Source organism: Amblyomma maculatum, chromosome 3 (genome assembly GCF_055883805.1).
Source record: "Amblyomma maculatum isolate TAMU_Amacu chromosome 3, ASM5588380v1, whole genome shotgun sequence".
In the NCBI taxonomy this organism is placed as follows: Eukaryota; Metazoa; Arthropoda; class Arachnida; order Ixodida; family Ixodidae; genus Amblyomma; species Amblyomma maculatum.
The window spans coordinates 54,488,926-54,561,014 of record NC_139346.1 but is presented as its reverse complement, the minus strand read 5'-3'; the positions used below and the strand labels follow the sequence as shown (position 1 = coordinate 54,561,014).

At 44.4% G+C, this 72,089-nt stretch overlaps 1 long non-coding RNA gene across 3 annotated transcripts; it reads left to right on the top strand.

The window, feature by feature from the left end:
- The first annotated feature begins 36,893 nt into the window (after positions 1–36,893).
- LOC146194781 (uncharacterized) lies at positions 36,894–57,914 on the top strand. 3 transcript variants are annotated; one of them, XR_014705913.1, is made up of 5 exons: positions 36,894–37,168; positions 37,738–37,838; positions 44,543–44,654; positions 49,465–49,618; positions 57,661–57,914. It is a non-coding gene; the product is annotated as an uncharacterized LOC146194781 (long non-coding RNA). The 3 variants fall into 3 exon arrangements; XR_014705911.1 differs by lacking the exon at positions 49,465–49,618 and having other exon boundaries at positions 36,898–37,168; XR_014705912.1 differs by lacking the exons at positions 44,543–44,654; positions 49,465–49,618 and having other exon boundaries at positions 36,901–37,168.
- Positions 57,915–72,089: the final 14,175 nt, after the last annotated feature.

The following is a 72,089-nucleotide window of genomic DNA, read 5'->3' as shown; positions in this document are numbered from 1 at the left end:
AAGATCCAGCAACCAAGGAATTGCTTGGGGAGGATGGCACGAGAGAGGAGGTTTCAGAGAGTCATATGGAAAGAACAAGGATGCAGAAGAGCACGAGAGATAAATGGCTTGACGAGAAGTCACCCCATGAAGACTGTATTTTAGTAAATAAAATCTGCTTTTGCTATTGTATATGGTACGAGTTAAAACGAAAGCAAGCAATAGGACGGTAGATCGTAGTTGTATCAGTGCAATCCACTCTTTTATTATTATTATTATTATTATTATTATTATTATTATTATTATTATTATTATTATTATTATTATTATTATTATTATTATTATAAGTCACTAGACATTAAATTAACCCTTACATAAAAATATAAATTTAATGTGCCCTTCTCGAAGAATCATTGAAGCACAGACAGGTGACTGACGACTGCTTGCAGTCATTCTCATACCCTACGTGAGCTTGCGCCTTTTTCATTTACATGTCTGTTTATCGAGGGCCTCCCCTCCGTTTTACAGCTTGCAGCCAAAGTGGCGGGCGCGCATTTTGTTCGTAAGCTGGCTTCTGCTCTTTCGGCTTCGCAGCCGGTGTCCGATCTCACTAGCGGACAAAGCGCGGACCCGGGAACCCCTCGGCATTTTTTGGAAAGTAAGCCACTGCACATACGCGCGCCTCTGGGCGTTTGTGAGTTTTAGGTATTTTTAAGTGCGTTTCTGTCAACGGGGCCGAGAGTTACAAGGACAGTGGCAGTGTGGGCGAGAGAGCTGTGCGCGGTGCTCGAGCGTGTGAATGCGCGAGTGAAGATCTGCGTCTCCTCTTCTCGTTAGTTTTTCAGTACACTTGCACCACCCCTATTTTTCCTCACTTCTTGTTTTCGTTTTGTGTGGTCACTTACCAGTGCCCCCTCTCGCGTTTGTGCACCCGCGTTTACTCACAACCGGCCGCTTTTCTGCGGTACGGCCAGTCGTCACCCTTCCACCCCCCCCCCCCCCTCCTCGTCCTCCTAAGAAAAACAAAAAACAAAAATAAGAAAAGACAATTCTCAGATTCTTCCACTCGCAACATTCTTTTCTTTTTTTTTTACTTCTTTGGCTTTTGATTGTGCGCTATACCTCCGACTGGCGTATTCCTGTTGGTCTAAAGAAATATAAAGACAGGTCCTTTTCGCTTCTCGGAACACCGCGGCGGCTGCGCGGACTTCTGTCGCTTGTCGACCATGCAGGCATCTCATCGTTTCGCAGGAGGGAAACGCTAGTCAGTGTTCAAACTCTGCTCTTCCTCCCTGTAGACGCGTTGCCACCCTGCTCACCACCTGCTAGTCTTCATCTCTTGACGAATATTGTGCAGTCAAAGAAAAACGAAACAACTCCCGTAGCATGGGTTAAGCGTTCGCGCTTCCTTCTCCCAGTGGGCGTGGTTCTCTCGTCGCGACTAGAAGCTGGTGTCTTAGCCACACGTTCTCATCAACACCAATCGTTCCTGGAACGTCTGCTTGGAAGTCGCCCGCAAACGGCGTCGGTGAGCCGCCCGAAATCGGAAAAAAAAAAGGGAGCATCTAAATGACATGCTGTGTTCTTCGCCATTTACCGTGGCCGTCTTTTTCAAGCGAAGACACGCAGCCATGCCGTGGTCGGCGACTTGCTGTAATTTATGACGGAAGTTTCCGCCCTTTCCAGCTGAGGCCTGCCCTTCTTCTTCGAGGTCTATCGCATTGTTGCGTTCGGCATCGATGGTGCATGACATGGTTGCTGTTATGGCAGGTGTGGTTATGGCAGATATAGCGAAAAAATCTCAATATACCGACGATGATGTGTGCGCGCGCAGTTGTCGAATTGACAGACATCGAAGGCCATTTCCGTTACGATAGCCACGCAAAAGAAACGATAAGCACTGTAAACTTGGAATGTATTCACTGCGACAAGAAACTGTGTGGACAAGGAAACCAGCTTTTGAGCTTCTCTCGGCATCTCAAGGTAATGTGCGAATTATCCCTAATCCAACGTATTATTTCTTTAACTTACATCAATGATAAAAGGAATGTTTTGGGGCTGCAAATTCACCGTTGGTTATTATGAGTGGAAGGGAGGGTAATCTTTCCAATAATTTGTCACGGCGTTTGCTCTATACAGCACAATCCACTCGTCAGGATTATCGAAAGTAACGCAATGTCAAAAGTCAAGCACGCTTTACCTTTTCGTAACTAAGCGTCTCTGCATATGGCAACATTTTGTTCTGTCCGCCTCTTGTGATGAGTCCCACGTCAGAAGTCAGTTTGATAAAAGAATGTTATGGTACTACAACTTCCATATATACGCAAGTTATCGATCTACTTTTCTTTTTTTTTTTTGCAACAGAGACGTTACACTGAAGAAACATTAGATTGTTTGTGATTTTGTCATCCGATTCGATTTCAAATCGCAGGAAAATGTCTTCACCAAGAAATTATGACTTGCTTGTCATGAGGAAACACTATTTGACGGTCACAGATATGTGCGACGTTTCACTGCAGACCTTCGGGAGTTCGCATCCAGCAGCACCAAGGACACATAAGCATTACAGCGGGAATTAGGTCAAAAGTCACCATATCAAAACAAATAAAAATAAAATTTGAAGAGTTGAAACTGACCAATTATACTGCCGTTATTAGGTCAGCCTGCTATGAATCAGTAGCCCCGCTGGGAAATGTTCATTTAAATTTTTTTACTTTACAAGTAACCCTCATCATATTCAATGTTGTTTAAAATTTATGTCGTCATTCTGGCGTGTCACCGCACAGGACTTGTGCCATGACGTTTTATAGTTAGTGTTCTCAAGTGAAAAACCTTTTATTTTTTTATTTTTTTGAGGTCGAGCGACCGACCTCAAACTCACAGTTTGAGTTTGAGGTGAGGTTGAGTGAGGTCGGTGGTGGCATCAGAAAAATTGAGGTGAGGTCACCTGGTCAAACCTCAACCTCAAAGCGTGAGGTTGAGGTTGAGTGAGGTCAGGAAATTTTTATTGAGGTTGAGGTGAGGTTGCACTTTTTGAGGTCAAATGCCCACCTCTGGTCAAAACAGTCTAAAACTCAATGTCAGTAAAACAAAAGCCGTTCTCTCTCATCCCAGAAATAAAGCATTCGAGCTGCCTCCTCTTGTACTCAGTGGCACGAAAATAAAAATTGCTCACTCTGTGAAAACGTTAGGCGTGTACTTCTCAGAGCACATGACATGGGATGTTCACATAGAATATCCAGTCAACAAATTATCACGCACAATAGGTTCTCTACGCCGACATTTTCGTGTATTTCCACTTACTATTAATATTATGCTTTATAATTCACTGTTTTCGTCTGTTCTGAACTACTCCTTGCTAGTATGGGCAACAACAGCAGAAAACATTACAAAGTTACTACTCCTTCAAAAACGTGCAATAAGAAATATTACTAAAGCTTTTTACCTCGAACATACAGGACCAATATTTAAGCAGCTAAAAATACTTAAAGTAACATCTTTGTATAACTACAGGCTTTTGAGATTATATAAACAAGGCATCAGTAAAAAAGACAACACACTAACACTCATAGCAGCGCTTCAAGACAACATAAAAACATACAACACCCGTAACCCGGAGCATTGGCACGTTACAGCGTGCCGGACGAACTATGGCAGGCAGATGCTTCGCTTCAGGCTTCCTACCATATTAAATCAATACTTTACTAATAGTGGTCAAGATTTCTCTCTTCCTCCCATTAAATTAATCCGCTAAATGTTTCTATAAATACATATTTGTAGGTTAGGTGTTCTGTCTTGCGGCGTTTCTGTTTTATTTTCATGTAATTTTCCTGATTTACCTAGTGCTTTTTTGTAGTCTAATTATTTCTCCATTGACTGTTTATTCACTGTGTGGGGGTGACTTTCTCTGCTGTGAAATGCCGTCATAAGCAGGGGCAGCCGCCTCGTCATGCTGCTCTTCGAAGCAGCTTTTTAGCGGCTGCTCCTTTCCTTGTAGTAAAGGAAAATAAAGTAATAATATTATTATTATAACTAAGACAATGATGTGTGACCACCACGTTTGCAAGGAAATTTGCAGCTACCGAATAACAAAGCTTGAATGTTACTCAAAGTAGGCATTAACACTGCAGCCAGCTTGTACTAAACGATGCAGACGAAACCTTCTTTTTTCACGTTTGGCGGTCCTAAGCATCCCTGGTTATTCAATTTCACCGGCACTCCAATGTTTGCCGAATTGCACCAAAGTGATAAGCCATGGTGGGATCGCGATTGGGACTGCGGTTTCTGAACGCGAGGCAAATGGTCTACCGCTTAGCTGCAGCTGCAACTCTTCATAGTGCTGCATCTCTAATGGCCATTTATGCAAACAAGTCAGACGAAAACTTGAAAGAGGCCGTGAATTTGAGACTTGAGATGGCGGCTCGCACTATTGTAGATTTGGTTGAAATCTGTTTTAATCATTGGCTTCTCTTGAAACGGGGCTAAAAAACTATTACCGATATGACTGGAGAAATGCGTAAATCTGAGCGTTGCTGCTTTGTCCGCAAGATGTGCAAGCGGGATTCCGCAAGTGACAGATACTGCGCTTTTTGTTTCCTGAAGAACGCCGGAGAACTTTAATTCGTTCAACACAACGCTCGTTGGGTTCGACAAGAAACCCGCGATTTACCGTGTGCGGCAGCAATGCTCAGGCTGTCGCATTTCTGCACAGAAGAGTGGGCAGAGGTCTGAAATTTTCAGACTGCAGTTGCTTGTTTACTTCTCTTTACACACTTTCTAAACATTCCACAAACTGTGCACACCAATCACGCCCATTCCAGCTCTTTCACACTCAAGCATTTGAAATTTCCTGCCACCGGAAGCAAACCTATGTCCCCGGAAGTCGAGTACCAGGTGACCTTCTTTGGATGTGTACATTACCCTCCCGGCAATTTCTACGTCTGATTTCTTTGGCTATAAGTAATACTAATAAACCCAGGAGCACAGCTTATTTCCTTATATATTTATTCTGTATCTGATGCACCCATTCTTTTTCTTATAAACTGAATAGTTCTAACGTAATCGTGTGGATAAGCCCGTGATGATGCGAAGCCACGGACATAGCCAAATAATCCTTACCCATATTGAATCCGACCCATGGATTGCACCAAAAGATGTAACAACGACAAGAAAATGTTTATAAATATGAGGCAAATATAAGTTCAGTAGACGCTGTTTTTCGTCAAGATGCCTGCGCACCACTCTGAACTTCGTCCCTATTTTTCGTGATCACTATGAAGCCCGTAGCAAAAAAATCCTTTCCGGAGCGTGGAAATAGTAAGTGCACTTGGTAGTGACTTATTGGCGAGTCAGTATAAGATAACATTTGGCAGGTATAATTAACACTGCATACGTGCTTAAATGGGAAGGGTTACATGCGTGCGGCTGAAATCTTTTCGAGTGAAGTTTTTAACCAGTATTTAAGTTCTTGGTGTAATGACATACAGTGCAGGCTTGTCCTCCTTCCACATAGACGTCTAAGCCTCACGAATAATCCGGGATCCGTATTAACCGAAAACTCTGTGAAATCAAATGATTTTAGGCACCGATATCATTGGTTTAAAGCACTGTGTATAGCCGCCTGATCGACTAACATTTATGCAGAAAAGGAAAAGAAAAATTTTTTGGTACCACAACTAACGCAGTGTGGATATGTTTTGTGGCTACGCTTGTCAGCGTCGGGACACGAAATTGCTTTATGGCCCTTCTGTCTGCATTTCAAACACGTGAATGGAATGTTGGTTGCAAGTTTGCGGCAGTTAGGTGCATAATGGTCTAATTGTCCGCAGAGATAGCACCTCGGGGGTAACTTTACGCTATGCTGTGTCTGCCGAAATGTGGGCTTTTGAGGGGTTTCAGAATTTACAATCTTGCTTAAATTTTCGCTTCCCTGGGCTTCCAAATATTGGTCTGCGAGATCCATCATTTCTTCCAATGTATGCGCTTTTGTTTCTTTTAAATGAAGCGACAGACCAGGGTGACAGCTGCCCAGGAATTGTTCCTTAATTAGGAGTTCGCGAAGTGTGCTATACTCTAGTTTAATTTTTTGAGAGTTCAGTCCAGCGGTCAAAATAATGACTCAAACGCACAGCATACTGTGTTGCCGTTTCACCGTCCATAGGTTTTCCAGTCCTGAACTTCTCACGAAACCCATGCGTCGTAAATCTAAACCTTTTAAGTAATGCAGCTTTCACCTTGTTATAGCTTCCTGCAACCTCAGGAGGAAGTCCTCCAAATACGCTTAATGCTTCGCCGCTAAGGCAAGTGCTCAAGATGGTAGCACATTCACTGTCTGTCCAGTTTGCATTAATGGCGATCCTTTCGAAGCGCAAGAAGAATGCGTCGAGATCATCTCTTCTCTCGTCGTACTTCGGGATCAATTTACTTGCGTCTATCCGCAAGCTGCTAAATCCTTTACTGGAGCTATGCATTTTAGCAAAATCGTTGTTGCTCTCTGAGGTTTGGAGCTGAAGTTTCATAGTAAGTAATTCCTTTTCCCGCTGAAATTCCTCTTCTCGCTCCTTTCGAGCCCTCTCTCGTTCTTCTTTTTCTCTCTCTTTTTTCTCATTTTCTCTCTGGCTAACCCATATGCGCAGTTAGGCACCGGACAACCCCAGCTGGGTGCCAGCCTGAATCAGCTCTTTCAGATTCATATCTGAAGCGCGAACCGTCTGGGTCTAGCCTAATGTCTGCTTAGCGAACCTCGCCTAAACGCTTCCGCGCGGCACTACCTCTAACTATCGCTCTGCTGCTACACAGTTTACGACCTCTTCGTAAACTCTTCCAACCCGTTCTACGTCCTCTGAGCTTGAGTGCACCAAACGTCCTGTCGCGGACGCCAGAATAATTGTCACCCGTTAATAGTTAGTGGGGTATTATTAGCGATGTGCCCTTAACGGTGCGCGAACTCTCAGACAGCCTTAGAGTGAATGGGGGTAGCTGTTCCGGTCGCAAAGGAGATGCCCTCGACCTGCGTGGCAAGCTAAGCCGGAGTTCAACCACTTTGTAGTGACAGAAGGGGGTGGACGTTTGGTGCCCAGCTGTCGCCAGTTCAAGCCAGAGTAAGGTTCGGAGGCAGAAGTAACAAACAAAACACAATTTATGCACCGCAAGAAACGATACAGAGGAATACACAAACACTAAAATTGCATAGACGAGAGATTCACAGAATAAGAAACGCTAAGCAAGCAACTACAGAGGTATCCAATAAAACAGAGGTTTTACAACACAAATTAAACACGAGAGAGCCACATAAACACCAAATTGTTCACCGGGCACTGTTGTAGTCCGACGACTCGAGTCACGATGTGGGCGCCAAGCAAGACGAGCGCCGCTCCCTCGCAGGTCCGTGGGCTTGCAAGCAGCGGGTGATCCGCGTCAGTACAGCCGAAGCACTGGCGAACCCGCCGCAATCACTGACTGACTGACTGCCCAAGCGGCGCGGCCTCAATAAATAGGGCGTGCCGCGTCTGTCTGTTAAGGCGCGCTAAGGCTAGCGCGCACACACACTTAGCTTGGCTGGTTAGAGCGCTCCCTTTTCCTCCCGTCGAGCCGCGCGTCGTCATTGTCCAGGACCCGTATAACATTCTGGAAGACTCTGGCGTGTTCCAGACTGATGATTCACCGTCATCCTTGGGCAACGGGAAAGAGGGTGACGGCGACGCGTACAAAGCTGCGAGCTCTCTCGCGTGGGGAAGGAGGTTTTTCTCTAACTTTCCATGCAGCGCCGTGTGGGCCTCGCGCCGCACCGACTTGATAAAAATGTGCGCCAATTTCGTGACACTTGTGCATACTGTGCTTTTACGTGTGTTTCGTGTTTTGTTTTTTAAGCGAGAGGTGATGTTGTATCCCGCACAAGTTTCGGTTATGCTTCTATACACCTGTGCTATCATCATCACCACATTTCTCTCTCTCTTCTCTCGAGCTCACACGATCACACTCTCTGACATAAACAGTTTACCCTGAGCTGCGGTCTGCGCCTGTTCGTTCCCTCCGTCCGGATACCGGACGTCACTGGGAGTAATGCCGCGAACCATGCGTGCTCACTAAAATAGCCGATACAATGCGGGCACTCTCCGTACGTAATGATTTTGCACCTTTCTTCGTGCTCTTTTCTAAGACCTAAAGTAATCACTTTATAGCGCAAGATTGGCCGAGATATATTTTAGGTATGGTCCCAGCCACCTGCGTCATCTTCTACAGTGTTCACGGCTGTGCTGGTCTCGTTTTGCCTGTTTAACTAGATGCTTCTGGGATGCAAATAAATTAAACCCTGAGATATGCAACGATTATTCTTAGATCGAGAGCTTCTGAGCACGCTTTATGCTATTTCCGCCAACAATTACTTTGTTCTTTTGCAGCCATACCGATAAACGGTTAATTTGAGCGCAACCCTCAATTTCTTCATTTTCCGCCAACGGCACTGTCACCACTACATGACAATGGTAATTACCCACGCAATAGCTGCTTGGCAGGTGTTCGAGCGCTTTTTCCTGCGCTGGCTGTCCACAGCCTCAGTCTACGCCACCCTGCGCCAAGAAAGATCTGGCACTCGGGCAGAGTTTGAAGAAGCTAATAATACAGTGTAAGTTTTCTACAGAAACGCAAGAAGTCGATACATAGAGCGAGGTGTGTTGAAAATCAAGTCTTAAAGAAATAAAAGCTAACAGTCAAACATTTTTTCTTATATGGAGATTGTCTTGTGGTATCTGCATCTCTAAGCGGAAGCATCCGAAGAGGCGTCAAAGGGAAGAGGGAACAGTTCTATCAAACACGTGGTTGGCGCTCTTGGTGAGCTTGAGATTGCGGGTATACATCAAGCGTTTAATAGAACTCGGATCTCCTTCAGTGCCGATCCGCCATATTTGTTTGGTTGGTTCTTCCTTGCTTCCACTGCTGAGCAGAGACGAGGCCACTATCATCACAACAAGCAGATAGGTGGCGGTTCGTCTGCAGTATGCCGCTTTTTACTGAAATTCATCTCCAGAGACTTAGCAATTATCCCGAAGAAAATCTCGCGCAATCCGGTGTATCAGGTGAGGAATCGACTCGGAACGCCAGCAATAACACCCGTGACGAAACGAACGTTGGCCAGTCACCGAAATGGGGGCGTGGTACGATGGAGTTTCGGGGCTTCCAACGTGCGGCAGTGCCCTGCAACTTTAGTTTGGCAGGGCAACTGATTTTTATTCATAAAGAACGCATATGCATTATAAGCGATTTATTTTAATGTCCTCAATGCCTTTTGCAGCATCCGTGGGTTCACTAAGTTGCATACTTATGATATGTTTCATGTGTGGTGCTTATCTTGCCAAGTACTGGCGCTCGCTGGAGCAGTGTTTGCTCCTGCGACCTCCTTTTACAAAAATAATGTGCGGCTAGCTGGTTCGTGTATATTCGTGGTGGTCGAACCAATTTTGTGCGGTCGCTGTCAAAAAGAACATAATGCTTTCTGGTTTCCGCGTAGAATCACACCGGTTGTACCGGCTCACTTGCTCTTAGTTTATGAGCCACTCATTGACGTACTCGTCTCCTTTTCCAGTAAAACTCAACGGCTCGCGGAAATGAGGCCAGTTGCTCACGACAGGGGCTGCTCGCACGTAGCCGCCGGTTTGAGTAACATTCAGCGTCAGAGGTGAATCGCCAGAAAGTCGGCGGCTCCGTCTAGGCCCGAGAGATCTTTTGTTGGGCTTCCTCTCAAGCTCCACCACGACTGGTATGCAAGGGTATGTAATCAGGTTTTATTTACAGAATGCGGAACCGGGAGAGTATCAATATCCACAAACTTGTTGTTTTTGCCTTGATAAAAAACGCATAAACGCGATGCCGATTTAGGTGGGAATTACAGTTTCTTAAATCCTATACTGGCCAATCATTTGCCGCTTTCCTCGTTCACGCCGTATTTCTGGTCTTCCGAGGCAGGCCAAATCACGTGTTATTATCTTTCAGCTGTTCACGAAAATATTTTATGTAACAGTTTTATAGTAGGAGGATAAATTAGACTTACTCAAGTAAAACAGATTGCTGTGATAGTTGGTGCAATGTCTATTTCTTAGCGCTGTTAATCTTTCCTAATAGAGTTACTCAAGGTGAGTAGAAAAGTTTGAGTTCTTGAAATACAGATTACCAGAGTAGCTGGCGGCGTGTTTGATCAAACTTGTCGAATCTTGCGAACAGGGCTTGAGCGTAAAATTACCAGCATTATTGAAATTATATGTGGAGGCGCCCACACTTATTTATCTCTTTAGGGCCGTTAAGGAGCCTCATAAAGCTATCCAGTAGTGCAGTGCATTGGTAACTGTAACTGCACCTGAGGGTTACAAAATACGTCCGAAAATAAAATATTTCACATGTTATTGTAGGTACCAGAAGCGAATCCTATTTTTCAAGGAATTGTTTCGCAATTATTATCCAAAACGTATATTGTCGACGTCGTGTGCAGCATTGTTTACAACTGTTTACATGAGTACTTAATTTTCAGAACGATATTCTTACACTAACTACTACATATCCATCGCGGTTAACTGGGCGATAAAGAAAACACGTAATTATTTTCTGTTTATATTAGTTTTCTTCTGCGTGTGCCGATCTAAATAATGTGGACTACTACAAAATGTACGGGAAAATTTTATGTGTAACGTTAATTATAAAGACATTATATACATGCAACAATGGCAGGTTGGAGTGGGTCCTGCAATTATCTTTCAACTCTTTTAGACGTATTACGTGAAATCAAATTCCTTAATCATTAAGCACAGCCTTCACCAAAATTAAAACCGTTAAATTCAATTTTTCATGCTTGTCTAGCCAAGCTAATACAGATTTCAAGCCCGCTGCCATAAAAAGGCATTTCAGTGTCCACCATTTCAAAAAATTCAAGTTCAGACAGTTTCATGACGCAGTAAACTATTGCCATCCTCGCCTTTCAGACCAGTATTGACTGACAGGGGAGCACACCAAACCCTCAAACACAACCGGGATGCCGAATTGCCCGGGAATCTGAGAAAATGTAACTGCAGCAATGTCCTCAGACAGCAAGGCAACTTTCTGATAAAGCGACTGATCGAGAAAATCTTTTCTTCAGTGCTAGTTCCTTTTGCAAGCTTTCTGTTTGCATTTCTTACCTGATATTAAGATGACGCATGGCAACACGGCAAAACTTTTAACAGCGTTTTAGAGCGAGATCTCTACTATGACATTTGGAACAAAGATCTGAACTTGAAGCCAGAGGCAATGTTTGGTTCAAAGTTATGAAGGATATTTACTTTCGTGCTGATCAACTAACTGTAAGAACATCCTTTGTCCTTTACATCTCCCCATTGATATTAAAGCTTAACGACCAATATAATCAAGTTAGAGCTTTCGATCTGTATGTTGGTTTAGAAGGGCTAAACCTCCATAACTTTCTGAAATACGAAACATGACGTGAATACCACTAGCGGTGAGGTACATCTTGTTAATTCTAGGTAGCAAGCACTTAAAAGGGCGATGACAGACACTTTCGATGCATTTAAGTTCTATACTTCAGTCTGTGAATAATGTACAAGTCTTTGATTCTACTCCAAAGTATAGTGCCTAACGCGCTGCGCGAAATACAAAAGAGGCGGTACAAAGGAAAATCTGAGCCCTCCTCCCACCAAGAGCGACCACCACTTAGAAATAGAGCTCTTGCATCATACAAGTTGCGAAACTGCGGGTAAAAGTGGGTGGTACGCACTTTCCGAGTGCTTATCAATTGTCGCGCCACCTGGAAGCGGTCAGTAGAAGCTTTCTGCTATCACCATTGCCTTCTGAAAATCACGTATTTTTCTTTGTCATTTTACACCTTAATTACCTCTATGGCTTTATTTTCAAGAATTTTCGCCCCTGCAATTCTTGAACATATTTTATTTTCATAGCGGTTGTGTACTTATCAAAAATCTGAAACTTTGCAGTTTAGACACAGTTGCAGCGGGCGCCGCCACTGTTCACAGACATCCAAATTGTGACCAATCAGGACGGCATTTTTTTATACATGGGCCCTATAGAAAGTTTCGCAACTGGTAATAATAAAGAGTTCTGTTTAAACGCACGTGAGACGCCACAAGAGCATAAACGCTGGAGCGTCGTCTGCAATTAAGGCTGCAATATTGAAGGAAAAGTCTCGTTTTATTTCTTTGAAGAATGACGCGACCAACGGTCGCCTGTAGCCATAGTTTGAATTTTGCGGCCCCACGACGCCGGTGAAACCGATAGGCGGACGGTCGCCTTCTATGTTTGGTCAGATCAGAGGCCGAGAAACGAACTTCAGTTTTCAAATAACAATCTTTACGCTCGATGAGTCAACGGTCTGAACAGCTGTGCTTGTCTGTAGCTTAACGGTGTTAGAAGAAACAAAACCAAAGCTAAAAAACCCCTTCATATGTTCTCACATCAATGCCTTTGGTAATGAGATTGGCCATAAATCTCGGTGGGCGCTGGCCTGCCGGCCCTTTTCGCGAGCAGTAGGCCTAACGCTAGTCCGTGCGCTTCACGTCCGCAGTTTCGGCGATAACGGAGGGCGCATTGACAAGCTTTAGCTGTGTCATGTGGCCATCGAGTATAGTTCTCATAATAGTGAACCGGAATCGGCGAGTGTATACACAACAACACGAGTGCGTATTGAGCGTTAAGCAATGGGAATCTGTCTGGCGAGCAATACTGAAGGCAGCCGACAGATGTCGGTGACGCTTGTTGGCCCCCGGCGCCGGTAGGTGACGTGCCCGACGCAGCATCGTCGGCGCTTCTTATCGCAGCACTGCTGTACTTTGCAAAACAAATAAAGCGGTAACTGCAGTGAAAAGAAGAGAATATTTTCAGTATTGCTAACTCATCTTGCATTTTATGCCGGGCGGAAAAAGCAGCATACAGCTATTTATGCCGTAAATGGCTGTCTTGCTCTAAATGGCTAACTTGTAGTCATTTATGCTGTAAATGGCGGTATGCCTGGAACGCAGTCGTAATATGCGAATCGGAGCATTCATGCACGGGGTTTGGCATCGCACACCAAATACTAAATGTTGTATGTTCAGGTTGAAGCACTCACCAGTCATATGCTGGAGAAGCACTTGAAAACAGCCCGAGCCGGTCGCAGTCGCACGCGCGTGGCGGCGGGGAAGGCGAGACAGAGACGGCGGCGTCTGGGCAATTGTTCGCATGCATTTGAGCGCTGGCCATGGCGAAACTGAACATAGTACCGAAAAAAGGTGTTTTAAGACGAAAAAACAGGCTCATGCCTATATATTAGCATCTCAGGCATAAGCGAGATACCGCTTCGTTCAAACGTTTTCTGTACTTCTCTAATGTGACAGGGTGCGCTATTGTGTCAAATTACATTTATATGGGTTTTCTTCTCAGTTTTAAGAATGAAAGACTGGCGGGCAGTAGCTCATGATTGAGCAAACAGAACACGAACTTATTCCCCTCTTCGCGGCGTACGTTGTCGAAGCAAACATTGCACGTGTAGCTTTCATATGCGAAAGCGCTTGATTGCTAAAGCAATGCAACTCGTATAAGATACATATAATATGCTAATATGGTTCTGGTCGTATACTTAAATAATACAACATTGTCCAATCGATTTCGGCCTCTAGACGGAATCCCGGAGCAAGTCCAGTTCTCCGAGGATCACTATGCACGCATATTATAGTGCATGATTCCCAAAGACAAAAAACTATGCAAATAAGATATTTTTGATGAAGGAAAGCTTTCCCAGTGGTCACCATATAGGGCGCGTCTGCAATCACCTCTTTGGGCAAAAACACCGGATAGCAGACGACACGGGGACGATATGCAGTTGTGATGTCGTCAATCAGTGGTTATCTGACCGGCAAGCTGTTTGCTAAAAAACCGGATAAAATAATTTTTAAATAAATACCCCTCTATCTTAGCTGAAATGTCGAGCAATTATAATCTTTCGCATGTGAAAAAAAAATGCAATAATCAGTTTATGTTGAAATGTTGATGTTTGGAACTGTCTATGGGACCTTAATTACTTTTTATGGGTAACGTTTTTTTTTGCTCACGTCGGCCGCACAGGAGGCAAAGAGCTGAGCCTTCTATCAACCTTATCAGCCGTCTATCAAATGGTATATACGTCAGATTCGCTGAAGCACTCGGTGCCTTTTTACTAATTTTTATTCCCTCAGCGTAATATTGCTTGTGGCAGTTAAAAAAATGGGTGTAGGTGCAGTGCCAAAAGGCAATCTATTCACATTATGGGAGACTGCAGCTAGAGTTGGTTGCGTCTCGCTCATGTCTTGTATAGCTCTTTTTCATCACCACTAGGCGTCTCTCATAGCCTGAGTTGCTTTGGGATGTCAAACCTCACACACAAACAATCAAACAAACAAACATTTTTATACAAAGGCGGCATTTATGATGTCTAAGTGTCTTTGCTACGACCACAGCTTCCAGGTTTGTAAAGAGATTCTGATATTCAGTTATATTGTGGAAGCCATATTCTAACAACGCGAGTGGCGTGAACGCTTGAACACTTCCAGAAAAGTTGTTTTGCTTTGTACTGAGCGCGATCTCAATTGTGTCTTTTTTGTGATGACATTAGGAGATAAACTTAGCCTTCACCCTTCTAACGCGGTGATCAGTTAGACAAATATAAGTGACCTTTCGACTCAGTTGAAACATGCTCTGCATAGGCACTTCAGAAACTGTATTTGTTTGTTGAGGTGGCATTTTCATGTTATTCCAGGAAAAGGACTCCGGCAAGTAGTTGTCGCAGTTGAAACAAGGCCCGGGCAGACTTCTGAGGTGAACGCCACTATAGGTAAGTAAGAGTATCAAATAGAAATGTACCTAAGGAAATATTGTAGAAACTCTTTTATCTACGGACATACTTGGCAAGAAGCAGCGTAAATTAAGATAAAATATTTACCTTTGCGGTAAGAAGCGTAATTGAGACACAGCAGGAAGCGCGCTCCCCTAAAAGCGTTTTCGTTCTCCTGGTTTCATATCGAAGAAAAATCAGAACGGCGCGGAATAACGCCTTCTTTCAGTTTAGCACAATGCGAAGTTACATGCAGTTTATATATCTCTCTGACTATGCGCTATATGTTCAGTACTCGTTGTTCTACATATTTGTTACTGATGCGACTAAAGCCAGGTAAGGCAAGAAAAACTGGTTGTACGCATTGGAGCGAATTTGCTAGTCTCTTCATTTTGCAATACGCTTACATAGATGAAGCAAATATCCAGCAGCAAGGTTCTATTAGACAGCGCAGGGGTAAGAACGCCACATACTGCTATGAGAAGTGTGACACATTGATAATTAATCAGCTTGATAAGGCATTTAGGGAGATTTCTCGCATGAACATTGCTTCCATATAGCCAAGTTCGGAAGAAATAAAACCACTGAGCACCCGATCTCAAGAATACGTTGGATGCTTGCCATTAAAAAAATTGCACCGAGATGAACGCGGTTTCAGGAACTGCTCTTGATGATCGAGTGCACGGGTTAACCAGTGTGATGTCCTCGTCTATGGCGCATCCAGATCATATATATATTGTTACGAGGAAACTCGATGTGTTTGCAGTGTATTTAGAACAGCCTCAAGTGGCATAGCATCAAGCAGAAACATGGACCTAGTCCCACTTCTTCGTCATCACCTTGTCCCTTCAGCGAGGCAAAAGAAGGAAACACTTCGTCTTCCTCATCGCGTAACATGACCCCCCGGCTGTGTGTCATTCAGGCGCTAATCTGACCAAGAAGGCATCAGTTCGTATGACTTCATGCGTGAAACATGGACAATGTCAGTAGTGGGGCGAGAGGAGGAGGACGCGGGAACAAGAGGGGCAAGTTCATAAGTCACGTCAGTGAATTGTCGCACCACCCGATAAGGGCCACTATAGGGGGACAAAAGTTTCTCGGAGAGACCAATGCGGCGTGCAGGAGATCATAAAAGAACCAAGGACCCAGGGTCATAGGTTACGTGGCAATATCGCCTATCGTTGGCAGACTTCTGAGAAGTCTGAGAAGCGAGGAACCGACTTCGGGGCTACGTGGCGCGCTTCAGTGACTTGCGCAATGGCGTCACTTGTGTAGATAGTTATGGGGCAGGCAGCAGGAGGAACCAGCGTGTCCAAAGGTAAACCGGGGTGCCTGCCAAAGAGCAGGAAGAAGGGAGAATACTCAGTCGTGTCGTGCTTGGAAGAATTGTAAGCAAAGGTCACATATGGAAGAGCAAGGACCCAGTATTGGTGATCAGGTGATACAAACATGGATAACATGTCCGTAAGTATGCGGTTGTAGCGCTCGGTAAGGCCGTTGGTTTGGGGATGTTCCGCGGTCGTGAGCTTATGCTTCAAAGAACATGAGCGCAGGATGTCTTCAAGAACTCGAGACAAAAAAAAAAGTTGCGGCCGCGGTCGGTGATTAATTGACGAGGAGCGCCGCGATGGAGAATTACGCTGTGTAGAAGAAAGTCAACGACATCCGTATCGTGTGTAAAGCTCGTGTGATGGTAAGCGTGTTGCATAATCGGTTGCCACTGCGATCCATTAGTGGCCCGACTGTGACGTCGGCAAGGGGCCAAGAAGTTAAAGCCCAACACGATGAATGGGTTAATCTGTTCGTGGTTAACCGAAATTTGCTTTCTCCTTTTTGGCATCGAGCATCGTGAGCGTTACGAGTGTTTACGCACGACCTATATCAATGTAGCGTCATACTCTCGCACTGTCTTTTGCTTATTCTGTTTCCCCAGTTGCCCGCAGAGCACGTTCTGGACTAGCTTTCTCGTGTAGAGTTATGTCTCTTCCAAGCGGCAACCATTTGCCCAAACGAGAAGAATAAAATCAAAGAGCAGCACATAGACAGCGAGGCAGAGTTAGGTTGAGGAGGGCATTTATGTCTACTTATGTGTTGTGGTGATGAAAGCATGCAATACTTACCAATCCTAATGCTTATGGTTGAATTTCACTTAAAAAGGACGGAAAATATTGTATAAGTGATGCCTCTTTTACCTTTTCGACAGCCTGATTCCACAACTTGAACGTTTCAGTTGACTGTGCATAGACTGCTTTTCATAGACTGCTGTGCATAGACGGCGTACAAGCGAATAAAACAAATGGAAATCAGCGCATTTGCTGAGTAGATTCTCTTTTTCTATGACATCTTTGTTCGGGTTACGTATTCATTTCCTAGACAACGTTTAAAACGTGCGCTGGGATGGGTGTAGCTCACTTGACACCAGTTCAAGATTCCCAGAGGATGTCCCAGCGTTGGGAAACAATGTGCAGCTACTATATTCTTACTTTTAATTTCCATGTTACCCCGGTGACCGAAGCCGTCATTGCAACAATCTAAAGGAGCTCCATATACACTTGACATATGCGTTCAAGTAGTGCATTTCAGTTGGGAATCCATTACTCGTTTAACCTGTAGCGGATACTCCTTCTCCTACCGGCTCCTGTCATTTCGATGCACACGCAACAGGCAAATATGTCATTCAGCTGCCTTTGCTGTTTCGACTAGAGGATGGTCATATAGTGAGGATACATAATTATAACTACGAATACGCTACTTAGAATTTATTATCCACTGTCGTTGATTCTATATTTAAAGATAGCATAGCAGGCCTTAAATTCATAAGTACCGGTTAGTCTATTGTTCCTGATATAATGTGTTCAGCCAGAGCTTAAATGCACAGATTCGCACACGCAGGTGACCTTGCTGTATTCCCCGCCTAAACGTCTTGAAAGCTAATGTTGCGGTTATCAATTTGTATAAATCACGCGTGACATTTGCTCCCAACACATGCTAACGCATTGCTTGTAGCCATATGACGGCGCAGCTGCGATGAAAAAATATGTTTTATTGTGAGACGAATCACCAAACTACGGCGTTGTAGCAGAAAAAACTCCTTAGCGCTCTATTAGCAGAAAAGAAATTGTTCGCTGCAAAAAGGCGTGCTTGGTTTTGTATCGTTTCGGCACACTCGCCCTTGAAAATTTCAAGCCTGTGTTTACAAGCAATATGAAGATAACCGTTTCTCGCGTCACACACTTTCTTCACAAAAAAAAAAAAAAACGTCTGCGCATTGTAGCCCCCTGACAAGAAGGATACGGTGAAGTCAACTTTTTCTCAACCACAGACGTCAAACCGGCCGTCGAGGCACTCCCAAGTAATTGACTAAAATATCCTCTTAGAGTTTCCTTGTAGCACCTTGTAGCACTCGGGAGACAAAGGCTTCTTACTCCTTCATGCGATAAGATCAAGCAGGCAAAACCAAATTCGATTCGATCCTATTCATGCTACATACGTTCAATACCGACGTTGTCTCGGACAATGCACTCTTGCATGTTGTCCACACTATTTCCTCCTGCAACAGTTGTTCTCTTCCAGCCGAATAAGGATTATATTACAATTGCGTACAGTTTGCATATAAGGCCTGGTTGTGGAATGTCGTTGACACCCTGATTATTTTGGATGGAATAGAGAGCCAATCGTCCCCGAGATTTCAACCGCTGTCCTGAAAAGTAAACAGAACTTGCTGATCCCCGCGCATTGCTTATCACATTTTTTTGCTGTTCAATAAACATTACACTCTTGATAAGAAAAAAAATATTGCGGTTTTTAATCAGCCAATTACCCTCCTAAGAGTTAGCGGCTGTCAGCTTTTAGCGCTAATCAAAGACAAGGAGTTTGAGGGATTATGATCAATAGTCTTCTTAGCTAATTTTTATCCGCGTAATAGATACGCACTTGGAAAACGCCGTGTTGAATGCAGCAGTAGCTTACTAAATTCACGCGCGCCTCGCGTGCGCCGCTTCATGCTCGAAACCAAATGGACGCCAGGTACGAATAGCTATTCTAATTGTTGGATGACTTCCGCTATGCGCACATCAGTCGTATGAGGAGTATTGCTTGCTATGAATGCTTTTTATGCCGCAGATGACCTGCTTTTACTTTTGTGGCCACCAGTACAATATCTGAACTTCTTTTATTTAATAAGGCCACGCAACCATTCGCAAATGATGCCGGATTCTCTCATAGCAACATCGGTACATTTTTTTAAACAACGCGCCTTTTTCTTTTCTTTGACAACTTTGATAGGATTGAAATATAGTATTACATGCTTTTCACACACACACACACACACACACACACACACACACACACACACACACACACACACACACACACACACACACACACGCACACACACACACACACACACACACACACACACACACACACACACACACACACACACACACACACACACACACACACACACACACACACACACACACACACACACACACACACACACACACACACACACACACACACACACACACACACACATATATATATATATTATATATATTCCATATGTCAAATTTCGATCATTTCGAACTGTCATTGCTCATGACTGATATTTTGCTCCAGCAGGTGTGCGATACAAAACAGTGAATGGCGTTTCTGGCACCTGGTATATACATACTCCTTCCGACTAAAGAATTTTTGTCATCGGCAACGGCACTTCATGATGACACAGTAGCATTTCTGAAAAGTAAGGCAAAGGGACTCTTTAAATTTAGACGTCAGAATACTTAATGATGATTTAGTGTTTCTATATTGTTGCCTCTGTTTTGGCTCGCTCCGATTGAGATCATCGTTAAATGCCTCTATTTGCACAGGAAAAATATTGGGCGTCGATGTTTGGCGCTTTGTATCAATTACTACAAGTATTAAGGGAATAATTACTCATTGACATCCGCCCAAGGACACCTATACTGCCACAAGGAAAGTTAAACAGCTTCTGTGAAGCTTCGTAGGTAAAGCGACCATAGTAGATTCCTGTAAATATTTTACCTGTTACAAATAGCATTTGGCGTCATAAGCTAAAGTACTCGATGAGGTACGAAATGGCTACTCTGACGGCTGAAAAAAAAAAGAATTGAGCGGCATACCTTCAAACATTACTTCCTACTCGTGTAGCAAGAAAGAAAAAGATAGTGCGTCTACTACTTCACGACACATCAAAATAATATATTTTTGTGTGAAATGTGCCAACCTAACATGGGCACACACACACACACATGCCCAGATATTATATATATATATATATATATATATATATATATATATATATATAATGAAAAGAAGACGAAGAAGAAAAAACGCTGCGGCATCGCCATCACCATCGCTGGTCTCCGGCGCCCATCTCTCTCGCGCTGCAGCTGTGCCCTGCGGCTGGTATTCCGATCCTGCTGTGCCCGAATTACTGCCAGCGCTAGACATTCCAATCAACGATTAAATCCACATTTCAATATATATATATATATATATATATATATATATATATATACGTGTGTATGTGTTCGAAAAAATTAAGATGTGTGAAGGAAAAGGGAATGTATTCTTGCTTAAAAGGAAATGTACCCTACGTTCCGGCCGCGGCGCCAGTCCTCGTCAGAAGAAAGTAGGTCACAGGAAATGCGCTATATTTATACGCTAGCTCTGTTAGTATCAGTACTGATGACGGTGACAATCTCCTATAAACCGAAACTATACGTAACATTCATGCAACGACACATGCGTCTTGATAAATATTATCTCTGGTTTAAAATATCAACATCATAATAACGCGTGGTGGCGCGACATTATCGAGAATCCTGCGGAGCCAATGCATGCGCAAACTTCCATAACCTATCATCGAAATAGTATACCAAGATACGTGGCTTAACTGCGGTCACAATACGGACACATAAAAAGAGAGAGAGAGAGAATAAAACCCCCCAATAAACTAAAAGTAGCGCCATCTCGTCTCTCATCCTCCGGTGCTGCCGCTCCTGCCGTTCTCAGATGGGAAGGGGGATTGACACACGGAAGTGCCGTGCCCAAGATTCACACTTAATTCATCAGCCCATCATCATTCATTCAACACCTCCAGCAGTTCCCCCCCCCCCCCCCCCCAGGGGCAAGTGGGGCCTGGGAGAGCTTTGTAGTTGGAGGTGAGGGTCCTACCCGGACAAGGGGGCCGCCGCGCGATGCACCCACAAAAGTGAGTAGCATCTTACCCAATGACAGCCTACAGCGCCTTTGTGGCATTGAGCCAACGAGGCGGACCTTCATGACAACGTAACGAGTGTCACTAAAGACGACCGTTCCCTGTAATAGGATCATAATGACACACAGAGTGTTCTACCCTTAACCGAGAAAACCACAGACGGCTCGCACGAAATCTCCGAGAACCTCCTCGCCAAGAATGAGGCGTTCCCGCTGCATGCAGAACCAGACCTCTTCCCGTACCTTTGGAGTTACTTCGTGGAGGCCCGGAACTCTGCTGTTGTATGCGGCCACGCAGCGTGCCAACCATACTTGGTACGCACACTCCACGAGCAGGAGGACGAACTGGTTAACGGCTACGGCTGGCAACGGATTCAGATATTGCACAGTCTGATACGGTATACCTGGAAACTGGAAGAGATTAGCTACATGACAGAGAAGCGCTCCAGGAAGAATACACTGCGAAACTATGTGCACAGTGTCTTCTCTACCACCACACGTCGGACAAATCGGTCGCAAGCTGGCCCGTGTAAACGCCGGAGACTTGATGGGGAGGACTCCCCTGGCGAAGCGGTACATAAAGGTGCTCTGCTTGCTTCCACAATAATTGCTGTGATATACCGCCAGCTAGGCTTAACATTAACAATGTCGTACTGGCGGAGGTGAGGAGGGAGACTGGGAGTCAGAAGCCTAACTAGTTCCTTTAGAGGAACCGAAACCACGTCAATGTCCGCCTCCCCCTTGCGAAGACGCTCAAGGCAGGTGGCTGCCTGAGCACAAAAAGAGGATGGAGAGCCCGATTGTGGCACGTAATGAGAATATGTGCTCTGGGCGAAAAGGCGGAGTCGAGTACTCCGAAAAGACGATGTCAGGCTTCGAGTTAGAGGCATGTCCGAGTTCAATGCCACTTGGGTCCATCTGACGTGCAAGGCTGAGGCTACGATACCTAGGTTGGAGATGCCAAGGCCTCCTCTGTCCTAGGCAGCTTCACCACAAGTCTTGACTTTGTCCGGAGCTCCACTCCACAAGAAACGGAAAAGGATCCGCTCCAGGCGGAGCTTCATCCGTGCCGACAACGGTGTTACGCCGGCGACATAGGTAAGCACCGAAAACAGGAGGGACCGCGTGATAGTGGCCCGAGCCGTGAGCGGACACAAGAGCTTCTCATATTCTCTTGCCCTCGATTCAGTTTTCGCTTGAGAAGAGAACTAATTCCTGTCTGAAAGACCTTTCGAATTAAAGTCGAAACCAAGGATTCGGACTTCCACCTTCACGGGAAGACTATGAGCAGGCGTAGGACTAGATGGTGCACAAGCACAATATAAGGTGGTACCCTTCGACCTATTTACCCTAGCCCTGCTCGCCTTACAGTACACCTCCATCACATCTGGAACGGAGGAGACAGAAGCCTCGTCAGGCACGACAATGGTTAGGTTATCTGAATAGGCAACGATGGGAGCTGGTGGAGAACCTGGCGGGAGCGGAAAACGAGCTATTCGACTGTCACGATAGAGCCTTTGTAAGAGGGGTTGAAATGCTAGCACGTAGAGGGCAGCAGATAGAGAGCACCCCTGCCTAACTCCACGGCCCACGTCGAAAGCTTCTGAGGTGCGACCTAGCGCAGTAATGGCTGAAACTGGCCTGGAATATAGATTTCTGACCAGGCGTTGGAAATCAGAATCTATACCGGCTTCCTCCAGGACTTGGAAGACGTATGGGTGGCTGACCACATCAAATGCCTTTTCCGGATCAAAAGAACAAAGAATACCATGTAAATTTCTATGTTGAGCCCAAAGAAAAACGTTCCTGAGGGCAAAACCAAGAAGTTGAGTGGAACGACCAGGAACACTAAAAGCCTGATATGGATCTATGATATCTGGGAGGAAGGAAGTTAAACGAGAGGACAGGCACTTGGCTATGACGCTCCAGAACGTCGACACGTTCTGGAGCGTGATGGGACGCCTGGCTCGCAGGTCAGTGCGCCTCGACTCATCCTTACACAGGAGAATGATCCGTCCTTCCCCTTGAGTACCTGAAAGCATCCCTTCACCCAGGAGCCTATTTTCAAGGGCGGTGAAAGGCTTCGCGAGCTGCCCCCAAAACTTGACATAAAACTCGGCCGTCTGAACCTGGGCTACGATTTCTATGGAACGACTTGAGCGCCGCTTCTAGTTCTATCTCATCTAAAGGAGCTCCTGATAGGTGAACTGGGTTGCAGGGGGTTTCAAATGGAAAAGTAGTTGTGCTTGGAGCTGCAGCCTGATAAAGAAAGGAAAAAAAACTGCCAGGCTGCTTTAAGAACAGCGTTCGGCTTGTTGGAGATGGACGCCGTAACCGGGTATACCAATTCTGCGACGGAAGTCTTCGTGCGCTCTAAGCGGTGCCTGAGGATGTGCCGGCTGCACCAATGTTCCCTCTCCCAATGCTCAGCGTGCGCCGTAACCTTAAGACCATCCTAGCGCCGCTGGAGCAATTTTCGGAGCGTATGCGCTGCCCCTGGCCAGTAGAAAGAGGCTTAGAAAACAGGAGGATAACATTAGACACAATGGTAACCTCCTATCGCTCCTCACGTGTTCGTCTCATTCCTGCTGCCTTGAAACAGTCACGCACATCTGCCTGAATGCCATCCTATCCAGCACTATCTAAACCTGAGTTGGACTGGAGAGAATGTTTAAGAATATCGGACACTTCCTTAACGGTCTCCATGTCCTCTAAAAGCCGCGAGTTGAGGCGCCAAGTCTCCTTCCGGCGAGGGACCAGGATACCATCACTGAAGCGAAGGATGACACACTTGTGATCGCTTAACGCGGAGGGGACTGACCACATGGAGTGCATGCCAGGAGCCAGTGTTGGAGAAACATAGAAATGGTCTAGCCTGCTCTGAAGGCACCTCCCAGTCCAAGTCATCCCTGACGGTCCTGAGCGGAGCACCCTCCAGGCATCAACCAGATCTAGCTCCTCGACCAGCTCCCCAAGTTCCCGCGTCCCCTGCCTATCCCGCTCCTTGCGCGGAGTATCTCGAGAAGACAGGCGATCCGCCCTGTCAAGGACACAGTTGAAATCACCGACTAGAACTATCCTGGATGGACCTGTTAGCTGGGAGTCAATGTGTTTATAGAAGGCACCCTGAGCGCAACCATTATTCGGAGCGTAGACGTTAACTATGCGAATGCCAGAATGCCAGGGCAAGGCGGATGCGGCCAAGCAATGTCGCTAACCGGGACTCTGTTCTGCGTTCTGCAGGGCCTTTTCGAGATCGGCGCATCTAAATCAACGAGCGGCTACATGTGCTGGGATAGAAGCGATACCGTCGGCGTCTATGATCTTTGCGCGGCTAACCCTGTCGGCCAGATACCAGCCTGGTAATTTCCTAGCGGACTGGCTCTGCTAGCGATACCACCTAGCTATCGTGATGTGACGCCACCAGAGAACACCGCTGTAAAAGAAGCACCTCACCGGTTCGTCTTCTATGGGCACGGCAGATGCGGCCAGGCAATGTCGCTAACCGGGACTTTGTTCTGCGTTCTGCAGGTTAGTCCTCAAACTAGTACTTTAAGGACAGATTGTCGTGGCATTACTGTCCTGCCGTGCCCACGGAAGTGTCTTGAACTTGCCTATGTATGTCTTTTTGTGTGCAAGCTGTTTCTCTGCGGGGACATTGAAACAAACCCGGGTCCCACGCAGAAAGAAATGTTTGAAGAGTTACTTGGGGTTCAAACTCTTATCTATAACCACAATTCATAAATGAAAGCCCGGCTATAATATCGAAGCACTGAGTAACAACCTTCAACAGACGTACGCTCAACTTGACAAAAAGCTGTCTGAGTCTTCTCTGACGCGAGGGGATCAGGTTCAAACTACGCTACAGTCCATAGAAAACGTTATTGGCTTCCAGTCAAAGAACCTGACTGATCTTGAAGACAGAAATCGTCGGTCAAGCGTAATCATTCATGGCATTTCTGAATGCGACGATGAAACGGAACCAGTTCTTAAGAAAAACGTTCTCACCGAAGTAATGAAGCACAAATTGCAAGTAGAATGCCAATCAATTGGCCGCATTCACAGGCTTGTCCACGAAGGCATCAAACGGCCCGTCATCATCTCTCTACAGGGTTTTAACGGAAAAAAAACTTATATTAAAAAAATTGCAACAAACAAAGCAACGCTGAAGAAACGCAAGCGCCAGTGGGAAATCGCGAAAGATGAAAGGCTGCAGGGTAAAAAGATGACCTAATCCTTGATAAACCTAAAATGGATAAAGATCTGTTCTTTTGGGATGAGAAAAAAAAAACATGCGCGTCAAGATAATAAAACAACGTTCTAGCCCGCTGCCAGGAACCGCTAGCCCGGATTCCGAACCTGTGACCCAGGCCCGATCCACGAGCCCGAAACGGCCTGAACTTTGACGCCAATCTAATGAATCTCACAAGCACCTACGTATAATGAACTTAAATGCTCGTAGCGTAGCAAATAAAACGGCACCCCTTGAGGTTTCTTTACTAGAACATTACGCATACATTGCCGTGATAACCGAACGTGGCTACGGACTGAAATAGGTGACGAGGATGTTTTTCCAACTTGTTATCAAGTTTTTCGTTAGGATCGCCAGTCCTAATTAAAGATGACATACAGGCTGTTCCCTTGAAGGAAATGCCAGGCCTTGAATGTTTATGTATAAAGATCTCATGCTGGGGCCATAGCTTCATTTTGCTTGCCATTTACAGACCCCCTGTTGCTTCAGTTGATTATCTATTCAAACTAGAAGAGCACAAGTGTCGGTTCCAAAGAAGCAAATTGCTACTGATAGGCGACCTAAACTTGACTGGCGTTAATTGGGACCGTTTTCAATCCCTTCCTCAAAACAGCAATAATTTAAACAGTATACTGAAGATGATATTAACACATAATCTGATACAAATAGTGCAGGTACCGACACATGTGCAAGGATCTAGCAAGTCTGTCTTCGATTTGGTATTTGTGCCTAGAGAATTGCCTGAATACACGGTTGAAGTTGTGGAAGGCATATCTGACCATCTGCTTGTTAATGTTCGCTTACGCATTGGCGCTTTGACTCAATCGGATAACCCTCTGAAGTTTAGATCCTTCAAAGACTATTCACGTGCTGATGATGCATCCATTATAGAACATTTAGAAACATGCTTTATAGATTTTATTGATGAGGATTTAATCAAACTTAGGGACCATTTTAAAGTTATGTGTATCTTCTGCAGAGATAAGTTTGTGCTGAGCAAACGTAAACCTATTCGTCGACAAACGCCGTGGATGACGCGTGAAATAATCCACTTAAAACGAAAGATAAAAAGGTTAAAAAAAACGGCGCTTGCACTTAGGTAATCTAAGCGGTTTAAAGGAAAGCCTTGCGCGTGCAGTGCACACGTCGAAAGCAAATTATTTTATACTGTGCTCCCAAACGTTATTGTGGAGGAGCCAAAAACGTTTTGGAATTATATAAGCGGAAAAAAGAAACCGGTGTCGCAAATTTTGGTTGATGGATCAGTAGTTACTGATCACGGTGATATTGCGCATCCCTTCAACGACTACATTCACAGTGTGTTTTCGAATTTCGGTGCTTGTCCATCCAGTGATACAGTGTTTCACCCCCGTGATGTCAGTTTTATTTCATATTCTGGCGTAGTTTCCATGCTACTAATTTTAAAAACCAAATCCTCTTGTGGTCCTAACAACCTTCCTAACGCGTTTCTGAAGTGATATGCTGAATCTGTTGCGAAGTTCTTAGTTATTCTCTTCCGTATTTCATTACTTCATGGATATTTACCGAGTGACTGGAGGGTAGCCAGGGTAGTGCCAGTATACAAGAAAGGTGACTACGCGTTATTGCAGAATTCCCGTCCGATATCACTTACGTCGTCATGTTGTAAACTAATTGAACGTATTATCGCCAACCAGATTAATGAATTTTTAGATGCGCAAAACGTCCTCTCTAAAATCCAACACGGGTTTAGAAAAGGGCACTCAACAATAACCAACTAGTGACAGTAATACACTCACTTGCTTTATGACTTGATAAGAACGGTCAGATAGATGCAATATTTCTAGATTTCAGCAAAGCTTTCGATAGAGGCCCACATGACAAACTAATATTAAAACTTCGAAGCATTGGCCTACCTGAAATTTTGATCATATAGATAACAAACTATTTAACCAATCGGTACCCATTTGCAGAAGTTAATGAAGATCAATCAGGTTGCCTTCCGGTAGGCTCTGGGGTGCCCCAAGGAAGCGTGCTGGGGCCATTATTGTTTTTATTATATATTAATGATCTTACAACTGATCTTGATCACAACGTGCATATCAGGCTGTTTTCAGGTGATTGTGCGCTTTTTCAAGAAATAACTACTATTAGTGACCAAATCCATCTTAACTCCTCTCTGGCTAAGTTTTATGAATGGTGTAAAACGTGGGACATGAAAGCTAACGCTGATAAGACCGTCGTTCTTCGCTTCGCTCGCAGAAAAACTCCGCTCTATTTTATCTACAGGCTAGGTTCTTCACCTTTGTTGGAAGAGGTCAAGTACAAGTATTTAGGTGTCACGCTTACTTATACTTTATCATGGAACTTACATATAGACAACCTCTGCTCTTCCGCTTTACGTAAACTATACTTAATAAGACATAAGCTCAAAACGTCTTCCTCGAGCGTAAAAGAACTTGCTTACACTTCACTAGTTAGACTGAAACTTGAATATGCTTGCGTTGTTTGGGACCCGTTTACTAAACACAATATCACCCGTTTAGAAAAGGTACAAAAAAAAAAGCTGTGAGATTCGAGATTCAATTACTCTAAATTTTCTCCGTGTTACTCACCCTCTTAATTTATGCAGGTTAATGGCATTGAATTTCTTGAGCAACGAAGAAAAAATTTACGCTTGCAATTTCTTTCCGCGCTTTGGAATCGAGACCTAGCTATTAACCCTTCACCATATTTGTCGCTTTTATCATCGAGGCATACGGGCCACCGTCATCCTAACTCGCTGACGCCGTATTTCGCACGAACTGATTTATTCAAGTTTTCATTTTTTTCCTCGCACAGTAACCGACTGTAATAATTTATTGTTGCCTTTCTCCACACTTTGATGTTTATTACTTTTGTTATTATTGTTTTGTTGCAATGTTACCACCCTGCCTGGACCTGTACAAGGTTCGCAGTATTGTATAAAGAACGAAAGAAAGAAAAAAAGAAGGAAAGAAAGGAAGAAAGAAAGAAAGAAAGAAAAGAAGATCCACAGACAGGATGCGGCCCTCAGCATCCCTGAAGTGGCGCAAAACCGAGCCCCGGAAGCATGGCATAAGAATAATACCAACCCCACGGGAACCCGACGAGCCATAGCTCCAGTAAGACCTGGTGCCAAATATTTGTTCTGTCAAAGCTCCTGATCTCGCCAAGACGATGGATGTAGGTCTCTTGCAAAACCAAAATATCTGTGTTGAGAGCGAGCAAGCTTAACGATCTCAGCTTGCTTGGGACAGCGGGACATGCCACGACAGTTAAAAGTAGCTATTGTAAGCGTTGTCATGATGACTGGAGAGGAAGAAGCTACCTAAAAACCTAATAAACAGGAAAGGAAACCTGCGAAAGGCGGAAATATCGGAGCAAGAGGCTTGGAAATATAAAACCCTATTGAGAACTTGAAGCTGCCCCAACCTCGCGGTCGGGGCGGGGGGGGGGGGGGGGGGGGACTCCATTTTAGCAGAGGAGGCGGAAGTGGAAGGGGACGAAGACGAGGACGAGGAGGAACTGGAACACTGAGAGCATTCACATTCAACCACATTACAGAAGAACAAGCGGACCACTTGGATGAAGAGGGCTGTGAGGCAGAGGGGGGAAGCTCTGCCTCATAAGCCTTAGCAAAACACTCCCATTCCTTGCCCTTACATAACAAACAGGGAGCTAGCTCAATGGGAAGAGAAGGAGGACGCTCACTCTCGCCAGTGTCGCTCCTCCTCTCGTATTTCTACCGTGGCTCCACCTACGCGGTGCACGACAAGCGCGCGCTCTCCGGAGCACGCGCCGGTCACGGCCGCCCTGATCGGCGCGCGCGGCGGGGCTCCATCGCGCGCGCGTCGCGTGTTTTTGCATTGGTGGAAATTGCGCGCTAACACGTGACGGCGCTATGCCAATGGGAAGATAAAACGCCGAAGGAGAGTGCAAGAGAGGAGGCGGGCGACAATGTTCGCAAGTTGGCGCTACATTTAGTTTATATATAGAGGGGATTTATGAGAGAACGGTTTTGTTTAGGTTTGGTTTATGGGGTTTAACTACCCAAAGCGACTAAGGCTACGAGAGGTGCCGTACTGGAGGCCTTCGGAAATTCAACCGCCTGGGGTTCTTTAACGTGCACTGACATCGCACAGCACATGGACGAGCTTTTCGCATCCATCGAAAAGCGGCCGATGAGCACGGGTTGAGATCCCAAAGTAGTAGTAGTCGAGCGTCCCAACCACTGCACCACCCCGGAGTTGGTAGGGAGAGAACGGAATTATAAGGATGCATTAATTTTCCTGCTAATCTGTCGAAGTTGTAGTAGTGTTGCTTGATAGACATAGCTTTCCTACAGTGTAGTTAATATCTGACGATAGAGCCTTAAATATTTGAATTATATGATTTTCTAACTTCGTGGTCGTAGTGAGATCGAAACTCAGATTTCGAAATAGTAATCTTTTCTCGGTCAAATGAATGACCCTGATAGTTTACATTCTTGGATAGAGATAGGTTGAGTAGGCTGGTACTGCACGCCATGTGATTGTTAAAACGCAGTCTTAGAGACCTCGCTGTCTGCCATATACTAGAGCTGGAAGGCAGAATAGTGAAGGCCCAATATTTAAGCAGGTAAACTGCATTGGCAGTGTCACGGTTCCATAGTTATTAAGAATACGTCAGATTAAATTAGTGAGGGCCTGCAAAACTAGCTGACGTCGAGTTTTATAAACGCTCTGATTCTGATTTGAAATCGCAATGCGAATTAGAAATCCGTAACATCCTAGATGGTCTGTTGAAAGCTGGCAAAACTGCAGGTAAAAATACTGAACTCGCTGGTTCTTCTCAATTTAATTGCCGGCATATTTTAATTATAACCGAAAATTCAAAACAGCAACGGCGGGTCACCTATAGTCTCCGGGTTTTTAATTATGGCTGAAAAACTCTTGTAGTAGGTTGATTCCCTCATTAAAAAAATTCCTGCTAGTTCTCATCTTTCAAGAAAGATATCACTCACTTCCTAACTGATATCAATGACCTTAATATCCCGCCTGGCTCGCATCTCTTAACTTAGATGTCCTTTCACTGCATACTATATACCGTACCAAGGATATTCAGTCTGTTATGAAAGCCTATGATGAACACTGCCCTCACAGACCTTTCGACAGTTCGACATTACGTACTCTTGAGGCTCATACTTGAACTTAACAATTTCGAATTTAATGACTTCCACTACGCTCAGGCTAGTGGTACTTCAAACGATTGCAAAGTTGCTTCTAATTATGCCAATATATTAATGGGGTGCCTTGAAATAAAATGTTTTTATATTCATCCGACAAAATCGATTTTTTACCCAAGATTTATTCATGATAGTTTTAGAGTACGCTAGCACGCCGAGGGAAACCTCCTCGCGTGTATTGCAGATTTCAATAATTTTCATCCATCAATCTCTTCCACGCACTCGTACCCGGCTTCGAATATAAGCTTTCTTGGTGTGACAGTGTCGCTTAACGATTAAAACAAACTACTTGCCTATATAGGAAACATACTTACTCCCAACAGTACGTTCACTTTAAGAGCAGCTAGAAAATCATTGTAAAACCAGTATTCCATACAGTCACGCCATTTTTCTTAGAAGGATACGTTCCAAACCATCTGGATTATAAGGGAATTTCGAAGAACTTCCAAGCGTTCTTACCGAACAAAAATATCCCACAATGGTAATTGCCGACGCTTTTTATCGCGAGTCGTTACTTCAATAAAAAGTAATCTTGTCTCGAAACAGCAAACGAACTTGATTATAATCTATGCAGCTTCTCCCCCTAATGTAAAAGGTATGCTGAGGTGGCATCACAACATCCTGATGCAAAGCAGCCGCCTAAAAACGTCTTCCCGAAACCTCCGCGAGCGATAGGAAAGTCCGATGTTTCAAGGAGATATATCACATAGCAACAATGAATGTAAGATCTATGACGCAAGGTAAACTGAATGTCGTCAAGCGAGAAATGGACAGATTGAAAATTGATATCTTGGGTATCAGCGAGCTTAAGTGGACAAGAATGGGAGAATTTATATCCGGCGACCATGATGTACGTTATTGTGGGCAGGAATCCGGGAGAAGGAATGGGGTCGCTCTCATAGTAAACAGAAGAATGGGCAAAGCAGTGCTAGCGTATAACCCCAAAAACGATCGAACGATTTCACTTCGGATCCAAGGTCACCCTTTAAACATAGCAGTTATCCAAGTCTATGCACCAACCACTACTGCTGAAGAAGCTGACGTTGAGTAATTTTATGCTGACCTGCAATGCCTTTTAGACCGCACTCCATCATCAGACGTCCTTTATCTCATGCGCGCCCAGGCAGGCGCGCATATAGAAGTAACTTCTGCAAGCCACCTCTTCTCAAAAGACGCACGTCGTCATTGGTCAGCTTCCGCCGACCATTCCAGAGGCATCCTATCGCTTTTCTGGCCGGCTGAGTTGTCGTCGCTGCCGAGTGATGAGCGACGAGGAGAGGCTAACGCCGATGCTCGTAAGCCTACGCGCTGTCCACGTGCGGGAAAGAAGACATTTATTCAATATTATCCTACTCTATGCGATGCCACGTGCGCGCTTCTTCAAGCTGCGCTGACTCAATACAAATCTGCGCCGATTACGTGAGAGATACAGAAACTGAAGAATGGAAAGGCAGGAACGTTAACTGGGCGATGCCCAGAAGTTTACTCTAGACGTGAGTGGAAGCAAAAATGGTGGAAATTAATTAGCGTGCAAATTAACTGATATTTTCACTTTTCCATATACGGCCATGATAAGGATAAAGAGGGTGCATAGTTACTTTAGGAAGTAACTAAAACTTCAATCGCGCCTTCAGCGCTTACCTTTATGATGAAGATTTTGATTACGGTACCAGAGTGATTGCTTGTGTGAGATGTGGAGAGTCCAAGCGGTAAAGCGCAGCACCCAGTAAGGGACGGTCTCGCTCCAGACAGAGCATTCATGATGTACCAAATCGTTCTGGTCACACTCGCGCTGCTCTCATGATGAAGTGTGAGATCGCAATGAGATAGGAATACTCGCGTGTAAACGACACACCAAGCAACAAGCGGCGCAACAGCGCAGCATCACATGGTCGAGGCAAATCAATATTTGCATGTCAAAATAACCGATCAAAATGGTCGATCGAAATGTGCGACGTTTTCAGTGAGCAGACGAAAGTGCCTTTATGCGTCCAGTCGTGTCAGCTGTACTTCACAATGTTGATTGTACATTATCCGCTCGAGCGACATCGTCTGCTATGTCGCTGCCAACAAATGCCAACAATTTCCACCATGTCCTGATAGCCACTACAATATACTTTCGGGACTCTCTTGATTTTCCTGGCGGTACCCCCGCTACAAGATTCGCGTGGCCACAATGGCTCAAATTCGATTTATGACTATGTAGGGCTACTTGAGAGATATAGAACTCAACTGACGTTTAAGGCGTTTGTTGAGAGATGTGGTTTGCACCCGTCTCTAGCAAACTTAGATAAATTTTGGCCTTTCCCGCTGTAACTATTGGGGTACGGTCCCAACAGAGTAATAAAGCATTGAAATAGTCAAGGATGGCATTTAATAAATCGAGTTCATCGTTATCTCCAGAATAACGAGGCACACAGATGGAGTAAATGACACCGCAATCGAGATGAAGGTCCTGCAGACGGTGTGAACTGTCTTTAGATGAATGACTTTAAATCTTCTGGGACCTTTGCAAATGCCGAACCGGGAGCTTTAAGGTTGCGCGACTTCTACTTTGTCCCTCGTTCTCTTTCTTCGGCTGTTCCGGACAGCGCAAAAAAGGTGACAACGTCTCTCTTCACAGACAAAGGCCCTAGGCGCGATTCCTTTGAGTGAAGCGAAATGCGCTACCAGGTTCGTACCTGAGCATAAGCCGGGTTTGACATCGTCACCTCACTCAGTGGCTCAAGTACAATAAAAGGGTCCGATACAGTCAGACAGAGGCTTCTGGTGTACACTACAACTGCGAAGTGCTATCCAAAGCCAAATTGATCACCGAGTACATAACAGACAAGTCCGCGTCGTTTGCCTTAATGGTTCTTGGAGCGATCCCGTACGACGAAAATGCATAGATGGGCAGCGCAGCGAGCTTCGGCAGCTTGATCGAGAGTGTAGGGGATAGAACACTTGTGAATATAAAACAGTAGGACTGTACGGAGTGAGACTTGGAGCAAGCTAGCGTTGAGATGTAAAACGGGCTGTAGCGGGTAGCAACTTGTTGCGCAGTATTGCACGCATACGTAAGGAAGGGGAGTGTCTTCCTTGTTCTTGCGGTTACGATTAACGTGCATAACCAGAATTTAGGTGACAGTGCGGCTGGTGCGCTGAACATATTCATTTGTGTGGGGTTGGTACGGCTTTGAGTCCGGAATTCAGACACTAAGGAGAAAGTGTTTTCTATAACGCCAGTTGTAAACTGGCACCGGCATTGACTCATGAGAACTTGATGAAGGCAGTGTCACAGGTCGTAAATCGCAAAATAGGTCCACATTGGAAGAAGTGGTCGGCAGACCCGCAGCTGCTTCGGAGTAATTGTTTAGATAATCGGAATAAACTATGATCCATCTGCTACCAGTGAAAGGCTAAAGGAAAGGACCAAAAAGGTTCAAGTGCACTTGCTTAAGCGTTGCGGACGGTTGTGCGACAGATTGCTGCTGTCCTGAGAGACGATGTAGAATCAATATTCTCCTGGTACCCTACATACTATCAGGATAAAATTTACTACTTTGATGCATATTGGTCCAGTAAAATGGTTATTGTGTGAAGTAAAGGGGCCAGGTCACCTCTTAGTGAGATTACGTGCCGTCAGTGTGCATAATTTTAAGAACAGCAATGCGGAGGTATTTCCTGCAGGATGAGAAGTGGTCTCCTAGGGGCGAACAATTCGTCTTCTGAAGTAAGCCGGCGTGATCACAAAAACAGGAATCTGTAAAACCACAATCGGCATACATCAGCTACATCAATGTCCTATCATTGCGTCTGGGTGAGGTGAAGGGCAGGAAAAGTTGATCAGATAGGCGCTACGCAGTGATTAATCTTGCCGCCGTCAAACAACCGCTTGGCGGGAGCGGCAAGCGCGAGAGGCGGTCAGCGTCAGCGCCTCGATGGTCGTATTTGTACGTAAGAGTTAAATAAAATAGCTTTGGCGGAAGTACTATCACAAGAGCCGGCCCCATTTTTTCACGGATGTTAAATGCCAATACAGCCAACGGTACTATGTGGCTAAAGTCACAACACTTCTATAGAGGTAAGAACCAGCCCTTTGTACAGAAAAAGCTATTGTGAGCATATTTACTATATATTTGCGTTCCGACTTGCTCAAACAAAGGCTGGCATAAGGTTTCACGTGCTCATCAGAGCTATGCCACTCAATGTGCAGAGCGCTTACATCGGAACCGCTAGCACCGGAATGCACTGCGATGAACACAGATGGGAAGAAACGGCGCGGGAGAGGCCCCGATGTCATAGAAGCTTCAGGTGTGGGTAGGCAGATTACAAGCTAGCGGTAACTTGAAATATGTCGCTTTATGCGAAAGAGGTATGAGAGGATAGGCGACGTCACCAAAGTGAGGAACTAAGCAGCGAAAATAACTTAGTCCTAAGGAGTTACTAACTTCCTTCCCTGATTCAGGAAAGGTGAAGCATGTTATTGTCAGTTTGCATAGCACTTTTCTACAGACCTTCATTATCAACTAGCAGATCGAAATCAATCGTCTCGATTTCGAAAAAGTGTCATTTCTTGCAGTTAAGTATTATTTTGCCCAGGGGTCTGTTACCTGCCAGTGGTACTGAACATTTCAATTGTAACTGCTTTCTTTTAAATAGGTGATCTTCATGGCACAAGGCGACGATCCAGGCTAGTCTGCGTAGTTCATTGTCCACAGCTCGATGACAACTTGATTATCTAACGGGGCACCAGCACACTTTTCTTTTTGCATCAAATTGGGGTAGCTTCCACCACGGCTTCGGAAACATTCGAGATGTTTCCGAAAGCAAGTCCAGGATTAAAGTGGCGGACATCGCAGGTACATCATAGTCTGCTGTCAGAAGAAACAGATCGAAATCAGGTGAAAAAAAAATTATAGGTGGGGACTTTTTCAAAAATGTGAAACCACTGCGACTTCCGTACTTGGGTCTGTAATGAGTTCAGAGTTTTGCTGCTTTGTACTCTAGGATAGTTGGCGTTTTTATTGCTAAATTCCGGACAAAGCAAAAAGTTGGTGGGGAGGGGAGCGAACTATCGGGTTCTCCCGAAGAAATGTTTACATCTCCATTGAGTTAGACATATTCAATTAAAGCTATGTACGAACGTTGATGAAGGTTGGACTATGTAAAATAGCCAAAGTTCTGTATATGAAATTCAATTGCTGCTTTTTACTCTAGCTTAGTTGACTTTCTTATAGTTAAAATTCGCATGAAGCTAACTGTTGGCGGCAGGAGACCAAAAAGGAGTTGTACTATGCAATTTTTGAAGTCGACATTTGGTTGGCGATATTCAGTTTTGGTTATGTACCTACTTTCCCGAAGTTTGGACTATGTAAGGTAGCCAAGCTTCAGAGAATAGAAGTTTACAGGCCGTCGTTCAATTCTGGTGCTGATATTGTTACGTACATGCCACCGAAGAGGACGAAGATGGAAATAGAGTGGGAGACGACGAAGCTGAAGCAACTGTTGGTGCTTGCCTAAACAGTTACGTCTCTCATCACCTGCAGTGGTTTTGCCTCTTGCCCCGCATCATCTTGGTTGAGGGGAATCATGATGCCCGTACGCACCGATTAGCCAATTTATGCTGCCAAAAGCTGGATTTGCGCAGCGGCCACCAACTACCTGGGATCACAATGACGTCACAAATAGCCTCCGTGACCTTTGAAGCAGCCCCTGCAATAACGGCAACATTGACAGAGACAGTTGTACTAAAACAAAATTCGCCACCCTCCCATCTTTAATGGCGACGACCACCCAGACACTGAAGACTGGCTACACTCTAAGAACTGGAACTCTTATTTCAAGAGTCAAACAGCCTAATTACTCCTGCAGATCTCACTTTACTCCTGCCATATGCGAGGAAGAGTGAAATGGCCTTTCAATCTTCCAAGAAAAAATGAGTAAAGTGAACATTCTACTCCTGCAGATTTAGATAGCGTTAAAGGTTGTTTTACTCCTGCGATAAACAAATTATAACTTTCCGTACCACACATGTTTCTATTGTTGCTCGGGCAGCACAAGTGTCCGTATTGGACATTGAAGCAGGCTTCTTTTTCATTTTTTCCTCCTGTCTGCGTGATACCGCATTAAATAGTAGTAATCAGCTATCAAGGGTAAAGGCTTCCAGGCGTGTCGTCTGCTACTGTTTTCAACTACGAAACTGTCAACTCTCAAACCAAATTTACCTAAAGAAATGAATAACCTACGACCATCTAACTTCACAAATGAACTTTATTATTTGAAAATAATTTATGCATTCACAAATACTTGATAGTTATCAAACTCATGCTCCCTCTTCTTTCTTTTTTTTTTTTTGCGTTGCGCAACTGTTGCTCTCCTTGTTCAGTTCAAGCGCTGCGTTAGCTGTGCGTTGTTTGTTCTTGCGGCCTGTCAGTTACATCGTATTTCGCTTAGCAATCCTTTATTACCGCCGGCTTGACCTCTTAAACTACCCTGTTATATCATTATGAAATGCATCGCAAGCCTCAAGCCTTCGCAGTGTTCACCATTTGCAGCGCGCACACAGGATATGACCTGCAACTTGCTTTCAATGCTCGCTCGCCAACGGCATCAACGGTCTCCGGACAATAATGGAGTCATTCAGGTAAGGTTCGCTTCTATTTTCTTTTCCGCAACTGCAAGTTTAAAATACGCGCAAAAGCGTGTAGACTTCTGTTCATTAGCACATATTTTGAAGCCTCAGTTTTACCAAGCGCTATTTTTGCTTCTATTTTCTTTTCCGCAACTGCAAGTTTAAAATACGCGCAAAAGCGTGTAGACTTCTGTTCATTAGCACATATTTTGAAGCCTCAGTTTTACCAAGCGCTTTTTTTGCTTCTATTTTCTTTTCCGCAACTGCAAGTTTAAAATACGCGCAAAAGCGTGTAGACTTCTGTTCATTAGCACATATTTTGAAGCCTCAGTTTTACCAAGCGCTATTTTCTTGTACTGGGAGCAGTGGCATTGTCGCTTGTTCGAACATGGGAGGCGCGTAGGCGCTATTTGTTTTGGCAGTGCTGTAACCGCTAATTTTCTTCCGTAGACACAGAAGTATGTGTTCTCGTGCATACATACTTTAATAACTTCCATTTTTTATCATCACAAATATGCATCGGCAGTCACGTTTACGTCCGGTTGAGTGAGGCATTACAGTTTTGTTCGTTGCACTTCCAGGTGTACACTGTTTTTGAAAATGTTCTCCTGGAAGACAGCTGCTTGCTCAGGGTGGATGCTTGCTTGGTTGCTAAAGGCGTCCCGTGAACAGCATTAAGCTCGTAAGTGTGTTCTTCCGTCACATGATTCTCAAAAGGCACTACCATGATTAATGGTGATAAATGCTTTATTTGCCTACGTATGCTGTACAAGTGGAGGAACCGCGGCCCACAAAGTGCGGTCAGCTGTTGCCATGGTCTCCTAGGCTGTTCTGTCTGAGGACGTCATTGCATATTAGGGCACTTCAGATGGGCAAGCAGCTTGAGTATGCGAATGTGTTTGCTTGCACTTTATGTTCTGAGATTAGTGTCGTGTGTAGCAGCCAATCAAGGAAGTAATCGTGAGTTAATCCGAAGAAAATGAATTGTTCATTTTTCACTTCCTGGCATACTTTTTTTCTTCTGCAGAAAAGTCACTTATAAACAGTATGCATACTTTTTTTATAGCTGCAGCATGGACATGCTGTTATAAAGCCACTTTGAAACCTCAAAAAAGTAAAGTTGCTATTTAGGTCATGCTCATAAGAAAGAGAAGCTGCTAAGAATGGCTCACGAATTAATTGTCGAGTCATAAACAATATTCTTTGTTGCTGTGCAAAATAATGCAAAATGTCCTACATCTAAAAAAAAAATCTGGAAACATTTCAGTGACCTGCTGCGTGCTTGCTGAAACACACACACACAAAAAAAAAGAAAATGAGGGTGGGGACCAATGTTGAGTGCACACAGAAAGTTGAGTAGCGGAGGAAGTCATCACCGAGCTCTATGACAGCAGACTTGGCATGGCAAGGAGTCATAGAGCACTGGCACAACAGTGTTGCATCGGCTTCAGCTCTTTCCACGCACTTTTGATGGCCTTCCATAACTCATCAGAATTTGCAGTGTGCAGGACCCTTTTTTGCAAATTGGCTTTTAATGCCTGAAATGTTTTCAGTGTCTTTCATATCAGCGACCTTAGGAAGCCAAGCTAGTGTAATGGGCTACAAAGCTTTTCAAGGTGCACTTTCACAATGTGCGCTGTGAGGATAGGGAAAGAATGCTGCGGCAGAAAATGCCCATTCTTGTAAGCCATGATTGACAGCTCTTAACCACACGGCCAGAGTAAAGAACACATAAATGACGAACACAGGTGCTGAACTTCAATTTTATTCTGTAACCACTAATATTCTGCTTATATACCCATAAAGGCACAGACAAGTGGCGATTTTTGACACTTGTGGCAACAAAAACTAATGTTACAAATAAAAACCAAATAAAGTACCGAAAGGGCGAACCCGAACGAGGAGAGAACGAGATAGGCAAGTTATCTTTTAAGCCGCCAACACATGGAAAGTGGACTAATAAGTACAAAAAAAATACAAATGTGGAAGGAAAGCAGAAAATGGGTAGCAGAGGTAAAGGTAACAATTAGCACAGCAAAATGCATGAGATGAAGTGCACTAAAACTGAAAAAAAAAGCGTCATGAACAGCGACAATGAAGCCAACAATTGACATTGCCAAATGCAGAACACAAGCAGTACTAAATAGCTAAACCAAAGCAAATGAACGAAACGCGCATGATCAACAAGGGTGAAGTCAACAATTAACATAGCGAAAGGATGAAGATGAGGTGCATAAAAACAAACAAGAAAGATAAAATGTCAAGAAATGAATTCAACAAATGTAACAAAGCTAAAACCAGGCTAGATTAGAGAAGTCCATAAAGAAAGGCAATCTCTCTTTCCAAAAGTGAAATGGAGGGGGTGCTAACACAATCATCCTTGAGCCTCAAAATCTTGGCAGCTTCGACTATTTCATGTGTCAGCTTTACCAATGTGTTTTTAACACTGTTTTTTTTTTTTCAAAGATTGGGTGGCATGGCTTCTTTGAGTCAGTTCCTGCAGTGGACGGGCAGATTCCTGGGGGATTACCTGAGAAGTCATTTAATGCTCCATTAGCCTTTCATTAATGCATCAAAAAGGGCTTGTTTGTCCATGTATACCTTAGGCAAGTGAAAGGCTTAGAGTGAGCGCCTTCTGTACACTGCTGCTAAGGGTTTTCTGTGCTTCTTGGTGCGGCATCTTTTCTTTTTCATTAACGATCCACGAAAGCTGCAATAGTTGCTCAGGGGCAGAAAAGAACGTCAACTCCTCTTTCTTTTCACTCATCGTAAGGTTGTGGGAAATTTGGTGCATGCAACGAATCACTGCAACCTTTTTGCGTGGCCTGTGCACTTCAGCCAGTGGTTGTGTTTTTGCACTTGGTGTTTTTCAGCACTTTTTCTGCGACAGTGGAGAGGACTTGTAATGGGTACCCTGATTGCGTGAGCCTGCATACCTTTTTCAAGAAGCTTTCTTGCAATTTGTGCTCGCATGACTTGTTCAAGGCGTTGACAAGGGCAGACTGGATGATATTTCTTTTGACCAGCTTTGGAACGAGCGGAGCTGCATGTTAGGAAGGGATTGTTTCCCCTTGGTACAAATGCCCGGCACACATAACTGGGTGTAAAGAAGATTCTTAGTTCCAGGATGTGCATGGAATCATTGTCCGGCATTTCGTGCATAAATTTAAGGGGAGCCAGGGCACTCTTAAGGACACTAAAAATTTCAGGTACTTCATGAAAAAAAAAGGCTTCCTTGTCACAGTCGAAAAGAACTAAGAAATCATCCACAAAGCAGAAAATATTTTTAACTTGTTAGTGTTTGAAATGGTTCCTGAGACTTTTGTCATGCATAGCTAAGAACAGATCACTGGTAACGGGGCAATACATGATCCAATGCAGATCCTGTGACTTTGGATAAAGTGTAAACCATTCCATTCTAGAAATGTTGATTTTAGGTACACAGAAAGCATAACCAAGAAACCATCTACAGGGACACCACACTCATTCTGGATGGATACTGCTCCAGGTTTGTCGATAGCTTCACGAACGCATTTCATGAGGTCCCCCATCTTGAGGTATAGAATAAAATAATTTTAACATCTGTAGAAAAACACGGTAGGCTTTCTTTCTATTCCAGTTCAAAGACCTAATGATTTCATCTGCATTCTTTACCAGAAAGGTATCATCGATAGAAAGCAATTTCTGGTTGCCTTGCAAATACATAGAGACGTCTTTCTGCCAGGTATCCTCCGAAACAATAACGCACAGAGGGCACGAGAGGTATATCTGGCAGAAAGACGTCACTATGTATTTGCATGGCAACCTGAAATTGCTTTTTATCGATGATCCCTTTCTGGTAAAGAATGCAGATGTAGTCATTAGGTTTTTGAACGGGAAAAGAAACAAAGCCTATCATGCCTTTTCTATAAATGCAAAAGGCTTGTTTTATTCTATACCTCAAGATGGACCTCATGAAATGCGTTCGCAAAGCTATTGACAGACATGGAACCATATCCTCCCAGAGTGAGTGTGGTGTCTCTGTAGATGGTCTCTTAGAATTGTTTTCTGTGTATCTAAAATAAACATTTGCAGAAAGGAATGATTCACACCTTATCCAAAAGCACGGGATGTGCATCATATCATGTATTACTTACTCCCTTGCTCAGTGATCTGTTCTTAGTTATGCATGACAGTAGTCTCAGGAATCACTTTGAAAACTCACGAATTCAAAAAAATTTTCTGCTTTGAGGACGACTTATTAGTTAATTTAGACCATGACGTAGAAACCTTTTTTCATGAAGTACCTGAAGTTTTGAGTGTCTTTAAGAGTATCCTGGCTCCCCTTGAATTAAAGCAAGAAATGCCAGACAATGATTCCATGTGCTTCTTGGAACTAAGCATCTTCACACCCAGTCACGTGAGCTGGGCATTTGAACCAAGGGGCAACTAGCCCTTCCTATAATATGACTCCGCTCGTTCAAAGCTGGTTAGAAGAAATATCATCCAGTCTGCCCTTGTCAATGCCCTGAACAAGTCATGCGAGCACAAATTACAAGAAAGCTTCTTGAAAAAGGTACGCAGGCTCACGCAATCAGGGTACCCGTTACAAGTCCTTTCCACTGTCTCAGAAAAAGTGCTGAAGCACATAGGCAACACGATAATGTTCCAGGGATTCCTTACATGCACCAAATTTCCCACAACTTTACGACGAGTGAAAAGAAAGCAGGATTTGACGTTGTTTTCTGCCCTCGAGCAACTATTGCAGCTTTGGTGAATCGTTAATGAAAAAGAAAAGCAAAAAAATAAATAAAAAAGAGGCCGCACTAAGAAGCGCAGAAAACCCTTAGCAGCACGTGCGGAAGGCGCTCACTCTAAGCCTTTCACTTGCCGTAAGCTATACATGGACCAAACTGGCCGATGAAGGCTAATGGAGCATTAAAATGACTTATCAGGTATATCCCCCAGGAATCTGCCCGTCCACTGCAGGAACCGACTTAAAGAAGCCATGCCACCCAATCTTCGAAAAAACTGTGTTAAAAACACATCGTTATAAGCTGACACATGAAATAGTTAAAGCTGCCAAGATTTTGAGGCTCAAGGATGATTGTGTTAGCACCCCTCCATTTCACTTTTGGAAAAAAAGATTGCCTTTCTTTATGGACTTCTCTAATCTAGCCTGGTTTTAGCTTTATAACATTTGTTGAATTCATTTCTTGACATTTTATCTTTATTGTTTCGTTTTATGCACCTCATCTTCATCCTTTCGCAATGTAATTGTAGACTTCACCCTTGTTGCTCATGAGCATTTCCTTCATTTGCTTTGTTTTAGCTATTTAGTGCTCATCTTCTGCATTTAGCGGTGAATTGTTGGCTTCATCTTTCTTGTCATGCACTTTTTCTTTCAGTTTTAGTGTACTTCATCTCGTGCGTTTTGCTGTGTTAATTGTTAGCTTACGTCTGTTACCCATTTTCTGTTACCATTGCATTTTTTTTTTCTGTTATCAGTCCGTTGTTCCACGTGTTGGCGGCTTAAAAAATGATTTGCCTATTTTGTTCTCCCCTTGTTCGGGTTTGCTCTTACGGTACTTCTTTTTGTTTTTATTTGTCACAAGTGTCGAAAATCACCACTAGTCGGTGCCTTTATGGGTATATAAGCAGAGTATCGGTGGTTCCAGAATAAGGTTAAAGTTCAGAGCCTGTGTTCGTCTTTTATGTGTTTACTCTGTCTTGTGGTTAATTAAGCACTGTCAATCATGAATCAACACCATTAGCCCGACAACTTTTTCTATCCTTGCAAGGTCCTTTTAGCCGGTGAGAAAGGAGCTGGTGGCAATGATTACAAAATAAGCTTGGGAGCTCAGCTGACCATCAATGCAGGGAAGAGGTGAGAGGCTGTCTTTGTGGTAACCTCCCCCCCCCCCCCTTCACATGTTTAAGGATTTTTGAGTGCTTGGCCTGAGGCCATTGACATAAAGGGGATCATACCTTAAAATAGCAGTATTTAATGAAAGTTACAGCCTTGGCAGCAAAACAAACATGGTATATAAGAAAGCAAGCCACAGGTCAAAAGACAAAAGTATAATCATTTACTTTTTAGCAACTAGGCAGCACTCTTTTTGTTTCTAGGCCCACTCAGTACAGGCCCACCCAGTAATGCCTTAAAGTTAGGGCTTTTGTGTAGCCATCCTATCTGAATCCTGCTTTGTCATGCCTTTGCCTAATAAATTTATCTGACACATTAAGGCTCAGGGCAGCCTTTATCTCACCCCCTGTTACGAACAGGCTGTCACTAACAGAGGCAACAATTTGTAAATTCTTTTTGGTTGCTTTTTGGTGAGATAGTGGAAAGCATCTTTGATTTGGTCTTCATCCCGGTAAGTATGTATGATTATGCCCTCTGAAGCCTCAGCCACTCCAGTTGCTTTTCTGTAGTGCGCTGTCCAGTGATGTCCCTCTAATTCAGAATCTTTTCGCTTGAGGTATCGCGGCAGCCTTATAGTCCGTAGCCATGCTGAAGCTCTAAGCAATGCATGTTGATAACTGTCCATTTTACAGATTGAAAAAGCGTTCACATCAGAAAGTGAGAAATGAGCGATCCATAAATGGGTGTGTTTGGCCAGTGTTTAAATTGCATTTCTTCAATTGTTTCCTGTATAGGACAGTCTTCAGAACATAAAATATGAGCAAGGCCGTTTGTCTACTCATGCTGCCTGTTCATCTGAAGTGTGCTAATGTGGAATAACATCCTTAAAGAACAGTATGGCAGATGTGGGCATGCTATTCAACCCATGTACAACCTCTTGACCAATCACTTTGTGGCTAAGTGCAGTTACTACAGGCCTACTATTACCTTCCATGCTATGTGTGTGTTAATTGTTGCACTCCTTATTTAATCTTAAGAGAATGATCTGTGTAGGTAATTGCATAAAATGGATCACTACCTTGTTTTGACAACTGATTTATTGCTATTGCTGCCATGCAGCATGTGACACTGATTGAGTGTAGAGTTCTCAAGCACTTCCTTCAGCCAATGCTTGGTTTAATAATTTTGTTGTCATTGTCTTGTGTTAAGTAATGGCAATAATTAGCGAACTGGTTGATCTTGTGCCCTTCCAGCAGGTGTGCTTCTGCTTGGCAGCACATGAGAATCAGTGATTCTTGTTTATAAGTCACTGTATCTGTTCTGTTCCCAAACATGTAATTGTACTCAAGGGGACTCAATCACAGTTCTTCAATGCTGTTTTTTTTTGTAATACACTAGTTGACTTTGCTTTATATTTGATGATATGTATTCTTTCCTTGACTGTCATTGTGTATATCAGTGGGCCTCTTAGATTATCCACTGTCCGCAGGTCGCCTGAGTACAGCCCAGCCATTTGTTTACTAGGGTTGCTCTGGCGTTAGTCTTTCTCCAGGTGGACAGTTCCGGGCTACCTGCTGGCTGCTAGACTTGCCAGGATGATCTTATGTTGGCTGCTCGCATCCAACTAGCAAACAACGGAGAGGTGATGGGGAGGTGAGGAATGTCTGCGGCTGTTTTTATTGACTAGGACCGCAGAGCTTCGGGTGAAATTATCTTTTGTTTTTAGGGTGTCTTTAATAATGTGCAGGAAGGTGCTCATTTCAGCTGATCTGCAGTGCTCATTTATTACATCTTTAACTGTCGCCGCATACATATTTTGTATGTGTGTGACATTGTCTCCCATCACATAATTTACAAGATCAGATGTTCGTTCCATATTGAGCTTAATGAGTTCGGATTTGCAAATTATATTTGATCTGTCAAGTTCTAGCATCAACTTATTTTACAGCATTGTTCAAGAACCTTCTCGAGCGTGAGAGCAGACCTCAATTCCCTGTGCACTCAGGCATGCGCATTCATGCAAGTATATCGTCAGCACGCGACACACGGTCCGAGTGTTCGGTATTTACTTTTGTAGCGCAGTGGAAAGGACATACTTTGGTAATTGCTCAGAAATATTTTAAGATGTAACGCATGCATGCACTATCAAATTTCACTTGATTCATTAAGGTGGTCACGACAGCTAACAACTGAGCATAAACTAGTTATTGCATTTCACTCCTCACACGTTAAATTATAAATCCTCGAAATTTGAGCTCATTCGGTGCAGCAGATTATAAATCCTCGAAATTTGAGCTCATTCGGTGCAGCAGATAGTTTTAAAAATAATTTTTATTATTATTGAAATTGGCTTTCTGGTCTGGCAACCATTGGCTGCTCACGTCATGAGATATCATTCCCATGTCGTCTGCTATTCGCGATGTAGTCTATGTAGGCTGCACTTTTGCATTCATGCTTAGATGGTGGTCACAGATTTTTTTTTTTTCAGCAAAAATATTTTATTCGCATATTCTCTTTTCTTTGAAAAGCCTTTACTATAATATGCGACTTTAGTGATCCTCGGACTTGTTTTGGGCTTCGTCTAGAGATTGCCGAGGAGGCTGAAATGGACGGGCTCATGCTGTATAATTCAGCATACAATCAGAAGAATATGATTCTTACGCTATGAGATTTAGCTTGTTTTAGCAACAAGTACTCACGCATATAAAAAGGTACTTGTCCGTTTCTTCCCGCCGTGTACCCGCGCCACGAAAGTGGGGAGGGGTTAGCATTATGTTCCTGATTGCTGAGGTATTGCCGTTGCTCTTTCGGTCCAAAAACTAAGAGTAAGCAAGCATTACCTTGAGGCGAGAGCATACCTTGCAACATTAAAGGAGCAGACAAAACTTTTAAACAAAGCAGTACCTCTTGACGACCTTCCATTGATCAGTTCCGTCGGTGTCGCGGGGCCGAAAACCTCACACTACGGTGATAGGTGCTGGTCGTGCTGGCGTCGTCACCAGTGTAATGCGAAAAATCATGCGTCGATAAGCTAAAGCTGATAAGCTGACTGACCGTGCCTTATGCTGAAGAAAACATGCCTTATTCTATATTGCTTTTGTGCAGCAGCATCTTCATCAAGCGCTTTCGTCGGAGGGTCGGCCACTGAGTCAATCAACTCCCTCCCCCCCCCCCCCTCCCTGCAAAGAAAAAAAAAGTGTCCTTTGATATTGCAGCCTGCATTTCAGATGACGCTCCACCGCCGTGCATAGTCTCCTGTCCGCAGTGATAAGAATGTTTTTAATATGAAAGCGCCTCTACTTTAATAAAACTTTAGCAGCACACCTCTGATTTGAATTCATTATGCAATTGGGGCTGGTGCAAAAGCAGCCAATGGTGTGTGCTGTGCCTTCACTGTGGGGAACAACTGCTAGCATGACCAGCGTGGCAGTACGGCTTTGCATGTTGTTTTCCATGCATGATGGCTCACACGGGGAAGATTGGGAAAAAATAAGGTGATAGATAGTGCATGCATTTGGCATTTCTCAAATATTTCTGAGTGCTTCCGAAAACACATCCTTTTTTCACTGTGCAGAAAAATGAAGACGTGAAAAATTAATGCACTCATGATACTGATGTACTGTCTTTGCCAGAAGTAACCAGGCTGCGTCTTCCGCTTCTCAGTCGGTCAGCAGAGAATTCATAAAACTTCTGATGCTGTAAATTGGTGCAACATAAATGAGAGCTCCTGTCTTCACTTGCCAAAAAGTTATGATCCTCAGGGGATCCATGTTAGCTTCAGAATACAAGCAAGAAGCAAAACATGCAGCCTGGTTACTTTTGGCAAAGACGGTACATGCACTTATTAATGTGCCTTCTCGAGTACGTACTGGGAGCTGCAACCCACGGCAATGCTCGAGAAGGTCCTCAAACAGCAAGTCAAGTAAAATAAGCTGAGTACGGACTTGAGAGATGAAACGTATTTTGCAAATAAATCGATTTAATGAGCATAGTATGATGCAAACATCTGCACTTGTAAATGGTGAGAAGAGATATGTTGCCCCACATACACAAAATAAGTAAGCAATGGCAATGGAAAGACACACAAGATGTCCACCACGACTGGCAGAAATAAGCACTATCCTTGAGATTGTACGAAATGTCTTGTTCACTGAAGTACCGCACATGCTCACCACTTCCATATAACCTCTGTTGTCTGCTAGCCGCCCAAGCGCAACCCACACTAAATCATCCTTGTGAGAGTGTGGCATTGAGTGGCATATCATCAGAGAAAAAATGACCCCCCCCCCCATACACACAGAAAAATGTAAGAGCTGGCTCCACGCTCGGGCGCCCCTTAGGCTAATAACTTAAGCCCAGTGACAAGGTGGCACGTATGCGGAAACTAACGATAAAAAAGAGTAAGCGTGACAAATGTCTCTTAAACGTAATTTATGTTCATTATTTTACCTGTGTTTGCTGTGTTTTTGGTCATTTATTTTTAATGTGACAGTATTGAAGGCCCCGTTTCCCCAAAATCTTGCATTGTTGTTGGCAACATCGTGAGCAAAAAAGTCATGAGCAGGGTTCTAGCATTTGGTAATAAGCAGGTAACATTTTTGTGGGTCAGGCATTGATTTTTGGTGTTAGTTTGTGTGGCATCATGAGGCCGCATGAGATGCCGAATTGCCTGGAGCTCCTTACGATTGAAGAGTGAGATGGGCCCTTCCGAGTCGCACTTTTGTGCAATGTTGCTAAAGCAGGTATATATATATCTATGTCAGGTTGTCTTTCAGATAATGTGGTAGCTTATCACTGTATGGTAATGAATGTTTGAGATAAATGGATCAGTGACGAAGTGAATAGCAGTATGCAGGTACGAAAAGGAGGGTCACCTTGTAGAAATGCAGACTGGAGACAGTCAAACTACCACATTATACCCTTAAAGGCAGACTTTAAGTATCCCTCCAGGTCTTAATTTTAATTTATTTATCCGAGGGCTGTTTTTAGCACCTGTTTTCCTTCCAGATTTGGTTTTCATTTATAATTGTGTGAATTTAAGGTAGTCTCATTTCTCGCAAGGGTGGAAGAACGGGCTAGTTGCTGGTTCACATTGGGAAAGGAAAAAATGATTGCACACACGACAAAGTGCTGTCTCAAAAATGCGCTGTTATTTTTTCTCAAGCTCTCTGTTCTTACTGAGCTTTTTCATTTCACCTCAGATGCATGACCTACAGTAATGAAGAAGGACATGCCTCTTTGTTTATGCCTTATCACTTAATGTTGTGGTATTATATTTTTTTTTCTTATGTCTATAGCCCTGTGTTTTAGATAAAAAGAACGACCGAGGTTGCCCTGCTTTGTTATATTGAACAACAATGCACCATAAAGTCATCCCGCTGTCAAAACATGCATGAACATCAGAGCATATCCTACCTTCCGTTATCACTCTCAAAGAAAGTGTCTAGTATGCAGAAACAATAAGGCGGTAGGCATTGCTAGTGAAGTTAACTGCCGCCTGACCACATGCCCACAGGCTACGAGGTCAGCCACTCAGTGTGTATGTGTGTAAGGGCTGATGTGTTAGCAGAATTAGGGTAGCAGCAGCTTCTCTACACTGCCAGGAAATGAACCACTGACAGGGTTTTAATTAGTTTGAATACTTGTCACGCAGTATGCTGTGTTGGTCCAACTGGTCACATTGCAATGCGTCACCTTCTTAGTTGGATCTCTGCCTTCTCCACTACTGCAGAGTGTAGGTAGAGCAGTGTGTTATTAGTCTGTGCAGACGTAATTGAGTGGAAAGGTTGCTTTGTGGTCCAAGCAACAGCGATCCGATATCACCTTTCTTAAAGGTTGTTGGGCTGGTGGAGTGCATTACACAAATATTACATGTATAATGTATGTTCTGCATGCACATGTGCTTGGTAGCATTGCCGCAGTATCTTTGACTATTCAGGATCGATGACAAGAATGCCAGCCTACCTACCACCAGCTGTTGTGAACACCTCGATTACTATATTATTGCGTTGCTACAGTGGCTTATCCACAACCAATGACTCGGTCAAAAGAACATAACCACTCCAGAGAGCTTAGACGTTAGCTTGACAGGGTCAGGGTGCTTACTGAATTTGGTATGGCAAGCATCATGCAAAAAAGGAAGTGGTGGCAGTCCTAAAACTTTCACACTCTGCTAGATATAACTTTTTTTTTCATTATTTTGGCAGTGTGTGGATCTTGCATGAAAGTAGCAATTATCAGTCAATTTTGCAAATATATTCGGTGGAATCAGCTGTGCAATACAGTATGATGCTATATCTGGCTAGTTGCACATACATTTAGGTTTTTTTTTTTATTCCGAAAGCTCGCCATAAGGCATATTATAAAAACCCATCTAAATATTTTTCCATAGGTAACCGAAGAAGGCTCTTGCTCTTATCGTTGTCGGTGAGCCATTTGGAGAAGTCCTCTTGCCTTGTTGCAGTTAGTCCTATTTCCTGCTGAATCTGTCCTTGATGGTCCCTGCACAAGTGCACAGCAGGTGGCGAACATCCACTTCTGCAGCTGGTGTGGAACACTTCGGGCATGTGGCGGGTCCGATGTCTTCTTGAGATTCCCATCGGCATGTTACCGATGGGGTAAGGGCCGCCCCAGCTCTTATTCTTGTTTCTTGCTATTGTTGTCTGCAGTACTAAAACCTGGCTCCTCATCTCCCTGGTACATGAAGTAATCAATTACAGGCTCTGCATCTCAAATACCCATATATTTGAACCTTTGAACAACAACAGCATCTGGGGACATCACATGCAAAGATTTGAAAATACGCAAACAGACAGGCTAAAGTGACACTCCAAGCTAACCTCATGGTGTCATTACGTGGTTGACTGCTGCCATGCGCAAAGTACAGATGTGTCCGAATTGTTCTTTATATGCCACAGAGCTAGACAATAATGATGGCAACAGGCAGGGGCAGTACCTCGGGGTGTATGCAGGGCCACTGTACTATGCAGATTCCATTTCCTTCCAAATAACAGGTTCCAAATTTACAAGGAGTGGCTCATACATAAATGTAGCCCTTAGTCGAGTGTAAAAGGCACTCTATATTTCCTTGGTATGGATGATCAGGTCGTTTAGGCTTTTTGAGAAAATGTATTGCATAAAAGGGTTGCCCTTTCTCAGTATTATTTACACTTGGCAAAGTGCTAGACTGCATTATGCAAAGATAGTCTGCAGTCTACCTCTCCCTTCTTGCCACCCTGCTGAAAGATATCTGTTGTCTGTCTGTAGCAATGCATCCGTCTGTTGTTTCAGGCTACTAGGGAAAGTGACACTATGCACAGGCAACCGTAATAAGCATACTTATTGCGTCCCCACTAGCAGCGTAAAGCAATTTGCCTTTACAGTGGTCTTGTTTATGCTCTTTCAGCTAACTGCTTGCCTTTTCATGATGCTATTTCCTTACACCATCAGTTAAGATCACTGCAAAATTGCCATATATGTGCTCTGGGGGTGAAACCGCAGCCATCTGCTGGGAAATAAATCACATGACTGCATTAATTTTGTAAGAACTGAATCTGCAGTTTTTACCACACATTAACGGTGCATTAGAAAGACACCAGTATCAGTTCTGAATGAAAAATGTAACCCTTACTAAATTTTATGGACATACGCACGTGAAAAGTGCTGGCCTTTACACATTCTTTAAACTGACCACTGAAAGTCAGCAACAGAGCTATCTATAGATACATACACCTTCACATTGTCTTTTTGTTTACTGTTAAATACAAATAAAGTCAGATATCCAAGCATTCAGGCGCCTGATGCAGTCATTGGTTGTGGGTGTGCCGCTTTAGGAATGCAATAATAAAGCAGTTGAGGTGTTCACGACAGCTGGTGGTTAGGTGGGTCGGTGTTTTTGTCGTCAACCCTCAACAGTTAAAGGCTAACCAAGCACATGTACATGCAGAACGTCAATTGTACGCATAGTTTTTGTTTAAAGCATTCTAGCTGCACATAGAGCTTTAAATAAACTGATACCCAGTCGCCGTTGCTCTACTTTTGAAGCAACCTTTCTGCACAAGTAGATCTGCACATACCAACAAGCCTGGTAGGAAGTGGCTCTTTAGCATAACACCATCGGCTGCTGTCTAGTTTCAATTGATGAGTGTGCACTGCTCTACCTACAAAGGAGAGGTGCAGATTATTTGCTCTGTGTGCTATCTGCACGCTCCAGTAATTGAGAAGGTGCAGATCCAGTTGGGCAGGTGACACATTGTCATGTGACCAGTTCGGCTAACAAAGCATACTTCGTGGCTCGTATTCAAACTTCTCAAAGCCCTGTTAGTGGTTGATCACTGCCAGTGTAGAATAGCATTAGTGAAGCTGCTGCTACCCTGACCCTGCTCACACTTCAGAAGTTTTGCCTAGCCGGCACACTGACGGACCAACTGATCGACCTTGTAGCCTGTAAGCATGTGCTCGGGCAGTGGTTAACTTTACTAGTGCTTCTGATTTATAGTTTCTTGCACTGTTTTTTACATGCTCGACACTTTCTTTGAGGATGATAATGGGAGTTAGGATGTACTCTGATCTTCATGCATGTTTTGACAGTAGGGTGACTTTATGGTGCATTGTTGTTCGTTATAACAAAGCAGGGTGACCTCAGTAGTTCTTTTTGTCTCAAACTCAAGGCTATAAACACATATTTTGACAGTAGCTCCACCCTCGTTCACAATAAGCATTTGTTATAGCTGAGGCCAATATAGGTGGGCTCTACTTCAGAGCTAGAAAAAAGTAGTGAAACCAGTACCAACAAGTTTCATAAGTACTCACTGGTACCAAGCTGTCGAGGATTTTCTCTTTAGTCTGACATATCGAATACACACACATGTGGCAGCTGTTAAATTAGGTTAAAAAAAAATAAAAACAACAGTAGGCGATAATGCGTAAACAAATTCATCTTCTTCATTGCTGTAGGTAATGCATCTGGGGTGGAATGAAAAAACTCAGTAAGAATAGAGAGCTTGGGAAAAAAATAAACCGCACTCCTAAGACATTGAAAAAGAAAGAGATGACACACAGCGCTTTGTCCTTGTCTCAAGAGAGTGCTGTTCTTTTTTTCCCAGAGATGAACTACCAGCTAGCTCATTTTTCCACCCTTGCAGGAACTGAGACCACCTTAAATCGACGCGGTGCTACAAATGGAAACCAAGTCCGGAAGGAAAGCAGGTGTTAAAAATCTCTGAAAAATAAATTAAACCTAACTTTAAAACCTGCAGGGATACCTAAAGTCTGCCTTTAAGGGTATGCTGCTAGTTGCTTCGTCACTGATCCATTTATTTCAAACATTTATTAGCATACAGTGATAAGCTACCACATTATCTGAAAGACAACCTGACATATATATACTTGCTTTAACAATTGTATAAAAGTGCGACTCGGAGGGGCTTGATTGCCATCTCACTCTTCAATCACAAGGAGCTCCTAGCAATTCGGCATCTCATGCGGCCTCATGATGCCACAAAAACACCAAAACTCAATGCCTGACCCACAAAAATGTCACCTGCTTATTACCAAATGCTAGAACCCTGCTTATGACTATTTGCTCACGACCTTGTCAACAATAATGCCAAGATTTTGGGGAGAATGGGGCCTTCAATACTGTCACATTAAAAATAAATGACCAAAAGCACAGCAAAAACAGGTAAAATAATGAATATAAATTACGTTTGAGACATTTGTCACACTTACTCTTCTTTTTTATTTTAGTTTCTGCATACGTGCTGCCTTTTGACTGCACTTAAGTTATCTCATTAGCCTACGGGGCGCCCGAGCGTGGAGCCAGCTCTTGCATTTTTCTGTGTGTAGGGGGGAGGGGGGCTACTTTTGGTTGCTCCAGAATGCGTTAATTTTTTCTCGACGATATGCTGCTGGATGCCAGACTTTCACAAGGACGATTTAGTGCGGGCTGCGCTTGGGTAGCTAGCAGACAACAGAGGTGATATGGAAGTGGTGAGCATGTGCGGTACTTCATTGAACACGACATATCGTACAATCTCAAGGATAGTGCTTATTTCTGCCACTCGTGATGGACATCATGTGTGTCTTTCCATTGCCATTGTTTACTTATTTTGTGTATGTGGGGCAGCATATCTCTTCTCACCATTTAAAAGTGCAGATGTTTGCGTCATACTATGCGCATTAAGCCGATTGATTTGTAAAATGTGTTTCATCTCAAGTCCATACTCGGTTTATTCTACATAGCTTGCTATTTGAGGGCTTTCTCGGGCATTAGCGCGGATTGCAGCTCCCCGTGCTTAGTCAGGAAGGCACATTAATTCGTACATGTACATCAGTATCATGAGTGCACTCATTTTTCACATCTTCATTTCATTTTTCTGCAAAGTGGAAAAAGGACGTGTTTTGGAAAACACTCAAATATTTGAGAAATGACCAATGCATGCACTATCACTTTAATCGTTCCCAATCTTCCCCGTCATGCATCATGCATGGACACCAACATGCAAGGACTGTCACGTTGGTCATGCTAGCGGTTTCTCCACATTGACGGCACAGCACACACCATTGGCTGCTTTTGTACCAGCCCCAATTGCATAAAGAATTCAAACCTGCGGTGTGAAGCTTAACTTTTATTTATGGTAGAGGCGCTTGCATATTAAAAACATTCTTATCGACATTATGCATGGATGACGGCATGCAACAGACACACTGTCGTGTCAGCTCTACCACATAGTGTCCTCTTTTCCCCTGATAGATTCCTAAGACTGCACTGCATTCCCATCCAGCAATGGAGCCAAAGTTCGAGCATCACCGATGCTGGCATCGACAAATCCCATTGATGCTCTCTCTCTCATGCTCCCTGTTTCTGCACTCCTTTTATGTTGAGCTTTGAGAAACTAAAATCAGCTTTAAACCTGTGCCCTTTTAGCCATTTAAAGCTGTGTCTAGCTGGGTCAAAGCTATTGCATGACCTTTCAATTTTTTTAACATATGTTTTTGGACTCCTAAAATCGTGACTCCCATTTGAGAAACATTGCTTTTTGATGGCTGAAGTGAAACATGATAGTGCATGCATGTGGTACATCTCAAATATATCTGAGCTATTACCAGAGCATGTCCTCATTTCCACTGCATTGAAAAATAAAATACCATACACCCAGATTGTGCTTCACACACTGACGATATGCTTGCATGAATGCGCATGCCTGAGCATGTACTGAGGGCTATGATCTGATGTCACACTCGAGAAGGTCATTAAATGATACCATAAAATAAGCTGAGGCTATGCACTTGACAAATGAAAGATATATAGAGAATCCGAGCTCAGTGAGTTCATTATGAAATAGAAATCTGCAATTCTCAGTTGCCTGGTGGCAAAGAGTGCCGCATGCATATTATACGTATATAAGCAGCGACAGCTGACAAAGAAAAAGATACCATAGGTGGGCACCATGGATCAGCTAAGAGCACCTATGATGCCCTCGGATAAAAGAAATGTCGCATGATACTCCTGTCCTTCTAGTCAGTTTAAAAATAGTGCATAAATTTCTCACTTCTATATCACCTCTCCATTGTCTGCTAGTTGGAGGGCTGCAGCGAGCATAAAATAATCCTGCCATGTCTGGCTGCCAGTAGGTACAAACAAGACAAATATGAATAAAAATTGAAAACGTTGCTTATGCTTTCTCTAGTTTCGCTGGCTGCTAGCTTCCCTATGTAATTTGTCATTTGATAGATTTCATTACTACAAAAGCAGCGTCACTTCAAAATTTACATTGTCATGGTCTTGCCTGAGTGGCAGTATTAACTTAAAATTGTATAGACATCATAATAATGCCACAGCATTCATGGCTTTATTCTGGATATAGTCTGATATAGGCATTTTGAGCAAAAATCATGGGCATATCTATAGCAGGTGGTGGTTGGCTGGTGACATGGCTGGACACTGCTCAGTGGTTGTGCGCATGTCACGAGTCTACATGACACGGCTAAAGGCTCATTCACACTTGCGACTAGCAGCGGTCGCGCAACCGTTTTGCTCGAAAAGCGACAGTCGCAAATGGTCGCATCGGTCGAAAAGCGACTGCCGCGGGCCGATCGGGCACTGCTCGAATTTTCAGTCGCGCGACTACTAGTCGCAAACCATTTCACCAATCAGCGAGGTCCCGGAGTACTTGATCGAGCACCTTCTCAATGCAATTAAAGAATACCCCTACCTTTTCAACAAACGGCACCCGGAATTCACCACCGGTGATTGACATTGTCTATTCGTCGTCGGCGTTTTCCTGGAAACACGAGAGCGAGGCATGCGTACCGGCTCGCCTGAAAAAGCTGAAGTGTCTGGCAGGCGGCAGCTACCGACGTTTACTGTCATTGCCCAGCAGCTCTCCTACTCCCAACTCGTTCGGAACGAGAACAGAACGAGAAGGCGACTGTCGCAAGTGTGAACATCGGTAGTGGCGAGCTCCTCTCCTCTGGTCGCGCGACTGGTAGTCGCAAGTGTGAATAGACCTTAAGTTGGCAGATAGGAATTCTGGCTTTAACCAAGCCATTAAATGTGCCCGAGTGACCTAGGGGTAGCATGTCTTTGTCTGGATCCAAGGTTCTTTGGATCCATTCAACCAGGCATCCCCAGGTGAATCAGGCAGGTTCAGATCTCTTGGTTAAAGCAGGTCTCTATATCTTTATGTGGTCTAACATAATGTGATGGCTTACAACTGCGTTAATGAGTATGCACAACATAATAGAATAAATTGTGGGGTTACTCAATTACCCTGTAGTGAAGTGTCTGTACATGAATGAGAATCCACACGGAAGCCCCAATGTGCTCCATCATACACTTAAGGTAGAGTTTAAAGGACCCCCGGTTTTTTTGCGTGTTGTCTTTGTAACAGTGTGCATGACTATACATGGATTACCACATAGTATTTGTTTATGGCTGCTAAATAATACAATCTCTCCCATCATCTGTTTCAATTTCAATGCCATAGCAATGGCTGTGTCAGAAATCAGTATAGGTCATGGAAGGCATGAAAAACAAGAAACTGCAATATCTGCTTCATGATTTTATTCACTATATCGCTGAAGCTAGCCTGGTTCAGGAGCAGTCATCACACCGAACGTGCCTTCATGACCTTCTTGATATTTGACACAAAAGCCTTCTTCTCCTGGATTCTAAATATAACTAAACTCAAGGATTCATTCAAGTTATTAACACGAAAGCGTTACTTCGCTATGTTCACAGATTTCTGTCCGTAGACCGCACCCGCAAAATCGTGTCCGCAGCAGTTGCGAGTAATTAAGAAACGTGGGAGGTTAATGAGTGGTGTCAATCGATAGAGGCTGACATAATGTTGCTGCCGAAAAATAGGCCAGTAAGCTAGTTAGGTAATTAATTACAGGCAAAAAATAAAAGTTCTCTGCAGCAGTTGTGAGTAATTAAGAAGTGGTAGAGGTTAATGAGTCCAATTGATAGAGGGTGACGTAGTGTTGTGTCCGAAATTATTAGGCCAATAAGGTAATTAGGTAATTAATTAGAGGCAAAACATGCAAAATCGTGTCCGTAGCAGTTGTGAGTGATTGAGAAATTGTAGAGGTTAATGAGTGGTGTTAATCGATAGAGGGTGATGTAATGTGTGCAAAGAATTAGGCCATTAAGGTAATTAGGTAATTAATTAGAGGCAAAAAATGAAACAGTAAAGGCAAAAATGGTCTCATTAGCTAATGGCTTGGTGCCACGTTTGAATGTATCAAATACTAAAATAATTAAACCAGTGAATTAAGGTGACTTAAGTATGTGACATTACACAACCTGAAGTCGAGCTAAAAAAGGGCATATGAAGGGATTAGCATGCAATTTCAAAGTACCAAAGACTAAAGTAGTTAAGGCAGTCAATTAGAGTGGCGTCAAAGGTGTGACGTCACGCAACTGGAAATAGAGCTGAAAAAGGGCATAGGAAGGGATTGTGCAATTTGAAAGTACCAAAGACTAAAATGAATAAACAAGAAGTGGATAATGTGAGCTAGAGGCTGTGACGTCACACTACCAACCGGAAGTCTAGCTGAAGAAGGGCATAGGAAGGGATTGGTGCACAATTTGAAAGTACCAAAGAAAATGGGTAAACAATAAGTGAATTAAGCAAACAGAAGCAACCAACAGCAGATTCCGTGCTTTTGCATTACTCCAATTCAGATTCTGCAGCGCTGTTTTTAGTTATAGATGGATGCCACTCTGCAGATGCGGCCTCAGTAAACTCCAGAGGGAGTGGAGGTTCGCCAGTACAGCTGCATGTGCTCTACATCCAAAGCCAATTCTCGAGCAACAAACGGTCCAGTGCCGGCCAGGCTTGTGTTTAGCCTCTGAGGGACTAGCATAGTGGTATTCCCACTTGAGGTATAGCAAATTGGCAGTCAGAATAAACGAGGTATGTGGATTTCTAGATCACTAGCTTTGTTTAATGATTTGGAATGAAAAGTCTACACTTGGTCATGATGTGCCACTGCTAGGGCATACCTAGGTGGCGACCCCAGGCCTTAACACCAAGTTTTGTTTTGTTGCATTAGCTGTAGGTTAAAATGAAAACTTGAGATTAGGAGTATGTTTAGTTGCTTATAATGGTTTGCTTTAACCTCCCTTGCATTGTTTTTATTCTATATGCAGGCACCTGGAAAATGCAAGGATATCTTGAGCGGCTTCACTCGGCTTGGCAAGTTGCGATGTGGTCGAGCGGCAGGATCACTTGATTAAAACTTTGCTCACAGGATCACTTGGCTTGTAGCAGTGTTCTGGGCATCTAATGCCAAGTAGACTGTGGTGTCGAAAACACTGATGGGCCTAGACCTCACAGAGCACATCCCAAATGTATTGCTGGCATGCACAGCAATTGTGAGAAAATAAAAGCTGTCATCAGCGTGCTTTTGCATCCCTATTTATTGAAGCACCGATTTCACATCACAGACTGTTGTGTGTATGGTGCAAGAAGTGTGGAAAAAGTTTGTACATTCACCATTGAACAGTGTGTAGTGGAAATACTGTGCACCGTTTTGCAGAGGAAGGTATGGCCAAAGTGAGTCCTACAAAACATATGGCTGGAACTGGTTTAAAAAATGGTAGGATATGTAAAACAGGCCATGAAATTCCATCAGAAGGAGTAAAAACTCCTTGAAGGAGTACAGGCACTCCTATCAGTGGAGTCCTTGAACTCCTCCTGGAAGAGTTGCAGGACGCTACTACAGTGGGTAGTTTTACTCCTTTCGGAGGAGTACCTTTACTCTATTCACAGGAGTAGCGCAGTACTCCATCAGTGGAGTCCGATTACTCTATGGCTAGAGAGAGTTCTTTTACTCTGGAAAAAGGAGTCGTATATGGGACAAGCGAAAACTCCTCCAAATGGAGTTCTAGTACTCCTTCTGTTCTTAGAGTGTAGACAAGTGTGCGCGCTGCAGCCGGTACAACCACTAGGACGCAACCATTATACTCGCTAATAGTATCTTCTATTTGGCGGGAACAGCTCGAACACGGTTTCAAAACCCCGAACAAGAGCTCGTTACTTGAGACATCTACAAGCAAAAGCTTCAGAACTTGTTCGGGAAGCCTATTGGGCGGGTTCTTGCTGCAAAAACGGAACTTTCGTGTGGTGTTCATTCCCCCACGGAGTCCTATCTCGCCTATATTTAGGACGTTCTTGCGTTGTGTCGCAATGTCAGCAGCTCCATGCCGGAAAGGGATACGTTAGGGCATATCCTCAAGGGTATCGCGGATGATGCATTCAACATCCTATTCTGCATGGATTGCTGTATGTCGGCTCAGCATTTCAAGTCTGCCGAAAATTTGAGCAGGCAAAACAAGGACGTGTCGTACATCGCTTTGAGCGTCTTCCGAACACGGCGGCTACATCATCCAGCGATGACCTGGTCCCTTTGCGCCAGCCCTTCTATCCCACGACCATGGCTCAGATCGTCCGGAGAGAACTTGATGCCCTAACGCTTGCACTACTCCCGTCTCCGCTCCCTGACAACGTGCCCATGATGCAAGCAGTTGTCCGTCAGGAACTTGCAAATGTCGGCCTCTTCTCCAGCCCCGAGCCACCCCCGCCACCATCGCACCCTGTTGCTTTAGCGGCTGCGGTAACCACCAGCCTAGCCTGCTCACGTCGCTACATTGCTCACAATCCTGCAGAGTGGCGCACCTCAGATGACAGGCCAATATGTTTCATTTGCTGTTGCGCCGACAACACTTCGCGTTATTGCCGTAGCCGTACTTTCCCTACCCCTCGCTCCTATTACAACGCTGACCGTTGATATTAATATGGACATTGACGCTTTGCTGCCCCACCATCCGAGCCCCACCCCGCCTGTGATGGACCTGGACACTTTCCTTCTCAACCGGATGAACCTCGCAGCGAAACCGTCCTAACTCAACTCCTCGTCGCTCCAGTCGATCTCTATTTCCACGCCATTGTCAATCCCGTTCACCGGTACCTCATCGCCGCTCCTTCCCATCATACGCCGGCTTCTACCCGGGAAACTAGCGAATGCAGCGCCCGGGAGTGACGCTGTATTACCGACCCGGACTGCCAACTCGGTACTGACCGCCGCACCTAGACGCAACATCACTGATATGCTAGTGGATAGAGTCCCACTTTCTGCGCTTATTGACACTGGCGCCCACATTTCTTTCCTGAGTTCCTCACTCCGCCAACGTCTCAAGAAAGTACTCACACCCGCTACGTCATCTACCATCCGTGTTGCGGATGGCAACACAGCTACTGTTATTGGCATGCGTACTGCGCGAATTAGCATTGCCGGCCGCAGCATCCCTGTGTTATTTACAGTCCTCACCAGTTGCCCTCAAGATGCTATATTAGACCTCGACTTTTTAACTACACACTCCGCTCTCATTGACTGTTCTTCTGGACCGCTTCATCTAAACCAGCCGTTCTGTCCTGACGAACAAGCTCATTAAACTTCAACACTTCGTCTTCGCTCCGCTGCATTTACTCGTCAGCCACCTGAAGCCGCTGTGTATGTTCTCATGTCATCTTTTCCCTCTCTTCCTGACGGCGACTACGTTGTTTCCCCCTTAACCGACGTTTCTCCGAAGCGTATCACAGCTCTCCCTCATAATATTGTGTACGTAGCAAATAACCACACCTATATTCCCGCCCTGAACTTCACCTGTTCTGTACAAGTTCTTCCTGAGGGCATTTCTCTCGCTGAACAGACTCCACTGCCTGACTTTAATCTGTCTGCATTTTTGCCTGACACTACTGTTGGAGTACCGATACGACCTACAGAGCTCCCGCCTACGGAGACTTGCATATCAGGAATGGTAGCTCCTGACTTGTGTCCTGTTCATTCTCAAGCACTTACGCGCCTTCTGACGTCGTACAGGGATATTTTTTATTTTGGTAACCGGCCCTTAGGACAAACGTCTCTCGTTATTCAACGCAACGATACCGGAAATGCCAGACCAATTCACAGAAGACCTTACCAATTCGCCATTTCTGAACGTCGCGTCGTACAAGATGAAGTTGACAAGATGTTGGCAAGAAATATTATAGAGCCTTCGAGCAACCCCTGGGCGTCACCTGTCGTGCTTGTTAAAACGAAAGACAACACCTGGAGGTTCTGTGTTGATTACTGGCATCTCAACAAAGTTACAAAGAAGGACGTTTACCCATTTCCCAGGATAGATGATGCCCTCGACTGCTTGCACTGTGCCAGTTATTTCTCTTCGATTTAATTTCGTTTCGGTTATTCGCAGATTTCGGTCGACGTAGGGGACAGAGAAGACCGCCTTCGTCACATCCGATGGCCTAGCTGTACCAATTCAAGGTGATGCCTTTTCGCCTGTGTAATGCGCCTGCTGCATTCGAGCGTATGATGGACTCTCTTTTGCATGGTTTCAAGAGGATGACGTCATTGTGTTTTCTTCGACCATCGAGAGCCATCTTCACCGCCCTAATGCCATTCTTGGAGTCTTCCGAAAAGCTGGCCTTCAGCTGAATTCAATGAAGTGTAGCTTCGGCCGACGTGAACGCAAAGTGCTCGGACACCTGGCCGATGCCCGCGGCGTTCAACCCGACCCCAACCCAATTCGTGCTGTAAGTGCATTTCGTACACCCCGCTGTACCAGTGACGCTCGTAGTTTCCTTTACCTTTGCTCATATTGCCGGCGGTTTGTCCCCAACTTTGCGGACACGTTTCGTCTACTCGCACTTCTTCTGAAAAACGACGTTCCATTTTTCTGGGGATAAAAACAATCTCAAGAATTTTCTGCGCCCATCGCAGCCCTCACCAAGCCGCCCGTCCTAGCACACTTCAGCCCCTCAGCAAAAACGGAGGTACGCACCGGTGCCAATGGCCATGGTATTGGCGCCATTCTCGTCCAACAGCAGACGGGCCTCACTCGCGTCATTGCTTATGCCAGACGCCTCATTTCAGCTTCAGAGCGGAATTATTCGATCACATAACGTGAGTGCTTGGCCCTTGTGTGGGCCATTACAAAGTTTCGTCTTTACTTGTTTGGCCGCCAGTTCTCCGTCAACACCGACCACCACGCCTTATGTTGGCTTTCTATGCTGAAGGACGTACCCTACTGGTCGCCTTGGGCATTGGGCGCTGCGTCTTCAGGGATACACTTTTTCTGTCGTTCCCACGTATGGCCGGCTACCCACTGATGCGGACTGCCTGTCCCGCAACCCGGTAGATCCGCCGCCGGAAAGCGAGTGTGACGATGACACCTGTGTGTTTCCATTTCTTACCTTTGAAACATTCGTCATGAGCAGCGTTTAGATCCCAAGCTTTGCGTCATTATCACCCGCCTAAGCACTGATCACCCTGACGCCACTCTTGCTTTGCTTGTGCTCCACAAGGGCACGTCATATCGGCAATAATATGCGAGCAGATGGCGCTGAGCTTCTACTCATAGTACCCGAACACCTGCTTGCCACCGTTCTTCAGCAGCTGAAGGACGCGCCCACTGCGGGTCATTTTGGCATATCTCATAGGTACGACAGCGTCCGCCGGCGCTTCGTTTGGCAAGGTCTCTACCGCTGTGTTCGTCGCTACGTGGCTTCTTGTGACAGGTGTCTGCGGCTGGAGAAGCCCTCGGTTGTGCCTGGTGGATCCCTACAGCCGATCGACATTCCAATAGAACCATTTTACCCAGTTGGCCTTAATCTCCTCGGGTCTTTCCCTCTGTCTGCTTTGGGGAATAAATGAATTGCAGTTGTTACGGACTATACTACGTGCTAAGCCGTTACATAGCGATACCCACCAGCTCTGCAACTGACGTTGCTGCGTTTCTCCTCCACGACGTTATCTTGATCCACGGTGCTCAACTCCAGCTGCTCACTGACCGTGGCCGTTGCTTTCTTGCTTGAGTAGTCGAAGAAATTCTTCAATACAGCTCCATTAAGCACAACTTCATCACCGCTTACCCTCCACAAACGAACAGCCTCACCGAACGCCTCAATAGCACACTCACGGACATGCTGTCGATGTATGTATTGACTGATCACCATGACTGGGATATTACTGTACCGTTTGTTATGTCTGCGCATAATTCTTCCCGCCACGATACAATGGGCTACTCGCCCTTCTATATTGTGTTCGGCCGTGACCCCTCTCTTCCATTTGACAGCATACTGCCTCACACCGCTGATGCAAGCTCCGATGTTCTTGACACCTGACGCAGCCCGTGTTATTCGCCGCCGACTGGCTTCTTCCCAGAACTCCCAAAAACAGTGCCATGATTCTGGACACCTCGATGTCCACTACTCTCCGTGCTTTCTCGTCTTGCTCGGAACTACCGCTCGTAGAGTTGGGCTCTGTGAGAAACTCTTGCCGCGGTACACAGGCCCCTACTGTGTTTTACGGCCAGTCACTTCTGTGACATACGAAGTCAGCCCTGTGCACCCATGCCGATAGTTCAATATGCCATGTTCCGAAATCGTTCATGTCGGTCGCATGAAGCCGTACCACTTCGCCTGTAGTGGCGCGACGTAGTACGCAAAAGGGCGGTGCTTTTAGTGGCGGGGTAATGTTGCGTATATACCACCGAAGAGGACCACTATAGAAAATAGGGTGGAGACGACGAAGCTGTAGCAAATGTTGGTGCTTGCCTGAACACGCACGCCTCTCAGCACCTGCTGTGGTTTCATGTGCTAGTCTTCTGCCACGTATCAGCATTATAGCACAAATCAGCATCGCTCAAATTCGTAATAAATAAATTTTCGGCTATTCAGCGATCAAGAGAAGCTGACTTTCAGGATAACGTTCGTTTCGAGGTCAGCATTGAATTAGTCATACTCGAATAAGGTGAGATTTCGGCTTGGTCAAATTTCGAGGATGTCAAATTTCAGCTTTCAGAGGACCACATTTCCGACTGGCCATCGAATCTTGGGGATGGTACCTAATTAGCCATTCTCAAGTCGCACATCGAGATTGAATAAATCCTGTCGATGAGAAATTTCGTGGTCGAAAGGGAAGTTTCGTGTTGCCCAAAACCGAAATGGATGTCGCAATCGAGTGCGCCTGTCTCGAATTATATTGTATGCCCAAATTCGTTTAACTACCTAGTTAATTATGTGGGCGCACTGTGTTATATTTCCTGCGGCAACATTGTCCGTAGCTCCTCTCCACTGCCAATCTGTTGAATTAGTTTACTAACCGATCTTATGAACATTTCACAGAGCTAATAATTATTTCTCCTATCGACTATTCGCCTTAGCAAATGTTGTAATAATTACCCATGCAACTGATGATTGTCAGTTTGTGCCGCACTTTTTCCGAAGCCGTATTTCCACAGACTCTCTCTACACTATCCGTTAGCGAAAAAATGCTTTTGCATTATTAATTCAAAACAGCTCGCATTCATATAAAGATCCAGAAATTCTAAGAATGAAAGTTCAAATTTTCATTAGAATAAAGGGAAACACCACCGTACAGAGCAAAATTGTTGCGACAATTAAATAATTAAAGAAAGAGAGGCTACTATTAAATGATATTTCTTAGATGTAGATGGTCCTGTGCCATCTGCGTCCCTAGCCGCTGTATTGGAAGCACTGTCAGGCTATCCGCAGTTCTAACACACAGGTGGCGGGCGCCGCCGGTGAGCTTTAAAGTGCGAGAAGGTATTACGCATGAGTGTGATTGAAGTAGGGTTTGCTTTTATGATGGTCCTCCTGACCTGTGCAGTTGGTCTTCGTCGCCTTCACTGCTGAGCAAAGAGCGGGACGCACTGTGATCACATGAAATACATGGGAGGTGGTCTCTGCTTGCAGTATGCAGTCTTCATACTTATATTCATCATGGCACACGGAGACATCATTCTGAAGCAATGCACGGATACTCCCACGTATCAGGGCAGCCATCCATTCAGGTGCTCCAACATCCACACTCGCCACTGAATGGATATTGACTAGTCACAGGACGTTGAAGGTGATACGAGGGAGCTTCAGGGCTTCGAACGTGCGGCCCTCCATGATAACTTCAATGGCGGAGGACAACTTATTTTTAGTTGAGAAGAGATGCGTATGCATCTTCAACACTTCATTTAAACAGATTCTATATTTGTCTTCTTCAAACGTACGTGGGTTCTCTAACTTGCATAATTTTAATATATTTCATTATGTGTGGTGCACGCTTTGCAGGCCCTGGCACCTGCTCAAGCAGTTTTTGCTCCATGGGCATCTATTCCACAGCTCGTTTGCCAAAACACTGATTTCTTGTGCTCTGCGATCACGCTTATCGATTTGTGAATAATTCTGGCTCTCGAATCAAATTTGCACGGTCTCTGCCAAAAAGAGCCCAATGTTCGCTATATTCAGCATGTAATGCCACCTATTGTACCCGCTCATTTGCGTATTAGTCCCATTTCACAGCAAATGTCCGCGGTAATAATGTCATTTGCTCACCACAGATGCTGTTTACATGTAGCCGCCGTTTTGAGCCATACACGCCGGCAGAGGTGGTGAGGCAGCAAGTGGCCAGCTCCGTCAAGGCCAGAGGGATTCATGTTCGGAAGACCAGCTACCTCCACAACAACTTTCATCTAGTGGGTATTTAAGATAGTTTTTATGTCTGGAATGTGGAAGGGGGACTTCCTCAATTCCCGCAAAAAACTTGCTGTTGCCCTCATACAAATGGCGCACACTCAAAAGACAGATCAGCTATGACCAGGAGGTTTCTTAGATTGCTTACCTCAAACTTCCGCCTATTCCGTAGTTCGTTTGCTTCTTCTTCTCTTCCGACAGCCTAAATCACGAGACAATATCTATGTCAGCTGTTCTCAAAAGTATACTGCTATCTCACGCTTGTATGCTATTGACGAGACTTCAGATAGCACAGCGATAAAGGAAAGATTACTGAAGGCATTTAGAAACCTTTGCGTACTCAAACCATAATCCGAGTATCTAAAGACGGCAGCGATCAATGCTGTCATTACATAAAGTCAAGACTGGAGTGTAACGTTACCAAATATCAGTGAATTATTCCTGAAGGCGCCCGGCCCTTACTTCATTCGTAAGGCATTGAGGACGCCTACATAAAGCAATGCAGCAGTGCGATGGCAACTGTATTTGCACGTGATGGTTGTAAAATGCGGTCGAAAATCCATTGCTGCACAAACTGCTGACCCAGGCAGCAGGAGCGAGTACTTTTTAAAGGCATTCTTTCGCATTTATTCTTAAAATAAAATGTTGCACTCCTGGAAAGCATTGTTGACATATCTCTGTATTTACATTTATTTTCAGAACATTGTACTTCTAACGAGTTCATAGCCATGGTGATTGACTGGGCGACGAGAAAACGCGTAAATATTTTTGGGTAATATGTGTTGGCATGTTGGTTAATTGTCAACAAAGCAAAGCGCAAAAAATGACGAAGGACGAGATGTCCGCTTTTCCCTTCCTCATCTCGTAAATATTTTATTCAGGTAAAACGTCGCCTACATTATAGTGCAGAAGTTTGTTTCAGAGGATACGCGTCGGAAGAACATGGGCTGCTGCAAAATTTTAAGGGCTGTATTTTATGCGATCAATAGGAATTATGAGAACATTTGCATCCCAAAATGGCACATTGAAATGATTCCACCCAATGCGTTTCAACTCTTTTGGATGTAATATATAAAATCAAATTATTTAGTGTTCACCTTTACCTTTACACAAATATTTTTAGGTATTTTGTATCTTCGATGCAGGTTCAGCCAGTTCAAAAAGAAGTCTAGCTGGCCGCAGAAAAAGTAATTTCGCCCGCCGGGGTGGCGCTGTGTTTAGGGCGCTCGACTACTGTTCCCAAATGCGCGGGATCGAATCCCGTCCTCGGTGTGACTTTTCGATGGAGGCAAAACAAAAGGCGCACGTGTGCTGTGTCAGCGCACGCTAAAGAACCCCAGGTGGTCGAAATTTTTGGAGTCCTCCACTACGGCGTCTCAAATAGCCTGAGTCGCTTTGGGACGTTAAACCCCACAACCTCAACGACAACGACAAGGAAAAATTTCAGTCTATACCATTTAAATAAATTTAATTTTGAAGACTTTCATGCCGCAGAAGTTTTGCCGTCCTCACATCGTAGCGTTAGGTCTGGCACTGGAGCACACCAATCCACCAAAATAACTGTGGTGCCATATTGCCCGCAAATACAGCGTTTCTGATGGAAGTCCTCAAGCAAGACAGCCGCATTCCGACAAAGCGGGCGATGGAGATAATGTTCCTTTCATTGCGGCTTTCAGCTCCCGCCTTGCTGTTTGCTTTACTCACCGGTGATTCTCATGATTCATGCCCCCAAAGCAGTATCATAATAGCCTTTTAGAGCGAGACTCTACTACGCCAGATAGCGGCAAAATTTCATCTGAAGCCAGGAACGTTGGTTTAAAATCAAGGGCACTTAACATCACATTGATCAACTGCCGAATAATACCTGACCTTAAACTTTGTACTTTAAAATGGAAGCTTGAGAACAAGCGTAACCAAGCCAGAGTACTGGCTGTGCAAGTTTAGTAAGGTCAAACCTACATAATATTCTGAAATGAGAAAACATGACATGAATGCCACTCCCAACGAAGTATATATTCTTAATCCCAGATACCAATCAGTTAGGCGTTGTCTATAGCATTTGATTTATATTTATTGAGTAACTTCATATTTTACTGATTAACGTAGACTGCATTGGGCGCAAAAAGCTAAACTTTATAGCTGCCATTTTCCTGCTTATATAGGAGTCGGATCTGCTGAAACTCGACGTTCACTTCACTCATTGGTTTTGCTTGAACGCAATTTTCGTTGTACGGACAATACTTTGCTTTAGTTTTATCGCAAAAACAAATTCTAGGGGACACTTGGAACCACTAAACAGCGATGAGGCGAAATCTTCTGTCGCGCTGACGTTAAAAGCCCTCCACTACGGCACCTCTTGCTCTGTTCGCACGCCCAAATTCGCAATGACGTGATAGAGCAAGCTACCAGCCAACATATAAAACCCTGCTTTAACCAAGCCGCATGAATATGCTTGCGTGATCTAGGGATTCTGTTATCACCCTCCCATGTGAAAGGAGAGGACTGACTTGCCAGCTCCTGCCCAACTTAATGTCAGGAAGACCTACGTCCAGTTAGTGCTCGGTCATGTCAGCTGCCAGCTACCGCCTCCAACGACCTCCCCCTCCTCTTTTTCTTCTTCCAGCCTTTGGATGTAACGGACGGATGATCACTGCCAGTATGAGTGCTTAAAGGCTTTCGTCTTAAAAAGTAAACTATTCAATTCATGGGAACCGCAACCAGGGTCTGGCGTGTCTCGCTCATTTCTTCAATACCTGAATCTTATCATACCGGTGCCCTGCCATGGTGGTGCAGGAGTTATAGCTCTCGACTACTCTGTCCAAGCATGCGGAAACAGATCCCTGCAGCGGCAGCCGCTTTTCGGTGGAAGCGTAAAACAAGGCGCTCGTGTGTTGTGCGATGTAGTTGGACGTTGTATAATCCCAGGTGGGCGAAATTACCGGAGCCCTCCAGTACGGCGTCTCTCAGCCTGAGTCGTTTTAGGACGTTAAACCCGCTCAAACCAATCATCATAACTTTATAGAATAGTGGCATTTACGAAGTCTCAGCTTTTCGGACACGACGAGAATGTTCAATTTTAGAACGCATTTTTTGACATTTAGACACATTGTGGAAGGCATTCCGAACAGCTCAAATAGCGCGTCACTTCCAGAAACCTTGATGTGCCTTGTAATAAACGCGCTATCACATGTGTCCTTTTCGTGATGGCATTAGCATAGCAAATAGCCTTCGCCCTTCAAGTGCGGTGATCACTTAGTCAATAACAACGCCATTTATACTCAGCTCAAAACTGTCTATTTTTGCCCAAAATGAGTAGCGGCATTTTTCTCTTAAAGTGTCATTTGCGTCTTACTCCACGGAAATGACTGCTGCAAGTAGTTTTCGCAGTTGAAGCAAGGACCTCGTAAATATTTGAAGTTATTGTCACTGCGGTAAGTGCTTCTCCCATTTCTAACAATTTGCTAGCACTGTTTCCTACAGAGAATGGTAGCTATAATAATATGTCAGTAAATGTGCACCTGCGTGTGTACGTGCAAGAAACAGCATAAATTATTAGGCAAGAATTATTCTTGCGACAAACATGTAAAGGGGACATAGCGGTGGCCTCACTCCCCAAGAGGAAAATTCGGTTCTACTCGTGCCTTCTTCAAGCAAAATTTTCAGAGCGTGGAATTGCACCTTATTTCACTTTAGCACTAAATGGATTTTGCACGCAAATTTTAGATCTCTGTCAACATGCACTATATGTTCAATACTCGTTTTTCTACATGGTTCTGGCAAGACAAGAAAGGGCAATTGTGCGCATTGCAGCGAATTTTCTATTCTCGTCATTTTGCAAGGAGCTTCTATATCTCTTGGAAGAAGGGAGCAGAGCAGATAACACCAACACAAAGCACAAGAGGCTGTCACCCGTTAATAATTATGAGGGGTTAACATTAACGATGCGTCCTTAACGGTGCGTACACTCCCAGACACCCTTAAAGTGAGTGGGGGTAGCCGTCCCGGTCGCAAAGGAGATGCCCTCGACTTGCGTGGCAATCTCAGCCGGGATTCAACTACCTTGTAGTGACAGAAAGGGGTGGTCGTTTGGTGCCCAGCGGTCGCCGGTTCAGACCAGAGTAAGGATCGGAGTCAGAAGTAACAAACAAAACACAATTTATGCACAGCAAGAGACGATACAAAGAAATACACAAGGTCACTTGAAATACAACAGACGAGAGGTTCACAGAATACGAACGCTAAGCATGCAACTACAGAATGATTCAATAACACAGGCTTTACAACAGATTAAACACGAGCGAGTTACATAAACAAACACCAAATTGTTCACCGGGCACTGTTGCAGTCCGACGCCTCAAGAGTCACGATGTGGCCGCCATACGAGACGAGCGCCGCTCCCTTGAAAGTCCGTGGGCTTGCCAGCAGCGGGTGATCCCCGGGAGTCCAGCCGAAGCACAGGCGAACACGTCGCAAAATACTGACGAACTGACTGACTGACTGACTGACTCATTAAGCGGCGCGGTCTCTTTAAATAGGGCGCGCCGCGTCTGTTTGTTAGCACGCGTCAAAGCTAGCGCGCACACACACTTAGCTTCGCTGCACACACACTTAGCTTCGCTGGTTATAGCGCTCTCTCTTCCTGCCGTCAAGCCGCGCGTCGCCATTGGCCAGGTCCCATAGAAGATGCTGGAAATTTCCGGCTGATTCCAGTCCGATGAACCACCGTCCTCCCCGGGCGATGGGAAAGAGGGTGACGGCAACGCGTACAAACCTACGCGCTCTCCCGCGCGGGGAAGGGCCTTTTCTCTCCATGCCTTCCACGCGACGCCGTGCGGGCCTCGCGCCGTACCGGCTTGATGAAGATGTGCGCCGATTTCGTGACAGAGGCTCACACGCACACAAGGACTATGCTCTTGTGCTTTGTGTTGGTGTTACCTGCTCTGCTGCCTTCTTCCAAGAGATGTGTGATCAACTAGCTCATCGTTCGACTCTATTATTGAGCTTCCATAGATGAAGCCACACCCAGCAGCGACAGTTCATGAGACGGCGCAGGCTGCTAAGGCTGATAAAACTTTATTCACAATATGTGGGAGGAATAGGGGAAGTCTGCTAGTGTGTCGCAGGCCGTGGAGACGTTTGGCAGGGGGAGCACGCCTAATTATGCTATGAGGAGTTTGGCGCACCCGAAATATTTGCTTCGATAAGGAAGCTGTAGATTCCTGTCATATGCAGTACTCATATATAGCGTAGCTAAAAAAACGAAAACCACTAAATGTTCTATTACAAGAATCGCTCGGCTGCTTTTTATTGAGAAACTGTACCAATGTGAGCAAAGTTTCCGAAAATGATTTGCCGATCTTTGGCTGGAAATGTTCTCGTTGATTGAGTGCAAGGGTTGCGGACACTGTGACGTGTCCTTGTCTGAGGCACACCCACATGCCTATATTTTTTCCCCTTCCTAAAATGTATCATTGGCGTAGCATAGAAATATTGTAGCTGATATCTAAAAGCAAACGATATTCTATTTTTAAACTTAATTGAAAAATATTTTGCGAAATATCCTAATCAGCTCCTACACCTTTGAGAAATGTTTCTATGCATTTATCAAGTATTTTGTTTGTACGCAAGCTTGCCATAAGGAATATTATAGAAACTCATGTAAATGATTTTCCGTGAGGAACCGGAGCAGGCTCCCGCTCTTAGCGTTGTCAGTGAGCCATTTAGAAAAGTCCTCTTCCTTTGTTGTGGTGGTCCCACTTCGCGCAGAATCTGTATCCTTGATGCCCTTGTCCCTGCACAAGTCCATAGCAGGTGGCGAACACACACTTCTGCAGCTGGTGTGGAACACTTCGGACATGTGGTTGGTCCGATGTCTGCTTGAGATTTCCATCGTCATGTTACCGACGGGGTAAGGGCCGCCCCAGAACTTATCCTTCTAAGGGAAACCTCCTCCAATCTCGTTAAGTTATGAGAGAAGGGGAATGTATTTTTGCAGGCCTGGATAACCCCATAATATGCATATAATGTTATTTGTGTTTTCTTTTCCTTTTTGGTCATAATAAACGATTTATCCTCCTTTGTACGTGCATAATGAGGTTATTATCGAATGATTTATTACTTCTTTGTATTCTCTTAGTTTCACCTTTTAAATGATAACACAACTGTCAGTGCATTGAACGTTTTCTAAAAAAATATGTGTAAGCAATTTCCACTGTTCTAAACCTAGTATCCGTAGCGCTTTTATTATCTTAAGAACTAGTGGCGAACCTGCTCCTTCGTGCCGCGGCTACCTTGTAAATTTAAGGAGTGCTAAACTGTCACGGAAAAACAGTTCTGGGACTGCTCTTTTTGTGTAACAACCTAAACCAAAGAGGAAGTATTGGACTAAGAATGGCCATTGCACAGGTTTTATGAGGCGTAGGGTGAAGCGAGAGTTAGGAGAGTAGTTTGCAATGCCTACCAAAACGCGATTTCGAAGGCCTGCTTTTGAGCTGCGTAAAAGGTCTACCATTAAGTCGGAAATATTTTAATAGAAACACGGAAATTTCCATGCAAGTTAAATCCTGTTGTAGCATTATGAAACTAGTACATAAATACTCTGATTTCGGTATAAACAGCTGAGGGGCGACCTTTCTAAACAATAAATGCGGAAGGTGTCAACAGTGAAAGGCAGTGAAAGGTTTAAGCTTGACTTCTTAAGCAGGCGAAGAGGCCAATTCACACTATGTTTTTTTATGTTTTCAAAAAGTTGACTTTCTACGGTTCTCTAAGGCGTGATAGTCAGATGCATGGCTTATATCTTCCGTACATGCGTATTTTAACACACATTTGTAAGTTGTTTAGTATTTTCCTTTTTGTTTGAAAGACAAATTGGCTGTCTCATGGCTGCAAAATCTTTCTGTTGGCTGCACAAGATTCAAGCGCATTCTAGTAAATAAATTGACTGGCTAAGCTGGCTGTTCAGCAACGGCACATGTCTTGCGCTCACGTTCCCTTCGATATCGCCTCTGTGTGATCTTCCTTGTGCTCT